A 72,089-nucleotide genomic window follows, 5' to 3' on the forward strand; every position below is an offset into this window, starting at 1 on the left:
TTCAATTTTGTAAGCTGACTTAGAAGAAAAAGTTCATTAACAACTCCTTTTTTCAGAAACAAAAATCAAACCAGGATTTCATTTTGTTTACTATTGTAAAAAAGACATCTTATTTGCAATTTTGTCATAGATGGTCATGGTTCACATGGAAATTGGAGGATACAGACAAACAATCTTTAATTTCTTTGCCTGAGCTATGAACAAAATTATTTTAATCCTTTCACAGGACAGAAAATCTTTTTAAAAATACTACTTGCTAGCAATAGTAAAGATGTGTGCTGCAAACAAAACCAAAGGGTAATATAAAAAGGAAGAATTCATAATGTTTGTAAAGACAATATAACAAACTGCAAAAAATCCAAACATATATAAAACATTGCTTCATTATAAATTTCACTGAAGAAATTCTATTTGTAGAAGTATAATTGCTACTTACAACTCAGCAGGAAATCCAAGTTAATTCCTTTTAATTTTAAAATGTATTTATTAAATAAAATTAACACGTGTTGACATTAACATTTCAAAAATACCAGGAGGAAATTTCATTTTGTTTTGTTTAGAAAACAAATTTTACTCTTATTCAAAATAGTTCTTAGAAACTTATCTTTTATTAGACCACTTATGAGCCAGGATATTTAAATATCCCTGTTAAAGAATGATATTGTGTGGGGCAGCTAGGTGGGGCAGTGTATAGAGTGCCAGCCTGAAGTCAGGAATTCAGATTTGATCCTGAGTTCAAATGTGATTCCAGACACTTAACACTTCCTAGCTGTATGATCCTGGGCAAGTCACTTAACCCCCAACTGCCTCAGGGGGGGTAAAAAAAAGAATGTTATTGTTGGTTATTTGTTTCAAAACACACAGCAAAATGTTAAATGTATTAGAGAACAATTTCCAATGAACTCTTTTGCATAGCTGGAGAATTTTTCAATTAAAAAATGGACTACTATAACTATTTTCTCTTCCATGAAATTATAATATAAGAATTACTAGATGGTCTCAGGCAATTCTCAGGTCCATTGTTTTGTGAATCTCTACACTAAACTGGATAATATATTGACTGTAAAATTCTCCAAACATTTACAAATGAAAATTATCTACTACTAATAATTCTGTATTTTATAGATCAGAGTGTGAATTAGACCAAACCTAAATCATAATAGCACTTTCAAGTTATAGTACACTGAGAATGCCACTGTTAGAGAAGGAAAACTGAGTTGATTTATGTGGGGCATCTACTGAACCAATTCCTCTGTTTGATTCAAAGCCATATATCAAATGAGATAATTTTACTGTCTTTCCTGCTGTCAACTTTTTGAGGCAGAGGTATTTATTTTCTCTTAGTTTGTTTTTGAAGCACTATATTTTAAAATAGATTGGTTTAAAAGCCACACTTTTAAAAGATTTGCCATCCTCAGTTTAGCATCTGTTCCCTAAATATATGCACCTGTATAGGAAAATGACAGGAAATAAAGTTCATTTATTAATAATGGTCATGGTATTGCCATTGTTTTAGTCAGTACCTAATTACAGTCAGTACCTTGTTAATCAAAAAGTCTAAGTTAATATTAACACCAAAAAGGGCTTTAACAACTCTACTCTCTGATTTTACATAGGAGCAAATTAATTTCACAACAGGTCTTGATTTCTCAAAGGTCAAAGAGGTAGTAATAAGTAGCAAAGCTGAGACTTGAGCCAGGTACTACAACTTCAAATCTGGTACTTTACCAAATATATAGAAATTACTGATTTAAAGAATTTGGGGAACCTATAATGTCTTCCATCAATGAATAAACAGGAAGACTAACATTCTAATAAATCTATGAAATTCTATTAAAATCTATCATTAATTGTTCATGGGATAGCTGATTTAATACAATAAAAATAATAATTCTACATAAATTAATCTATTTGTTCAATGCCATTCCAATTAAGTTACCAAACAATTATTTTACTGAATTGGAAAAAATCATAACAAAATTCATCTGGAATAACAAAAAATCAAGAATATCAAAGAAATATTGAGAAAATTTTCCACAGAAGGAGGTCTAGTAATGCTATATCTTAAATTATATTATAAGGTAGCAACTATCATAACCATGTGGTACTGGTCAAGAAATATGATAGTAGATCAGTGGAACAGATATACAATACAGCAATAAATGATTATAGTAACCATGGGGTTGATAAATGTAAAACTTTAAGCTTTTGGGATAAGAATTCACTGCGGTTGAAAAAAAAAAGTATTAGGAAAACTAGAAAGCAGTTAGACAGAAACTAGATATAGACCAATACCTTATATTACTAATCAAGAGATCAAAATAGCTACGTGATCTATACATAAAGGGAGAAATAAATAAATTAGAACATGGAACATATTACTTATTAGATAGAATGGAAAAATTTATAAACAAGAGAAAGAGAGAATTGTGAGATGTGATTTTTATTATATTAAATTTAAAAGATTTTATATAAATAAAATCACTGTAGTCAAGATTAGAAGGAAATCAGAATAGTGGGAGGGAGGAGGGAAGTGGAGAGTTTTGTGGACAATTTCTTGGACAAAGACCTCATATATAGAAGAGAACTTTACCAAATTTATGAGAATATGAATTATTTCTCAATTGACAAATTTTCAAAGGATATGAACAAGCAATTTCTTGAAGAAATCAAAGCTATCTATAGTCACATGAAAAAATGTTCTAAATCACTGATTAGAGAAATGCGAATTAAAACAACTTTGAGCTACTATTTCACACCTGTCAGACTGGCTAAAATGAAGGGAAAATGACGAGATGTGGAAAAAATGAGGGCATCAATATACTGTTGATGAAACTGTGAACTGGTTCAACTATTTAAGAGAGCAATCTGGAATGATGCTCAAAGAATTACAAAACTGTATGACCTTGGACCCAGCAATATCACTATTAAGTCTGTTTCCTAAGGTGATCAGGGATAAGATATAATATTATAGCACTCTCTTTGTGATGGCAAAGAATTAGAAATTGAGGGGATATCCATCAGTTGTAGAATGTCTGTATAAGTTGGGAAATATGATTGTAATAGAATATTGCTCTGCTAAAAGAAATGAGCGGATTGATTTTAGAAATACATGGATTTTCATGAAATAATAAAGAGTGAAACAAGCAAACCAAGAAAAATACTATATACAGTAATAGCAACATTGTTAAGAGTAAATATGAAAGATTAAACTATTCTGAATTATGTGAATACTCAAATCAACTACAAAGGACCTATGAAAGAAGATACTATTCATCTCCAGAGAAAGAACTGCTATATAGATTGTAGAGTTTCACAAATGTTGGCCTTCTCTAGGGTAGCATTAGGAGAGAGGAAGGGAAAGAGTTTGGAACTTAAATGTAACAAAAGTAAAATGTAAAAAAAGAGGTGGAAAGACTTGCATGAACTGAGCCAAAGTGTAGTAAATCAGGACCAAGATAAAGAACAACTTACTATATTATAAATATTATAAAAGTGAATAATTTTAAAGACATGTATAAACTGATGAATAGAATGGGAAGAACTAAAACAATTCATACAACCACTCTTTAAAAACATCCAATTTCAAAAGTTGCAAGAACTCAATTGTAAAGATCACCCATGATTTCAGAGATGAGTGATAAAAAATGCTACCTACTTCCTGATAGAGAAGTGATGAATTCTAAATCCAAAATGAGATTTTTTTTTTTATTTTGGCCAATGAGGAAACTTATTTAACTTGGCTTATGCATATTTGACACAAGGAATTTATTTCTTCCCCATCGCCACCCCCCTGTTTTGTTTTTCAAATGATTTCAGTTGTGCCCTATTCTGTGACCTCTGTGTGGGATTTTCTTGGCAAAGATACTTGAGTGCTTGAGTGCATATATTGATATGCAACAGAATGAAGGTGGGTGACCAAAAAAATACATAAAGATTTCTATTAAAAAATAAAATTAAAAATAAATCTAATGTTAGACATTTGTAACAGTAAAATGTTCCTCTAAAAATTATATTTAATTATACCCAAAAATGTCCTATTTTACTTCAACCTCCTATTATAATATCAGAATTGTTGACTGTTAAATGTTATAAATCATTATGGGGCAAAAGGTCCAGAATCTGGTAAGAATTAATCATGGTCAAGTTTTAAAGATAAGAATTATCTCTAAATATACTTTAAGGTAAAGATGTTCTTTACTCAAAGGAAGATTTAAGGGGCATATGACTTAAGTCTACCTTCACTGGATGCTTCCCAGTACCTTCTTGTCTTCTATGCTTTAAAAACATCTCACTTGATCCAGTGCCCCTCAGAAACTATTTTTCCATCTCACTCCTCTCTCTGCCAAACTTCTTGAGAAAGCCATTGACAATCGAAGCTTCTCTTCTCATACTCTTCTCAACCCCCTGTATCGTCTCCTTAGCCCACCATTCAATTACATCTAATGGACCTTTTTCTCAGCCTGCATTCTTACCTCTCTGAAGCATTTGACCCCGTTCATCCACCTTTTCCTTCTGGATACACTCATTTAGCTCTACATTTTGATGACACTTCTCTTAGTTCTCTGACTTTTACTTATCTTCAAGTCAGTCATAGGGGTATTATCCCCTCCCCCACAGCTCCCTCCTGGGCTCCAGGCTCTTTTTTCTTCTATTTATTCACACATACCATCATTATCATCATCATCAACTTGCCCTCATAATTTCCATGTTATCTTTTTACAAATTTCAGATCTTATTTGGCTCCAACCTCTCACCTGATGTCTTACTTCAATAACTCAATGATTCTAAAACATCTTTCCTTCCAAGCACTCCCCTGTCTAGTTTCCCTGGAATTACTTTAGACACCACTCTCTTCCCAGTCATTGAGGTTCATAATCTCTGTCAACTTCAACTATTCACTCACCCTCACTTCATACAATACTGTCTTCTCCATTTCTGCCTTCACACCTCATTTTTTCCTTTCTCTCCACTCACATAGCCACTATCTTTCTATGCTTTGTCTTAACTACTGTAGTAAACTTCTGGTTGGTTTTCCTGCCATAAGTCTCTCCCTACTTCAGACCATCCTCTATGCAGCTACCAAATAATCTTTCACAAAGCACAGAATGACCATGACATTCCTGTAATCAATAAACTCTTATGCTTTCCCTTTACTTGCAAAAACAAATATAAAATTCTCTTGGCTTTTAAAGTTCTTTATAGTCTGGTGCCTTTTTTCTGTTCCATGTACTCTACAATACAAGGACACTAATACAAGTGTTCCATACATGAGACACTCCATTCCCAACTACATAACTGTTGTCCTCCATACCTGGAATGTTCTCTCTTCTTGCCTCTGCAACCTGGATTCCCTCAAGTTAAGGCTCATGTCACATTTAAGAGTCCTTTCCTGATCCCTCCTACTGACTGTTTTCTCTGAGATGACTTCCCTTTGCACTGGATGTTATCTTGCATGTACAAAACTGTATGTTATCTTCATCAGAACAAGAGTTTGAGGGCAGGGACTTTGTTTCTGCCTTTGCTATCAGAATTTAGCACAATCCTTGGTTTAACAAGGGTACTTACCTGCACCATTGGCCCAGGGGCTACAGTGGCATAATAAAACTAGTAATATGATGTTTCCAGGTCATTCTCGAGGACAGACTCGAGATAGAAAGGTATACAACACTTTTCTAATCAAATGACACTCTGTAGATATGATCAATAATACTAATCCAAATGGTAAGCTATCTTGAAACAACTGGCTCCTTAGATTTGCAGATTACCCCATTCCCAAAAGAACATGCTTCATGTTACAGACTTTTGCCCATGTTCATCAAAGACCTCATAAATATGAATGCTGATAATTTTAAGAGAACTGAAAATTTTCTTAATGCTCAAGTTAAAACTGGGAAATATTTATAATCAAAACCTTTAAAAGGGAGGAGAAAAACCAATCCCCATGGCTTAAGAATTATATAAATTTATAGGAAACAAACTGGCTTTATGAATTCATTAGTATAGAGAACTGCTGAATGAGGAAACTCCCTCTTCCAGGTAGATTAGCATCTTCTCTACAACTCAAGTCTTAAAAGAGTTGCCAAGAACACAGAGTGGTTAAGTGACTTCCTAAGAGTCATATAGTCTTATGTCAGAAGTGAGACAAATCCACATATTTCTCGTCCTGAAAACATTCTCTATCCAGTACGTCACAATGTCTATCCCTATAAATAGAGTAACACTGACAATATCTCAGAAGAGGCCATCATTACATTTTCCTCAAAATCTGTTTTGACTAGCTAAACAGCTTTCAGCACTATTTAAAAATGGAAATAGAGAATCACTAGAAATAAAAATCTCACTTCCACAAATATTACACAAATTAAGTGAACCTACTGTGAAGAGAATCAAGACGAGATGTAGATAACTCTATTTTTTTTTCCTGGGGTTTTTCAATCCTGAAAATGTCTTCTGAAGAGTTTTTATCTTTATCCTACCTTCCTCTAGTAGTTCAAATTTTATCCATATTCCAAAGTATGCACCAATTTTGTCTCCCTCAGCTTGCAATGATTTTTAGGATGACAAATCCTAAAGGTGATCAAGTCCAATCCTTTGTTATCAGGAAACTGATACGAAAGGTGGTGTGGTAACTTGCACAATATCATACAAGTCTTTACTCATGTCACCTAATTTTGCGCTTGACATTCTTTGTATTACCATTTAAATATAACACCTTTTTAAAAAAGAGAATGTTAAGTTTCTCAAGGTAACCAATTTTTATATTTTGTAGCTCCTATCTACTCCTTTCATTGAATAATACAAAGTCTGTAAGGTGGAATGGACTAGGTTACAAAAGATTGGTTTTTCAGTCTTGATTCACCTATCTTATACAAGTCAATTCACTGATCCTCTTTCCTCAGTTATAGAAATAATTTCCCTACCTATCTCACAGGCTTATGACAGTATAAGTTCTTAGAATGAGTAAAACACTGGGCAAATCAAAGACATCTGTGATAATTGCTAATTTTCTCAGTTACATTCTGTATAGGGCATGATGGATTTATTTTGTAAAGATCTGGGTTGAATCTTGCCTCTGACAATTTTTATGTGATCACAGACAAGTTATCACTTCAATCTATTTTTCTCATCTACATAGAGGTAATACTTATAATACTCATCTTATAAGATTGTTATAAAGAAATTAACACAAAGTGGTTTTCAAATCACAAAACATCAGTTGTTAGGTGCATCAATATGAGAATTATTAATACCTTTAGGGCATTTAAAGTCATTTTTATAAGACAATAATACAGGAATCTTCTCCCTCAAAATATATTTGCCAAGCTAAGCACCATAGTTTATTATTTTCACACAGCTGTTGACTTCCAAATGTGTTTCTGCTCATTAAATTTTTTAAGTCCTACACTATTAATGAATTTGTGATGTTTTTCAAGAGTAAAGGCTATCAGGAAAATGAACCTTATGTAAGGAATGCCATCTTGTGATTGGAACCAGTCTATACAAGAAATGAATAACATTTTTATTTAGAAAAATCCATTCCATAATAATTCACAAGTTCTAATTGTTACAAAAGTTTCATCAATATAACTCACAAAATAAACTTTTTTATTTTACTTATAATGGAAAAATGAAGAAAAAGAACAACCAAAGAAATTTTAAACATGTTTATTGGGATGTACAAAGTTTCTGGTTTCAAACAATACAGAACTATTTTCTGAAATGGTAAAAATTGTACTGCTATTATCTATTCAAATATCAATTCTGAAAAACACTCTCCTATACTAGGGCAAGAAATTTCACTTTTCCTTTGTTAATATTATTTTGTAATGCTTCTCATTTAATAACACTCAATTATAATCTAAAAAATGCTTATAATATATTTGGCTTTCAAGATCTATCATCCCAAAGATCCAAATGGATCTACACTGTTACAGCAAGTTGGAGAGCTAAGCAATTGTATAATTAAATCTAGGCAGTTAAGACTGCCAATTCAGGTAATTCTAACCAAGTATGATTCCTTCAAGACAAAAATATTGGTTTAATCCTGTTGGATGAGTTCATCATTCCCTGGGGTCAAGTTAGGCATTTTTTGAGGTGCATTAACTTATTAGTCACTAGAATACCAATAAATGCTAACAGATGTGATACCCAACAGCAGCACTAGGATATTCTAGTTGCCAAATCATTAATGGAAACCAGAAATCTTAGCTCAGTTAACAGGGACAAAGAACAACTCCAGTCATCTTTCATAAGAAAAGCCTTGATTTATGATGACCACCACAACATAGCCTGAAAGTCTATATGCATTTATGTATTGCTTCCAGTGAGCTGTTTAGTTAAGATCCTGAAAAGTGTTTGCAGGCCATAAATATTTAATTCTAAAAAATATGCAAAAGTTACTGGAAAAAATGGCAATTTCATACATAATAAAATTTTTGAACCACACATTAGGTACAATGACAAATACTTGCTATTTTTGCTTAGAAAACTTTCATGAAATGATTTTGTATAAGTGTTTCTATATGACCCTTTAAGATATTCACATCGGGGGCACAGACATGATAGTTTGGATCTTGTTGTTTCGTTCGCTTTAGCAAGGCTTCATGTGGTGGAGGCAAAGCATTATATGAACTTAGTAAACAAAGTTGGCTAGATGAAGCCTCATTTATTTCTTTAATTCTTAAAGCCTGCATGATAGCAGGGGCAAACTTAGAGTAATGAGCTGTAGAAGCTAGGATCACTGGGCAAGTTTTGTCTTGCATTCTATCTGCAACTACTTTAGCAACTGCAGTGTGAGGGTCTAAAATGTACCCTGATGTGTGGTATGTAGAATTAATAGCAGCCAAGCAGTTCTCTTCAGAACACCAATCAGCTATGAAATCCCGCTGAAGCTTTTCAACTAGGATCTTTTCTAACTGAAAATGTTGCTGATTTTCTAACTGATGAAATAATTTTGTCATCAATTTTCCATCTCTATCAGTCATAAAGTGTAAATGTCTTTCCAGGTTGGAAGATTTCAAAATATCTATCGATGGAGAAAAACTCTGTACCAGTTTCCTTTTCCTTAGATCATAGTGTCCTGTTTTTATAAAATCAGTCAAAACATGGTTTTGATTAGAAGCACAAATAAATTTTCGAATAGGGATTCCCATCATTTTGGCATATACTGCAGCTAATATGTTTCCAAAGTTTCCTGTGGGAACACAGACATCTACTGGGCTTCCAAAAGAAATAAATCCTTGACTAACAAGATCAAGATATGCAGAAGCATGATAAATTACCTGAGGAAGCAGTCGGCCCCAGTTTATAGAATTAGCTGAACTCAAGATTGTTCCATATTCTACTGTAAGAAATCCAGTAAAATCTGAATCATTAAACATTTTTTTAATAGCTGTCTGGCAAAAATCAAAATCTGACTTGACACCTACTGCCCACCCATTTTCTTTTTGACTTCCAATTATTTGTTCTCTCTGAAAATCACTTACTCCATCTTCAGGAAAGAATGTGACTGCAGCTATTCTTTGCTTATCACTGTGAGTAAGACGACTGAAACCATTTAACACAGCACTTCCTGTGTCCCCAGAAGTAGCTACAAGGACCAAATAATTACAAGTTCGAGGAATACAGTGTGCAAAAAGATGTGGCATTAGTTGTAATGATAAATCTTTAAATGATCCTGTAGGTCCATGAAATAATTCCAAAATGAACTGATTACCTGAAAGGTGCCTTACAGGTGCAATTTTAGAGCAGGCAAAGTTTTCTCCATAAGCAGTTTCAATCATTTCTCCCAACTTGAAAGCAGGTATATGAACAGGATGTATACATTTCTCCAATATTATCTGTGCTCTTTCTATGTAAGTTGCTCCTACTAAGCTTTTCCATTCTACACTACTTAATTTTGGAAATTCCTTCTGGGGAACAAAGAGCCCACCATCAGAAGCTAATCCCTCAATAACAGCATTACTGAAGTATTTTGTGGAAACTTTTTCTCCAGGGTGTTTGGATTTATATCTGGTTGAAACAAATGTTTCTGAGTCTACATCTTGATACCTCTTTATTTCCTCAAAGGCTTTATCAGCTATTACCTCTACAGATGCTCCATCTTCACAAAATATACGAATATCATACCATTTTTTATAGAATTGTCTCCTATATTGAAGTATTTCTTTCAGAGGCATTCCAGCGTTCTGGCCCACAATTCGATCAATCTTCATTAAACTCAGACGATCTATTAAATCTGTTATAGGTACATCCAGATATACAATTATTCCACTTTTCTTCAGATGCTGCATGGTAGCATCATGCATTGGATTTGACCCAGAAAGGGAAATTACAATTCCAGATGCAGAAAAGTTTAACAGCACTTTTCCTTCCTCTTCTAAAAATTGCTCATTACCAACATCCTTCAATTTTTCAGCCACAGTCATATTCCACGTTATTTCAAGGATATTATCCACATCTATAGCACCACAACCTAGTTTTTGACTTATTATTTTGCCCACTGTTGTTTTCCCAGAACCAGGAAGTCCCATCAGTATAATATTTTTGTTTCCAAGAGAATGAGTCGAGAACCATGACTTCCTGAATTCTCTAAATGCAAAGGTCCTTGGAAGAACCAACTTTAGATGTCTATTTGCTTTAAAATGCATAAGAGAAACAAATGTCTTGGTTATTAGTTTCAAATGCTGATGCCGACTAATATGAAGCATTGTCTTTGAACTTTTCTGTCCAGGTCAACCTGCAAAAGGGCTTACACCCTTATCAAAAACAAATTTTTTTTTTTAAAAAAAAGGACCATTAATACCAATAGCAATAACTACAAAATCATGTCAGATTGAAGAAAATAATCATGAATGTATATCAAACCAAAATATATAAATCCTCCAAATTTGGGAGTTTAAGAATTCCTAATAATTTCAAACAATGAAATGCTAAATCTTTATATAAAGTTGTTTTTTTTTAACTTTTTAGGATGCATAATTGAAACTTAGGATTTTAAGTATTCCTAAGAATTTCATGCAATAAATTAGTAAATCTTTATATAATTTTTTTAACTTTCTATGATGCATAACTGAAAATATTTTGTAAACAACATTTTATAGTTTGTGAACTGTTTTTAAAAATTTTGCTAGCATAGGATCAATTTTTTTTTGCTTCCTTACCTGTACATTCCTGGATTATCTACAATGAGGAGACATATAATACAAAAATAGTGGTAGCATGCTAATTACTTACAATAAGATAAAAAATGAAGGCTAATTTCTAAACTTATATTTCTTTTGTTACATTAGCTGCAGGCTAATTTTGTTGTCAAAATGTAGCCAGCATTCAATTTGCTTTGATGAAGAATCAACTATACCAAAAGTATTTCTTTAAATTATTTCAACAGTAAATTGAGTTTTTAAAAGAAAAAAATTATTAAATTTTTACAATCAGGTCAAAATGATTTAATAATTTTTAAAATCAGTATTTAATATCTATTCCATTTTTCAACTTTTTTCTTTTTTTTTTTACTTTTTTTACCTTTCATGACCAAGTATTATTCTCTCCAACTAAATGGTAACAGATTTGACAAGAACTCTGTATTTCCAAATGTGAATGGAAATTTACTAGAGAAGAAAAAAGTTTCTCTAATTTGCAGACTGTACTGATATATAGGAAAATAATTCATAGCATTCTTATCTTAACCTAGCTCTTTCCAAATGTAGTCAGAAAGACCCAGATTCAAATACTGTTTCTTTTTCTTACTGTATTATTTTGGGCAAGTCAAAACCTCTTAGAACTTCCATTTTTTCATATGTAAAGAGGGAAGGAGGAAGTGGATTAGATGACCTCTAACCTCTCTCTTAACTTTAAGCCTGTGATCAATATAAAAGCAACAAATCAAAATTTTCATCCAAATTTTACTCAGAAATGCAGAGTATCTTATTTCTAGGGTAAAATAAAAAATAAGGCATTTATTTATTCTGAAATCTCTCTTAAAGTATACATGACAAAGTTAAAAATAAAACTTAGTTCCTACAGAGTTAAGAGCATTGATATACATTTTCTTATCATTTATCTTAAATCTGTTCAACAATTACAACCCTCAAAAGACAATAAATATGGGATGAATAACATGATAATTACAGCTAAAATAAACTATTATAAATTGGCAATGAGGTAAAAATGTCTGTAATAATCTTATTTCTGCAATGATCACCATCTGTTATTTAAGTTGCTCCAAATAATTATGGAAGGAAACATGGGACCAAGTCAAATCCCAAACCTTTTCCAAAGTAACTGCCCAAATGTCTAAATATAATTCTGGTGGCAGAGGGCAAAGTTTCCTATACAAAGGTTGTTCTAGATCCAGATGGATCCCACAATTTCTTATTCTTTTTAGGATATTGATTACCTTTGGAAATAGTTCCAATCAACTATATACAGTAATAATATTCTGTTCCTGTTTTAGAAACTAATTCAAAGTAGTTAAAAGTACTTATGCCATCAGGCAAAAATAGTCTTGCACAATTGAATTATTGCTTTTCTTCTTTATAATGCAAACTAGAATTCAATCAAAGTATATTAAGGTGCTACATTGTATTTTTAACATACCCTAAAAGCAACTTAGAAGTTTTCTCCTCTGGACCTGGCCATCCTCAGCAAGGAGATCAACCAAATCATTTCCAATGGAGCAGTAATGAACTAAACCAGCTACGCCCAGAGAAAGAACTCTGGGTGATGACTAAAAACCATTACATTGAACTCCCAATCCCTATATTTATGCCCACCTGCATTTTTGATTTCCTTCACAAGCTAATTGTACAATATTTCAGAGTCTGATTCTTTTTGTACAGCAAAATAACGGTTTGGTCATATATACTTATTGTGTATCTAATTTATATTTTAATATATTTAACATCTACTGGTCATCCTGCCATCTAGGGGAGGGGGTGGAGGGTAAGAGGTGAAAAATTGGAACAAGAGGTTTGGCAATTGTCAATACTGTAAAGTTACCAATACATATAATCTGTAAAAAAAAGGCTATTAAATAAATAAATTTAAAAAAAAAAAAAAGTTTTCTCCTCTATTTCTCATTTACTGGATGTAGACAATCTCACTCAGTAATGACTTAAAAAATACAATCCAAGATTTTACTGGTATAAGCACTTGTTTCACTAACTCATACTATGGGCCTTTATAACAATCTTTAAGAATGTGACCAAAAGATTCACCACGCTACAGACAATTTGGTGATAAGTCTCTTCAAACTTAGCAAGGCTAGTCCCTGAATAAGTTAGTCCACTACTGAGCTTTACTTGAAGCCCTTTCAACTTAGTGGGGACAAATACAAACTCTGCAAGTATGACCTTTAAGAACTCCTTCCATGATACAGTAATGTATCTAAAGATGAATTTAGTGCAGGAGTCACTAATTAACATAATTCTATTCAAATAACTGTAAGTTGACCTTTGATTTAACAAATAAGCTAAATAGTATAAGAAGGAATTCATTCTTCTGTGATTGTTCTTCAAGTGGTATATAATGTTTCACTTCCATCAACCAATATGTACAGTAACAAAGTCAGGAATAGATCTTAAATGAACTGTGTAGCTTTCAAAGTGAAGGCATTCTTTCTTTATAAGCCTGAATGTTTAAAACAGAAACATATATTAAAATTAATCTAAGTTAGCAGTATATAAGGTTATAAAATTTTCAAGATATTGTACAAAGTCTACTTTAAAATGTGAAAGTTGAGACATTACATGAAAACACTGAATTTACCTGTTTCTATCTCTACCTAACTCTATCCTGCTAAAAATCAAGATATTAATTTTTATATGTTCAAATGAAAAAAATATGTCATAATGTGATCAAGATTGACCACATAAAATGAAAATATCACAAAAACTATAGGAGAAGGAAGAGTAAGAGAGGGAGGCTTGATTATGTACAGAGTTTAGGGAGGATAATAAAGTCCAAGAAGATGGCAAAGAAAGGAACCAAAGTCTTAAATGACAAAAAAATTTATATGAGACCCTTTAGATAAGTCAGCAGAGTTTTAGTGTGATATGGTCAGGTTGTCCTTTATGAAGACTTTGGCAGCTATGTGGAGAATTGTTGGAATAGGCTGTCTTGAGGCAAGAAGACCAATAAGGGTGCTGAAATAAAGACCAACTTGGTGGGCTGCCTTCCCATTCCAATAAAATCTCATAATTTAAACCATGGACATGCCATTTGTTTCTTTTGTTAAATCATCCTTTTGGACAATTTTTTTTGATCTCCATTGAGAACTTGTATTATTATGGGAATGTATGCAATTTGCAACATGACATGTGGCAACAGGGGAACCTGGAAAATTTCACTATCCATGGGAAAACTCTCACCCCTTTGGACCCAGAATAATACAGAGCTGCTCACAAAATTGTAAAGTGCCATTGGTGAACACAGATTACTATGTTTCATATCTCACTTGGAAATCAATGAAGTATTTTTATACCTCTGGGGTTGAACCTAAGTAGTAATCTTACAAAAACAAAGACACAGATATTTATATGTACTATCCAGTCTGAGACAACAATCCTGTGAGGTTGACTCTATAAGTTAGAACTGATCCAATTTTAAAATAGGAGAAATAAATGACATACTTACAATTGCTGAGGTAGTAAGTGTTGGAGAAGTTCAAACCCAAGTTTCTCCTCCATCCAAATCCAGAACTACTTCTACTACTGCCTCTCACTGTGTATCAGGCTAACATATGCAAGAGAGATACTTTCTAGTCAAATTTTTAAAGCTAGATTCTAGTTTCTTGTCAAATGCTTTTGTTTTCTTAATAATCAAGAAACAAGGATTAAGAGTCATTTTGTTACTGAAAAATCATTTTAAAAGACTGTCCTTTCTCTTAGTATGATTTCATCAAGGACAGTCTTGATATTCACATAGACTTTCTAACAATGGTTTCATTGAGTAATTGAGCACACGAGACAAGCATTACTAATGTCCTCTCAATTGCATTTTTAAAAAAATATAAATAGTATTCTTATTTTCCTCAGTCGCTTCTTTCAGATCTTAAAAATCAGTCCCTCACTACTTTCAACAATGTCATCTCAAACATAAAATAGCAGATGATAATAGTAAAAGTCATGAAAACCTGATTTTTGAATCCTATTTCTGACAAACTCTGACCTCAAACAAGCTTCTTAATCTCAAATGCCTATAATATCCACCTCACCAGAGTCCTTGTAAAAGGCTCAAAAAAGTAGCATCCATAAAGCATTTTGCATATTCAAAAAAAAAACTACACAAATATCAGCTATCAGTTGATTTATCTAATCCTCCTAACTTTACCTCCCTTAGTACCATTTCTGCCTCCTCATTATAACACTGACAACTCAGGTGGGATGGGATGGGTTTTACTAAAACAAGTCTTCAGAGCAACCTTATGTGTTGGCCCATCTGAATTAAACATGTGTTGAGGTCTAGAGTCAGCAGGGTATAGTGAAAAGAATCATGAGATTTAGAACTGATAGGGACCAGAGACATTATACAATCTTTCCCTAAATAGGAAACTGCAGCTAGGAGTCAAGTGATGAGGACATGAAATATGGCTCATCTACATTTACTTTTTTACCACTTTTCCCTTAAGTCAAAATCACATTCAATCCCTTTCATTGCCATCCAAAGTTAATGCCCTTTCCCACTTTGTGTTCCCTAAGGCTAGGTCCTGGGCTCTCTTCTGTTTTCCCTCTATATAATCTCATTTGGTGATCTGATCTCCCAATGGTCTATCATTTCTTTGGAGATGACACCCAGATCTTTGCATCTAGCCCAGATCTCTTTCTTGAAACAGTTTCACAACTGAGATAGAAATATAATGTTTCTCCATACTCCATCTCCATACTCATCTAAGAAAATGATGAGGTCCATGCAGAGGATTCAAGGTCAATACAAAGTTCAGGAAACTGGCAAGGTAAGTCCATGTTTACAAAAAAGAAATGTAGATCTACACTGAATTGGAGCAGTATGAGATGTCCTCATGGGCATTTACTAAAGTAAGATGGTTATTAAAATTAGAAAAAAATCACAAAAAGGTCTTTGAACTCAAAGCCAAACCTCACCAAACAGGAAATAAAAAGGGCAAATATATGACAACTAGCAAACAATAATTATAATTACATGACTAATTAGATTGCTAGCATGAAGAGGGGGGAAAAAAACAAATGGGATTGATCTATCGTCATTAAGGATGAAAAGAGATTCTAACAGATCTTTTCCATTTTTATCTGCTGTCCTACTTTCATCTATGAATAATCTCAGGATCAAAATGATCACATATTTAGTGGTGGAAGGAATCCTTGGAGGTCATGTAGTCAAACTAACACATTTTACAGATAAGGATCATAGAATTAGGGCTTGAATCCAAGTATACTTTATTTCAATTTCAGCACTCTATCCATCACACCATACTACTAATATAGTATCTTCCTTAGGATATCCCAAAAACTGTAAATCAAGTTTCCATAAACATCTCAAATTCATTATGTCCAAAACAAAACTATTTTCTTTTTCTCCAAACTCCCATTATATGAGACCCTTTAGATAAGTCAGCAGAGTTTTAGTGTGATATGGTCAGGTTGTCCTTTATGAAGACTTTGGCAGCTATGTGGAGAATTGTTGGAATAGGCTGTCTTGAGGCAAGAAGACCAATAAGGGTGCTGAAATAAAGACCAACTTGGTGGGCTGCCTTCCCATTCCAATAAAATCTCATAATTTAAACCATGGACATGCCATTTGTTTCTTTTGTTAAATCATCCTTCAACACTTTCCTATTGAAGTTTCTACAACATCATCAATCATTTCATATACCCAAATGGATTAGGTGCTCTTTATTACATAATTTCTTGCCTTTTATCTTGCTATTACTCACGACTAGAATGCTCTTCTTCCTGAATCCTACTTTCAGGGGTTCTTTCAAAGTCTCCACAAGAGACCTTTCACTGTTTCTTGTCTCCCCACTTCAGCCTCTAACTTGCTTCCAAGATTATCTTCTATTTAAAAATAATAGTATTTATTTACACTGTATGTATCTTATATATAGGGTTATTTTATGCAGTCTCCATTAAGTTTCTTGAGGGCAGGGACAGTTTTTACATTATATCTTTCTGTACCTTTTTTTATTCTCCAAAAGGTAAAGGAAAAAGTGAATTCTCAACATCTGAGTCTTTTACTCCATAGTTAGTTTTCTTTTCAACTTCATTCCACTCAATGACCAGGTTTTAGCTGAGCTCTATAAATTTTTCACTCCACTGCGGCATTATTTTCTCAAGTGATTTTACTTATAAAGCTGTATTTTTTATCTTTAGCCACAGTCAAATAATTCATCATTCAATACTCAACCTATTGATGAACTTCTGATTCTTCTAAAAAAAAATGAAAATTTTTCCATGTGCTTTTTCATTATCTTTTCTTTATAGCATAACATTACAGAGCTTAAATTTACATACACACACACACACACACACACACACATATATATATACAAATACTACTTTAAGGACTGAGGAAAAACAAGACAAAGAAAATAAGAGAAGGGATATTAAAATCAATCTAATCCAATTCTCTCATTTTACAAAAATGTTGGCAGATACTAAAAAAGGCTGATACTTCCTTAAGGGCATATCATAATAGCAAAGTCAGGCTTGGAAAATATATCCCCACTCACTAACCAGGATCCTTTACAAATGTATCTCAATAATAAAGCAGTAGTTACACTGAATTACAGATACTAACTCTGTATTATTTCCATATATGTACACAAATTATTCTAGAACTTCAATGTTCTAGATAAACAATATTAATTGTATTTTATTTTACTACAAAGCAATCAAAGAACTCTAAACAAAAAAAGTCAAGTACAACATTAATAAAATATCAAGTTACATATTTATCTTCTTTCCTGGGTATATAAACTTAAGTTTACCAAAAAACATATTTTGATGATCATTATAAACTCCTCCTCAAAAGGCAAGGATCATTCAGAAAATTATTTTAAATGGACCAAGATGAATTTTATTCACCATAATTAAATGAATTACCTAATTTTAAATTCTCCAGTAGTTCTTCACAATCCCATTTAGACACAAATATTTTCACATCTATCAATATAAAATCTTTGCTTTTACCTATTCTTCTAAAACAGGGGTACTTAACTTTTAGGAGAGGAAAGACTTCCCTCATGGAAGTCTGGTGAAACTCTGGGGACCCCTTCTCAGGAAAAAAAAGTTTTCTTTTAAAGAAAGAGAAATAGAATGATTGAAACAAATGCTAAATTTCACTTAGAGAAAAATAAAGGTTTTTCCACATCCAAGTTCATAGATCCCATGACAGACCTCTTCAGGGGTTTACAGACCTCAGGTTAAAAATCTCTATTCTAATATATTAACAAAAACCATTAACTATATATAATAACACTGACCTTGGAGACTTGTCCCCACTAGAATCATTTTATAATGGAAAATGGTCTTCTCTTGTTTTGGAAGATCTTTTAAGTGAAAAAGATGTTAATAAGTCATCTAAATCTGTTTTTCATCTCAAATATTCTATGCTTTCCAAGGAGCAATTACATAACAAAATATAACGTTCCACTGCTATCGACTCAGCCAATCTCAAGATTCCTTCTATAATTCCCATGGTTTTTCCTCAAATCCAAAAGACACTGATGCTACCAGACATCAGAAGATGACTACAAGGCAGAAGTACAGACCACAGCTGCCATTGCAACTGCATTTGGGGATTTTATACACCAATAAGATCCACTAAGTTTGCCATGTCCCTACACCAGGAGGCAATAAGTGACTAAGGCTCCTCTGGTGCTTTTATCTGGTTGGTTGTTTTCTACTCAAATCAAATTGAAAAGATTTGGTGACAATTTATGGATAATGCTACTCAAATTAAAAATTCCAGGGGTTTTTTTTTGGTTTTTTGGGGGGGCAGTATTACACTAGACTGTTAACTATCATTACCCAAGGTGGGTTGGGAATAAGGAAGAGATGGTATATTGGCTGTGGTATGTGTATGTGATGTGTATGATGTGAAGATACACTATGAAGCATGGGGATATATGTGAGGTTTGGGGGAACCTGCTGAAGCTGAAAAAAAATTCCTAATCTTAAATTTTCCAAAATCTGAACTGGTTAAACTGACCTAAATTATGTCCCAAAAATAAATAAGAGGGTGGGAAGGAAGAAGAAAGGGAAGAAAAAAGGGAAGGAGGAAGAGAGAGGGGAAGGGAGGAAGAGAGAAGGGAAGGGAGGGAGAGAGAGAGGAAGGAGAAACGAAGGAGGGAAGGAGGGAAGAAGGGAAAGGAAGGGAGGGAGTGGCTTGCATAGAAGGAACCACAAATTACATAGCCTTTGCACAATCTAGAGCCAACCTACCTGCTAAATTTTGTTTCATAATGCCCCTCATCCCTTTTAGGCCCAACATGTTCCAACAAAGTTGAATGTACTATCTAGGCAACCACAGTTCATTTATGATTCCTCTCTGGACTTGTTTCCTCATTTATAAAATGAAGGAAGCAGCCTAGATGACCTATGACTTTATGGACTCTTATTTCTCAGTATTTCGAAGTCTTGTCCTCTTCCACTTTAAAACATTCATGCAAGTTGTCACCCATTCCTTTCCTTCACACCTGCAACTTCTGGAATCCTTCTCTTCCCTAAAGATCTGGCACTCCTTCCAAACTTCTCCCAGATCATTATAATCTTGCTGAAAGCAATGTCTCCCTTGTGGAATTCTCCTAAAGAAACTTTGTAGTAGTAGCCAAGAAATTCTTGCATTCCAATAAAAAGTAGATAATACAACCTAAGATAGCAAGATGAATGGGAAAATCAATTTCTATCCATGTGATTTTAAAGGCAATTCCAAATGTTTGGTGAGGTCAACACAAGTTCTTCCAATTACATGGGTGCTGTATTTCAAAGAAGGTAACACTAATCTACAATCATAAGGACATGCTTATTTGAATTTTCTTAATAAGAGTATTAAGTTTTATGAAGCAATCTTTAATTAAGCACAAATCTCTTATGAGAAAGTATATGAGAAAGTATGAGAAAGGATTGGATGACATGATGAAAAGGATAAAATTTTAACAATTCCACCTGCCTTATTACCACTTCAGCAAAGCATAAACTTTTGAGTATTTCATTTGCTTCTACATCTCCAACATCTAATACAGTATCTTGCCCAAAGTTGTTTGAAAATGTGCAATCAACTAAAAACTGAGTCTAGATGCCCATCAGTTGGGAAATGGCTAAGTAAGTTATGGTATATGAATGTGATAGAATATTCTTCTATAAAAAATGATCATCAGAATGATTTCAAAAAGGCCTAAAGAGATTTACATGAACTGATGCTAAATGAAGGGAGAAGAACTAAGAGAACATTGTACACAGCAACAAGATTATGTGATGATTGATTCTGATGGACTTGGCTCTTTTCCACAATGAGGTGATTCAGGCCAATTCCAATATACTTTTTGTGATGGAGAGAGTCCATGTGAATTATAACACAGTATGTTCACCTCTTTTGTTGTTTGCTTTTTTCCTTCTTTTTTTTTTCTTTTTGATTTGATTTTTCTTAGCAGCATAAATATGGAAATATTTGGAAGAATTATACTTTCAATCTATATTGGATTACTTGCTCTTACTGGCTGTCTGGGAGAGGGAGTGAAGGGAAGGGAGGGAGAAAAATTTGGAACACAAGGTTTTTCACAGGGTGAATGCTGAAAGCTATCTTTGCATATATAAAATAAAAAGCTATGAAAAAATTTTTAAAGAAAATTTTCAATCAATCAACAAGAACTTATTAAATACCTACGTTATAAATTGTACCATGTTAAGTGCTGGGGGTACAAAGACAAAGTATGATAGTCCCTGCCCCTAAGGAGTTTACATTCTAACAGGATGACACACACACATTTTTTTTTTTAATTTAACAGTAGTTTTAAGGAGTGATCAAAAAAGTCTACATATAGAAAAAGTGACCCTGAAGCAGAGTTGTAAAGAAAACATGATTCCATAAGACAGAGGTGAGAAAGAACATTTCAAACATGCATGTATATATGGAGATAAGAGAGAGGGAGAGGTGATGAGATCCTCAATTATTACAGATAAACTACCCATTGATCTCCATTGGGCTATTCCCAAAGTACTGCCACCTCACAGCTGAAAAACATTCAGTGGTTCTTGACTGTATCTCTAAGGGACCTAATCTAAGGATTCCTAATCTGGCTTCATATTCCTCCCTAACACAGATTACATTTCACTGTACCCTTTTACAATATTCCGGTGCTGCCTCTTCTGCTCAGCAAGTCACCCTCTCCCATACATTCTGCCTGCAGAATTCTTTTGAGAGTAATGCAAAGTGTCATCCTACATGAGGTCTTTTATTAATCAGTGCTTTCTACTCACTTATACCACTGAAATTTACCTTGTATTTTACTAGAGGAGTACAAGGTTGAATTTACAGAAGAGAAAGAATGTAAACTCTTTGAGGGCAAAAACTGTTCTTGATTTTATATCTTCGGTTTCCAGTAGAGGACATATAAAACTAGATATTCAGTAAATGTTTGTTGAATAGAATTTCTAGTTTTTGGTTAAAATGATTCTCATTTTAAAATCCATTGGAAGATGAATTTAAAAGTATTAAATCAAATATATCAGCAAATAACAGAGGTAAATGAATGCCACTGACATGATATGGTCACAATTTTTTTGGTAAATCAAGACCATTTATTACATATACTTGCTGATATTTTCAATACTTTAGCTGATCTTTGATATGAATATCCAGCAACAATTTTTCCAATAATGTTCACTGTAATAAATTTTAAGATGAAGAGTAGTTAAAATATACATCCACTGATTAGGTTTTGAATACTATCAACTAATAAACTGAAAGGAGCTGTTTAAGCTCTAGGAATATCAGAAATTAAATCAGAGAGGTACAGTGGCTTCATGAATGAAATCAGTCTCAAGTCCTGCCTTTGACACTTCCTGGCTGTGTGACCCAAGCAAGTCACTCCTCTCTCCATGCAACAGGCACTGAGACTAGACCTCCATTGAACTGATAACCTGCATTGAGGGACGCACCTCACAACAGCTTTCTATATCAAAGAAATGAAAACTGGGTATTCCTTTCCCTCCCTTTCCCCACAAATTAATTCAATTAGTGATCCAATTAATTCAACCTCATGCAAGTATCAACTATAGAGAAAATTTTTTCTTCATGAGGCCTAATTCATTCTAATTAAGAAATTAGTTGGCAATTTTTAAAAAATCTCTTGAAAGCTCATTTATTTATCCCATTCTACAATTAAGTAATAGCTTTTACCTGTATTTTAAAACTATTTGATATACATTACTTCATTTGAATCTCGCAACAATCCAAATACTAGAGGAATGAGTATTCCCATTTTGCAGATGGAGAAACTCAGAACCCAGGCTCAGAGGAGTTGTATGACTTGCCCATTTTCACACAGCTATTAAGTGTTAGGAGCAGCATTTGAACCCAGATCTCTTTTGACTCCAAGTCCAGAGGTCTTTCCACTACATCATTCTGTATCTCAGGAGAAAAAAGAAAATTAATTGCTTAACACAATGTAATGTTTATGACATTTCAAACATATGCTTATTGTGCTAAAATATCACGTTTTCAGTTAGAAAAATATTCAATAATAACAGCTAGCATTTATATAGGGCTTTAAGACTTGCAAGAGGCTTTACAAATATTATCCAATTTCATCCCATAACAACCCTGGAAGATAGGTGCTATTATCTCCATTTTACAGATAAGGAAACTGAGACAAGCAGAAGCAACTTGCTCAGGTTCACCCAGCTAGTAAATGTCTGAGATGAGACTGTTATTTCAAAGAGAAACCTCAGAACATTTGTTAGGGCTAGTGATGTTGCAAGAGCAAAAACCTATCTTCAAATACCCATGAATAGCCTGATAAAGTGAGACTATTTTCCAAAGATTTCACAAGCACTTTTTCGTAAACAAAGCCAAATATTCACTATGTCCCCTCTAAAATCAAAAGTACATTCATCTGTTATGAACATAGTGAGCATCACTACTTTGAAAAAATCATTAAAATTGATAGCAAGAAAACTAATTGAATGCAAGAAAACTAAATGAAGTCAGTCCATTCTTGTCAACACCCTTATTCTCCAAGTGAGACAGTGAATTTCTTAATCTTTTGATGTACCAAAGAAGTATCTCCAAGGGAAGGGTGTAATTGGGAAAATCCATTAAAATTTCACATTACATTCAACCACAAAAAGATAATATCTTGAGGGACTATTTCTTATTTTGTCTTTGTGTCCTGTGACTCCCACTTGAGTTCTTGTGGCATACTGGAGGTATAGTTAAATTTCATTCATTCAAAATTTATTATATTTATTCAGAAATCCTTAAATTCAGTTATTATTGTTCCTTCTTTTCCTTAGTAATGTTCCTCTCCAGGATTAAAAAAATAAATAACATGTGAAGACTAGGAATTTATCAGTCTAAAATATAAAAAGCCCTTATGATGAAGTAAAAACAAAGCCCACTACCACCATTTCAATTAAGTTGACTTACCTAAGATCAAATCCAAAGTCAGAGTTGAGCCTTAATTTCAGTCCGAAGATGGAAGGTAAGTTTTCTCAGTTTCTTCCCAATTGTGACCAAAATGATTAAGCTATCAGTGAAGAAATATGAAAGTCAAGTCTAATTTCATATACTATTTAGACATGACAAATAAAAAAATGACATTAAAGAGTCAAAATGCTAGTATATTGAGACTATAATGTGGTCCTGTCCATGATTGGAAAAAATTTTACTGGCTTTTATAGAAAATGATAAGGCTAAAGTAGTATTCCCTCCCTTACACACGTTCCCTCTTTGCCAAGTAAAGGTTATCTATCTATTGAGCTAGTGGCAATAGAATGCAAATCCCAAAAGCTTGGATTTCCACTTGGTCGGTCCCAATATCTCACAATCCTTTGCCACTCTCTATCAAGCTAAAAAGCTGGTCCTGTGGGATCACCTCTTAAATCCCTGGACAGCCTGTCCCCAGTACTAAACCAAACAAGGGAATGCCAGGGGCTAGCTACCTGATGCTGTACACAGAACAATTCCCTAATAACTCGCCCTCCCTGAATCTGTGACACCATCTCTGTCTCTTATCCGAAAATGAGACCTGCTCAAGGTCTAGGATCGAATCGGAAGACCGATCAATAACCAGGGGTTAACTACGACTAATTCTATTCAGTTCAATAGACTGGATGATTCTACCTGACAAGGCCCCATATTCTGCCAATTGATGCACAGCAACAAATGTCCCTGCGCACCAAGCCATTTAAAAACGCGCCCACCCGGAGCAATCGCACAGACGCTATCCTGTGGAGCCAGGTTTCGCTCCTGTTCCTCCAGTAGCCTTACTTACCTTGGGGGAGTGACAGTTAAGGTAACATAGGCCGCGTCCCTTACCCGGCGCTTTAAGGGTTATTTCAGCGGGCTGTTCCAGCGCCTGGTTCGCCTCACACGACGGGGGGGTGAGAGACGCTCTCTGGAGGGGCTTTCTGTCACTTTACAAAGGAGGGGGCACGGTGATGAGGGGGCACGGTGATGGGAACGCGCACCTAACTGCGGAGGAGCTCGGCCCCGCGGAGGGCAATTACACTAAGGCGAGGAGACCCCCCCGCCGCGCGGGCGGAACGACCCCCCTAAAACCCCGAGGCATCGGTCGGGGCGATGACAAACCGGGCAGGATGGGAAGGGGCTCCCGGCAGGGGAAGGGGCGGGGCAGCTGGGAGGATTTTCTGTCTGGCTTCCTTCTCAAATGACTCACCCAGAAAAGTCACCCTGAGCAGACGGGGGAAGAAAAGGGGAAAGGAAAAGGGGGCGTCCGGGGCTCGCTTCCGACGCTGCTGAACCTGCCTCCGCTCGCCAGTACAGGGATCTCTCCGCCTCGGCCACGAGCTCCGACCCAGCCCCCCCCCACGGCGGCAGCGCGCGCCCGGGCAACGGCTCCGCCCCCTCTGCGCGGCGCTCCCACCCCTCTCCGCCCTCAACGGTCCTGCGCTCTCGGAGGCGACTACGTTTACGCATGCGCAGAGTCCAAACTCCATGCACCTGCGTTTCTCTCCCAGCTTCATCCACATCCATCACCCTTAGAATCTGCGCCACCAGCTCTCCGTGGCCAACGCCTCGCCCCTCCTCCCTTCGGCTTCGCTTTTATCGCACTCGTTCACCCTCCCCCCCCCACCTCACTCCCCCGCACTTTCCACTGCGCCTGCGTCAGGGGCCCGGCCTTGATTTCAGTTTGCTAATTAATAATCATTTCTTTACGCCTGCGTACGGGCTCCGCTTTCCATGAGTAGATTTGACGTCTCTCTCTTCAGTCTTCTGAGAGACCGAAAGAACAAAATGCATAAAGATTTTGGAAAAAGGGTATGCCGTTACATCCGGAGCCCCCAAGGGCTTTGGCGCTCCGGCGGAAACAGGTCCTGCGGGACAGGAGAGAACCCTTTTCTTTGCTCCCCCCCCTTCCACTTTGTGTTGCCGGGTAACAGTTCCCATGGCAACGGCCAGGTCAACAACGCAGGGCCCCTTTTCCAGAGTGTGGCTACAGCTAGAACCATAGGAACTGGGCGAGGGAGCCAGCCGAGGCCGGGCGATGTCTGCGTGGGGAGCTGTGAGCTAGACAGGGCACGAGGGAAGGCGAAGGCGCTAGGAGAGGGCGGCGGGCAGAGCAGGGAGGACGGGAGAGAGAAACTGACGGAGGTCACAAGAAGGGGAAAAGCAGCGGGTCCGAGGCCGGGACGCTAGGAGCAGGGCGGGGTGAGGAGGCCCTCGGTGGCCATGGATTCCCTGTGCCCTCCCGAGAGCATTTATAATCTCATCCCCTGCGACACGAAGATCCCTCCCAAGCCCGCTAGGTACGTGGCGGAGCCAGGATTCCGCGGGGGCGGGGGCGGGGCGGGGGCGGGGGGGGGGCCGCTTACCTCCGGGAGGGAAGCCCCGGACCCGCTGTAGGGCTGGCTGTGCTGAGGAATAAAGCGGAAAGAACGCGCACACGTGGACATGCGCACGCGTGCGTGTGCAAGCAGCCTGAATACGCTCGGGGGTGTGTGTGCCTAGCGCAGGGGCTGCCAGTCCCGGTGATGCTGTCTGCTTTTGAGGTCTGGAAGCGTCGGGAGCAATACCTATATCGGAGAGAAGGCATATATATATATACACGCGCATATACACCTGTCTTTGTGTGTTTGTATTGTGTTACCGGTATGTATGCGTGCTTGTGCGCGTCTGTGAGTCTCAGCGATGTGTCCTTTTGGGGTCTGAGAAGTCGGGTAGCACGCGTACTACACCAGAGAGAAAACATGCAAACACATGTGTGCCTGTGCATTGTGCGTGCCTCGATATGTGCACGTCTGTGTGAGCGTGTATCTCGGTGATGGTCTGTTCTTCTGAGGTCCGAGAGCAGGAGAGCACCTATTCTACGTCGGGAGAATATGTGCATATGCGTATTGTGTGTACCTGTGTGTGTGTGTGTGTGTGTGTGTGCATGTATCACAATGATATGTCCTTTTGAGGTCTGGGAGCACAGGTAACAGCACCTATACTACATCAGAGGTAATATATGTCCGTGTGTATATACATATATGTATGCATACTGTATTATGTGTATGTGTGTACATGTATGTATGCATACTGTATTATGTGTATATGTGTGTACATGTATGTATGCATACTGTATTATGTGTATATGTGTGTACATGTATGTATGCATACTGTATTATGTGTATACATATATGTATGCATACTGTATTATGTGTATATGTGTGTACATGTATGTATGCATACTGTATTATGTGTATATGTGTGTACATGTATGTATGCATACTGTATTATGTGTATACATATATGTATGCATACTGTATTGTGTATACATATATGTATGCATACTGTGCTATGTGTATACATATATGTATGCATACTGCATTATGTGTATATGTGTGTACATGTATGTATGCATACTGTATTATGTGTGTGCATATATGTATGCATACTGTATTGTGTGTATACATATATGTATGCATACTGTATTGTGGATACATATATGTATGCATACTGTATTGTGTGTATACATGTATGTATGCATACTGTATTGTGTGTATACATATATGTATGCATACTGTATTGTGTGTATACATATATGTATGCATACTGTATTGTGTATACATATATGTATGCATACTGTATTGTGTGTATACATATATGTATGCATACTGTATTGTGTGTATACATATATGTATGCGTACTGTATTGTGTGTATACATACTGTATTGTGTGTATACATATATGTATGCATACTGGATTGTGTGTATACATATATGTATGCATACTGTATTGTGTGTATACATATATGTATGCATACTGGATTGTGTGTATGCATACTGGATTGTGTGTATACATATATGTATGCATACTGTATTGTGTGTATACATATATGTATGCATACTGTATTGTGTATACATATATGTATGCATACTGTGTTATGTGTATACATATGTATGCATACTGTATTGTGTGTATACATATATGTATGCATACTGTATTGTGTGTATACATATATGTATGCATACTGTATTTGTGTATATGTGTGTATACATATATGTATGCATAGGTATGTTGTGTGTATATATATGTGTGTGTATATGTCTCAATGATATGTCCTTTTGAGGTCTGGGAGCACAGGTAACAGCACCTATACTACATCAGAGGTAATATATGTCCGTGTGTATATACATATATGTATGCATACTGTATTATGTGTATATGTATGTATACATATATGTATGCATATGTGTATTATGTGTATATGTGTGTATACATATATGTATGCATAAGTATGTTGTGTGTATATATATGTATGTGTATATGTCTCAATGATATGTTCTTTTGAGGTCTGGGAGCACAGGTAGAAGCACCTATACAGCATAAGAAAGATCATATATATTCACACACACACACACACACACTTATATATAGTGAGTTGGTATTATGCATGCATGTATATATATATATATATATATATATATATATATGTATGTATTGTATACATGTATGTGTGTATATATACTTTTATAGATAGATAGATATCCCAATGATGTTATATTCTTTGGAGGCCTGAGAGCACAGGTAGCAGCACTTAAGCTATATCAGAAAGATCTTATATAATCACATATACATGTGTACATATGTATTCTGTGTACATTGCATATGTATATGGCCATGTGTATTGTATATACAAATATATTGTATACGCACACATACATATGTGTGTATATATACATGTATGTGTATGAATATGCATGTGTAACCATGATATTATATTCTTCTGAAGTTTGAGAGCACAGGTATCAGTACCCATACTATTTAGCATTCTTCATTTTTACCAAAAGAACCATTCCCAACGCTGAAATGCCCATCTTCAGGCACAAAAGCTCAGCCTTCAAGTTAATATCCAGGTTAGCTGCTTTCCAATTTGATATTCACTATTCCATAAAATAGCATAATTTACATCCTTTAGTAGTAATCTATTTAGATAGAGGTTGAAAAATCAAATTTTGACTTTACAGCATTAAAAAAGAAACTTGAAAGTTGAATTTCAAGACTCATTTGTGCATAACTGGTTTACAAGATGAGATAATAATACTTAACTTTTTTCAAGAAAATTGCAAAAGTGAAAGTTTTTCATCTGTAATTGATTTGAAATTCTTGGAATAGATGATATGTAGTCAGTAGCTGAGGTTTTTGCTAAACTTGAGTGCTCTGTCTTTTGTAAATGGTGAAATAAATGTCGTTAGTTTCTCTAATGTAAGGACTCCTCAATTTTTACTCACTTCATTAGGAAGAGAACAAAGAAGGCAACCCGAGGAGTCTTCTTTCTTAATCTAGTTTTTTTCTAAGGTTTTGTTTTTTTTTACCCTAAATAAGGGCCTTAGTCACATAACTGAATAATTAATATTTAGCAAAGTATAATTCTAGAAAGATTTAAATTAAATATGTATAGTTTTCCAAACTTCTTAGTAGAGTATCTTATGCCTTTAAAAAAGAAAAAAACATACATTTAAATCATACCTTTTGTATTTATATGTCATTTCACACTCCCCTTCCAGATTGAACCTCCTCTGTAACTAAGAAAAACAAGCAAAAGTCCACAACACAGGAATGACATCTAACTGTGAACAAGTGTATTTAGTGTTATTATTTTTCCTAAAAGGAAAGTGTAGCAAATGAATCTTAGTTAACTTTTCAATATGTTTGGAGTCCGGATAAATTGAGTTTTACAATAATTTAAAAGATAATTTTCATTTTATTTAGTGCTCTTCAAATCATAGAACAAGATTAGCCTCTTTAATTCAATTTAAATACTTACTGGGCACCCTTCACTGATTTAACAGATATACTTATAGAGTATTTATGGTATGAAAGATAATCCCCTGTGTGCTATTCAGCAAATAAAGAAGTATACATTTTATCATTTCCACTTATGACTTTAAAATTGATTTGTTGGAGGACATATGCATGAAAACTATATTATACAATGGAATAGGGTAAATATAGAAACCATAACTCCAGTTACTGGAAAGAAAAGAGTAGAAATTTTCCTGAAGGGGATGTGCTAATACATGAACAATGAAAAATAGAACAGTGCAATCCTGCTCCTTTCCTAGTTGGAAATGTGGGCTAAATAACAATATGGTAACATGGATTCAACAAAGAATGTTGAGGAACACTATGTGGAAGAAGATCCTTAGAGGGTCAAATGTTAATGTTCTTAACCCTTCCCTGATGAATCGTCTTATCAGTTATAAAAGTCATAAAAGACATTTATCATAACTCCATAATGACATTAGAAATGCGTTTCAGAACTGAGAATAAGGGCCAGTGCAGGCAGCCATATTCTAAAAATCGGCATTCCATTTTCCACGTATAATTTAGCTGCTTATCTATGAACATAAACTTAGATCTGGAAGAGATCACATCTAATCCAACCCCAATTTTCACAGGAAACTGATGTCCAGGGAGGTCAAATAAATTACCTGATGCCACAGAGATTTTAAGTGGCAGAGTCAGAATTTAATATGTTTGCTTTTCACCTGGAACTGGGCTGCTTCTGGTTAATTTTATAAGCTCCCACACTAATGTGTCTCTCCCCAGGATCTAGCATCATAGTGATTTCCCCCATCTCAGATATCTGCTTCACTACCTTGAATTCAAGAGATGTTTTCCCTCTGCAACCCAGTTCCATATTGTGTTTGGGAGACTTTGTCCTTTTGGATCTCTAGTTTAATAGACTTGCCCCATATTCTTAGATTTTTTCCTACTTCTTGACTTTTAATGAAAAATAGATTTCTGCTAAGGATACTCAAAACTCAGGGTGTTTAGACTAAGTAATATATAAGGTACCTACGAACTAATTCCTTTGGCACCTTTTGTATATCATACTACTTCTCCCAGTCCTCTCCATTGGTGGCTATTCCTTTCACTCAACTTGATCCTCAGACAGAAGGAGGGATATTTGTTTTCCTTCTTCACTCCCAGTTCATGCTTCTACCGACATCCTTCAATAACATTTACTCATTTAAAATTCATTTTCCCCATTTTTATTGACAACATCTCTAGTCTTGTACGAGAATTTAGCATTGACTTGGTAACTGATTTGTGCTCTCTGGGTTTCCCTTATAAAGAGAGAGTCTGCTGGGTCAAGAAAGAAAGTGGCCCTTGGGCAGGGTTCCGATCAGATAAAGTGTAGTGAGATGCTTCCACATTCTCTTTGCAGACAGCACCCATGTCTTACAACAACTGCTTTGACTGCTATTTAAAAGAAAAAAGTGACCAGTTCTCTACTGCAATTTAGATTCAGACTTGCCCCCTTATTCCCCTTGTGATTGTTGTGTAGTTGCTGCCTAGATAGACCCACTCCACTCATTGGTCTAAGATGAGAAAAGAATGAACCTCAGATACAGAGATGTGCTCACAGCTGACATCAGTGGGCAAGAGAAGGAGCTAGAGCCCTTCTCCTAGTTCAAAATAGTCCTGTCTCACCTTCATCCTCCAAGAAGGAGAAAGATGCAGAAATGGTAGACTGAAAACTTTGGGATGTGCATTCATTCAGCTCAGCAACTCCTGAGAAATGGGTTCTTCCAGTTCTCGAACCAATCACAAAGACTTGTCATCATCACACAGTATGAGATCCTGAGTCTTCACGACTGGAAACTGGGTCTCCAAAGTTTCCACAAGGCCACCTGCCCATCAGCATCATCCTGACTAAGCCCAAATAGTCTATTTCAAAGCTCTTTCTCTCCCTAATATAGCTTTTTAAATTGCCCTGCTTTTGTAGTTTTTAGAATTTTTTACAAGTTTCATCTCATTTTGAGATTTGTCGCGAATAGAGCTATCCAGGGCCATGCTGTTCTTGGTCATTTATTCTCAGTTAACTTACCCTTGCTTGCTGGTTAACTGAGAGAAGGATTTATCTTTTTAAAGCTAAGGTGTAAACTCACATTATTCCCTTTAGACAACTAGACTTTTTTCCTTTAAGAGAATTCTTTGTATCTTCAAAATGTCATTTCTGAGTTGACCTTCTCTCCTTAGATGAACTTTCCCTGTAGAATTTTAGGCTGTGAAATCCTACACCTCTTTTCCATGGTCCTTTTGAAGTTTGTCTTCCAAAATTTTAGGGCATAAGTCAGACTTGTGCCTGGCTCTCCTCTCTTCTCTGCTAATAATTCTCAATAGAATAGTAGTTATTTACCCCCAAGATTTCCATCATCTTTAACAACCAGTACTGGTAAGAATCACAAAATGGTCTTGTGATCCCATATTTTTAAAAAAAGTATATTTGCAAAATAATTATCAACAGAGGTCTTTGGAACTGAGCAAAACATAGAGAAATAGAAAAGTAGAATTGAATATATAAGACATCTAATCAAATGTAAACAAAAGATTAATGTTTGGCCAACCTATATAAAACAAAACTTAGGGAAGGAATTCATTATTTGACAAGTGTATTTGGGACAAATTGGTTGATAATTTTGCAATAGATTTATATTCACTTTTTATATAGTATGCTTCAGTGATTTCCAATTGGATAATAGATTTAAACTTTTTTTGAAAACTATTTAAAAAGTGGAATTATATTTGGCTCAGTTATACAAAAGAACTGCCTTTTCCCTAGAAGAAATTCCTTTTTAGAAGAAATTAAGACCTGACTATATGAAAATCTGTTCAAAATTGATGTAATTAAAAATAAGAAATTGGAGAAAATTATAGTAAAATTAAAACTTTCTATTCAAAATATATAAGGAACTATTTAAAATTTTAAAAAGAAATTCCCAATTCATGATATTCAAATAATCAAATGACATGAGCAATTTTCACAACATATTGTTGTCAACATATTAATAACTGCTTGAAAAATATTTAACCTTATGAATAATCACAAAGATATAAATTTAAACTATGTGTTCAACCTTGTTCTTATCAAACTGGCACACGGAAAATTTTAAAGCAAAGAAACTCCATGTTGGTTTGTTGTAGAAAGTAATCTAGCAGTAGTTAACAAAAATAATCACCCTCTAGCCAATGCTAAGAAAATATTATACCATAAAATGTTATTATGTTTTTTAAAGACAGTCTTTTCAAAGGTTTTTCATAATAGCAATATTGGTAATTGCAGATAATTGGAATCAATCTAAGTATACAAAAATAAGGAGGTGCTTAAATTGTGGTCCATTATCATAACAAAATTAATACAATTAAGAATAGGCATCATGAATATTTAAAAACCTGTAAAGCCCTTTAGAAAATACTTCCAAGAGAAAAGAAATCAGGGAGCAGAGCCCAATGCTTATTTCATCTGTAGTTAAGAAAAGTGATAATGAATGAACCACCACCACAACAAAAAACGCTTGATTTAAGAATGACTAAAAATTTATGACATTTTATCCATTAGAATTAATTACATTTAAATAATTACAGTACAAATTAAATTAATTTTCAGCATTAAATTCATGATTTAAAAAAAATTGTCAGCTCTTTTTTGGTCAGGAATGGCATTCCAACAGATGTTTTGGTAATTGGAGGTCTTCCATTATTATTTTATCATGTTTCTCTTCCAGGCTTGTAATATGTTTCCAAAACATGTCATTTGTTTTCTCTGTCTGGGTGTTCTATAATGAACTCTATTGGCTTATAGTGCTTCAATTTGTGCATTTTAAAATCTTCGCCTAAATGCCTGTTACCATTCTTCTCTTCCTTGACTCCTGGATTTCATCCCAAGAGTTCTTAGTGTTTTGCTACACTATTTATCTCCTCCACTCATCCCTCAACACACACACACACACACACACACTATCCTTTTTTGCTTGTTTTTTGTGCATTAATTGTGTTCCAGTCAAAGGTTGCATTTTGCCAAATCTCAGTAATATCTATAAGAAAGAAATTTTCTTTCTTGAGATAAGTAATTCTAGCTAACACAATTTGTTACCAATTGTGGGTAAGCATCTGAAGCTGGCTCCTTTCTTAGATAATGTCTCCTGAAAATTCTAGGTACTTCTACTACTATTTTTCCTACATTTTAGTTACAGTCTGTGGCACCTAGTTTGATGATTTAAGTTGGCAGTTTTCTTTTTCAGATCTTTCAGTTTAAAACTTGTTTCATTAGATTTTTAAAACCTGGGGAAAATACATTCTTATTGACTTTTGCTGGGTTCAAGAACCCATCATTCCTATTTATAATCCATGATCCAGGTTATTGCTGATTGGAGAAATCAGGGGAACTACCGTAAAGAAAATATCATATGAGCATTACCATACATGCATTTTTTGTTTGTTTTTTAATGATATGCTTTGAATCATATATTTTAGGTCTAGATAACCCATTTCTTGCAGTTGCACTATTTCTAACATTTTATTCCATGCTAAAGTCACAAATGTTTAGAATTTGAGATATTTTGGTTTTTTCCATGTCAAAAATAAGATCATTTTATCAGAATCAGAATTTTTTTAAAAATTGACCATTACAGTAATACTTTATTATTAAATACAGTTATATTTACAACAGCAATGATATCAAAATTCAATGAACATGAATGCACAGAATTTAAATCAAATATGAATAGCCATATTTAAAGAAAAAAGACTAGTTGGGGAAGGACAAATAATGTTAAGAAAGGATTTATCATTGAATTCACTTAAATGGAAGAATTCCTTGATGGGTTTAAAATGATGGGGTTTGTTTTATAAATTTGACCTTAGTTAACTTTCAGGAATGAGACATAATGTAAGTACTGACATAAAGCTTTCAGGAAAATGGATAGTCCAGTCCTAAGGGTGTGGGAGGAAAAAGATGGTTTGATTAGAGTCTCTTCCCAAATGACACTTCTGGAGAATAGTGGCTGGATATCATTGTGTCCAAGTCATTGTTGTTTTTAAGGAACTTTTAATGCCTAACTTAATTAAGTCATTAGTGAACATACCTGTTTCCACACAGACTCTGATCAGAGCCATTAGCATATTTCTTTACTCTTGAACACATGGCTGCCCTGGACTTTAAAACCCACCTATGTATTGGCAATTTGGTTGTGTTTGATGACAGTTCCCTTACATAAGTTAAGGAGATTCAATTTGCTGAAAATCATTACATTTTAACTATTAGAAATTATTTGAATAAAAAAATGATGAATACTTGGGTTTCTTTTTAATTCAAGATATGTATCAATGTTTAAGTCAACTGTGAAAAATGAATTACAAAAAGGGAAAGCTGCATGGAAAACCATGGGGCCAGCAAAAGTTGAGGTACCTTCCCCAAAAGACTTTCTGCAGAAACCTGTAAAAGCACCAAAGCCACCACCCAGTAAGTAACGCCCGTTTTATATGTTAAGTGTTTAAAGTATAAAGCAAATATTATTTAATATATTAAAATACTGGTGGCATAGATGTATTAGATGTGTAATAACTTCACTTGCATATTAAGCATATAATTTACATTAATAGGTAAAGGAAGATAGTGAACAAAGGAGAAAATATAAGTGATTTAACAGAAGAAATCACAATAAATGGTGGAGGGTTTCAATATTGCCCATTTAATAGGCATTAATAAATACTTCGCATATCTCACTGATTTTCCTAAGATGCTTATGTTTGAAACCTTCCCGTGACTAATTCTTTGGCCATTCCTTGAAAGTTTTCTTTCCCATTACCCATGTTGTATATCTTTTATATTTACTTGGTACTTCCTTGAGCAGCTAGCCCTGATAAACTTAAGCCTTTGGACAATTTAATTCCATAAACTTGTATTAATGTGCAATATTAGTTACACTAGGGTGAGTACTAGTATACTAGTAGTGAAAATGCTAGGTTCAAATCTTATCCCTCTATGATCCTTATGATCTGTGTGTTACTTAACCTGCCTGCCCATAAGGTTTTTTCAGCTACAAAATGGTTTAAAATAATCAAGTACTTATTAATGCCCATTAAATGGGCAATATTGAAAAAAAAATTCTACAAATCTGCTTGAAGACCGCCTTTAAAATACTTAACAATTATATGCAAAATGTATATATTCATATGAGGATACTTCTTAAGACTACCTATTGTATTGTTTAAAATTACTACAGTGATTTGGGCTTATTAAAGGTTTAAACACTGTTCAATTTATTTGTGGATTTTTATAGCTTTTTTCCTTGGACATAGTTATTAGATTTTTTAAAAAGCCCATTTCATGCATAATTTTGAAAAAAAAATTATTTCACACTTAAGTGTGGTTTTATTTTATATATTCCAACTGAAAAATAATAACTAACAATTATGTAGCACTTTAATGTTTGCCAACCACTTTTCATGTATCTCATTTGATCCTCACAACATCCCTGAGATAGGTGCTATTATTATCCACATTTTACAGACCAGAAAACTGGTCTATGTGCTATATTCAAGATCATGAGTATTCAAGGCAGCCATTACACTTGAATCTTACTGAGTCCAGTGCTCTACCAGGACACTTAGCTACTAGAAAAACATATTAGCTATATGACAAAAACTTCATTGCTTTAATTTCATACCTCATATGCTTTACATTTTATATTCAATTCTTATTATGATTTTCAAGATTTATTATGTTATACTTTATTTTATATATTATAATATTATCTTTCATTTCTAGTTTGTTTCCCTTAAAATATTTGTATTTAAAGCTTTCTGTTTGTAGTACTGAAGAAGAATTTTATGTTTAGGTGAAAAAAAGCTCGATAAGATTCCACCAAAAAAACCTCCTGTGCCACTGAGGACTGATCATCCAATTATGGGAATTCAAAGTGGAAAAAACTTCATAAACACAAATGCAGCTGATGTCATTATGGGGGTGGCCAAGAAGCCTAAACCCATTTATGTTGACAGAAGAACTGGAGACAGACATGGCCTGGAACTTTCAGGACTTGTTCCAAAATACATCAACAAAAAGGTAGTCTTGTGACAGATGTTGTTAAAGATTTAAGATCCGTGAATGTTTTAAATTAGCATTAATAATTATTTCATGTATTTTTATATTTTGTACTTTGAAGGTTATAGTAGAAAAAGAGATCAGCTTGGAGGTTAGAAAAAGATGGGTTCAACTTTGATTCATACTGGTCACTTTACTCTTCACAATATCCCCAAGCAGCATCCCCAAGACAAATGAGCAGCAGAATAGTTGCTGATCTGTATGGATAGAGGGAATTTATTCACTAAAATTTCTTTGCAATCATGAAATCCCAACTCAAAAGAAATAAAAAGTTCTATCAAGGGACCTACTTCCTAGACTGCCAACTTTCCATTGTATTTGAATTTAGCCCAAATATATAATGGAGTATATTTATCATTAGGAACCATAATTGAATTCCATACTTAGTTGAATAAATGAAAACCAAATTGTTTGGCAACTTTCCAAGTATATGAAATTTCAAATAGTTCTAATTAGCATTCAGTGATTATGACTAATATAAATATTAAAAGAGAAAGCTATGAGAAAAAATTTAAACTAATTTAATAATTTTACAAGAATTTAGGAGCAAATGATAGAAATATAGGGAATGTAACTCTAGAACTACTTGGTCCATCAGTGTGAAAGTTATGCATTGGAGAATAAAGAATTTCATTACTTAATAGGATAGTTTGTTTGTTTTTGCAGAGAAGGGGGGACAAGACCCTGAAAATATATGACAAAATTTCCATTGTCTCAGAACAATGAAAAATATTGTATCTTTACCCCATTATTTAGAAAGATAATTTTAATAACTGAGTTTTGTGGAAGAAGAATAAAAATGCATAGGTATACATAATTAAGCTTATGTGGCCTACTTTCCTCAGGGAAAAAAAAATTAAAACATCTGTGCATTTGGCACTGGTCGCAATTATCTAAACTTTCTAAATTCACAAATAATTTATCAAGTTTATACAGACATACAGTTTATTACTTTGTAACAGTAACATACAGTAATACAGATAAATGGGCAAAATATTAAGAGGAAGGCCAGAAATTATTTTCAGAATTCATTTCTAACTCTCAAAGGTTTTCCAACCTAACAATTTTATCAAAAGATTTTAGATAGCAACAAAGTATGCATGTTGAAGACTTTATTATTACAGCATATATATGAATCCATAAGGACATACAAGTACCTGTGGATCTCCGTGTCATAATTTCCAGGAATAATAGTCCTAGGGATCAAACTTATATTCTAAAGGCACTAATACTATGTTAATCTGAAATTTGTGCTTAAAAAGCAAAAGTACACATTCTATATCTGGCCAAAGTATAAAAAAATTATTAGCACAAATGTTGAAAATTATCGCTTAAATCTGATATCTTGACAAGTTGGAGCCAATCAATACACTGACAAAGTCAAAAACTAAACTAGACAACATAACTTTGGGAGACTGAAAAACAGAATGTAACATTAAGATATGAATTTGCCACAGATATCACAGGCAGCATGTTGGTATGGGGGGGGGGGCAGGGGAGGTATCATCTATTATAATTAACATGAATTAACAAGGCCAGTTTTTTGATAATTATTAAAAAAAGGATTTTTCTTCCAACCTGGTATTTTTATTATGCTCATAGAAGATTTCTTAAGAAATGTAACTGTATAAATAATCAACTTTGAAATAAAGTTAATAATCTTTATTAATGTCAAATTGAAGCATAAAATAGAGAGAGGTGGTTATTAAAAGTGTTTGTCTTTTTAATTGTGGATATAATAAGAATTCAAAATAGTAGAGGAATACTATATACATAAAAGTAAGTAGGTGGTACAATATACATCTGTGTGTACTCTGTGTGTGTGTGTGTGTGTGTGCGCATGCGCAAGGAAAGAAGGAAGGAAGGAAGGAAGGAAGGAAGGAAGGAAGGAAGGAAGGAAGGAAGGAAGGAAAGAAGAGAAAAAGAAGAAAGGAAAAGGAAGCAAAGAAGGAAGGAAAAAAACATGATGTTCCTCTTCTATTTGAAATTTTTATATTATATGCCAAATAACATTTTATGTATTACTAACTTCATTTCAAAGTGGGGCAATAGCAGCTAGATCACTCAGCCTGCATTTGGGAAGGCCATAAACATTTACGATCTGTGAGACTAAAAAAGTCACTTAATCTCTGTCTGCCTCGGTGTTCTCAAGTGTCAAATGGAATAATAATAGGGGCATACATTGTTTGTAATCTGTTCTATTGGATGGAGTGCCCGTGTGAGTAATGTCAAGGGTATTTGACACATCGGTGCTTTGACCAAGTGCTAGGATTCATTCAGAACATTAGCACTGAAACTTTGTGAAATGCAAAAGAATATTTGCCTATTAACTTGTGTAAAGAAGCAATCAGCTAATAAACATTTATTAAGTGCCTCTTGTGTACTAGGTATGTACTAAGCTCTGGGGAGGCAAAGAAAGGGAAAAGATGGCTTTGTGCTATTAACAGGAAGTTTTTGCTTACACGAAGTCTAAATTGCCTTTGTAATTTCCACCTGTTCCTCTTAAGTTTTCCTCATGGGACCAACCAGAATAAATTTAATCTTTCTGACAGATGACATTCTGTCAGATATTTGAAGGGAGCTGTCAGCCATCTCCAATCAAGTCTTTTTTACTTCAAGCTAAATATCCCCAATTCTTTCTTCTGGGAGTTTCCTATGCCATTCAAATCAAAGACTCTCTGTGGTCTCTATCTTAATCAGTAAGTCTGTTAATCAGTAAGCAAATTCCTACTATGTGCCAGCACTGAATTATGGGCTGGAGATCCAAAAAAAGACATGACAGTATCTTCCTTCCCATAATTTGCTAGATAGAAAATGTGCGAACAAATGCATGTAAAGCAAGTTATATACAGGATAGATAAGAATGTTAGAAGAGGGAAAGCACTAGAACTAAGAGGGGTTGCGGAAGATTTCCTATAGAAGGTGAAATTTTAATTGGGGCTTAAAGGAAGCCAGGAAAGGTCATAGGCAGAGGTAAGGAGGGAGAACATTCCAAGTAGGGAAAACAACCAAAGAGAAAATGCCTGGACTACAGAAGGTGAAATTTTAATTGGGGCTTAAAGGAAGCAGGAAAGGTCATAGGCAGAGGTAAGGAGGGAGAACATTCCAAGTAGGGAAAACAACCAAAGAGAAAATGCCTGGAGCTGAGAAATGGAGTAACTTGTTCAAGGGAAAAATGTCACTAGAACGAAGAGTTCAGGGAGTAAGGTGTAGGAAGACTAAAAAATAGTAGTGGGATTGGGTTGTGAAGAGTTTTGAATGCCAAATAGCATTGTGCATTTGATCCTAGAGGCAATAGGGAGCCACTGGAGTTTGTTAGGTAGAAGTCAGACTTGCTCTTTAGGAAAATCACTGTAGTCACTGAAGGCTATTGCAGTAATCTAGTCATGAAATGATGAGGGCTGCACTAGAGTAGGGGCAACATCAGAGATAAGGAGGTAGGTGTGTCGAGAGATCATGAGGAATCCAGAGTGACTCCTAGGTTGGGAACCCAAAGGACAGGGAGGATGCTGTTGCTGTCTCTGTAATAGGGAAAAGAGAAAGGGGTAGAATTTGGAAAGAAAAATAATGAGTTCACTTTTGAACATATTAAGTATTCGATTTCTTCAGAATTTCCAGTTCAAGATGTCTAAAAGGCATTTGGAGATGTGTGATTGGAGATCAGCAGAGAGATGGGGGAGGAGAGAGATATTTCCGAATCCTCAGCATAGAGATGGCAGTTAAATCCATGGGAGAGCTAATGAGATTACCAAGTGAAGCAAAATAAAGGGAGCAGAAAAGAGGGCCCAGAGAAGAACCCTCATAAAAATACATGGTTAGGTTAGGAGGCGTGATCTAGAAGAAGATCTAGCTAAGGAAATAAAAAGAGATAGCGATGTCCTACTTAAAAGAGAGTTTTTAGGAACAGTGACCAGGGTGTCAGAGCTGCAGGAGGTCAGGGAGGATGAGGATTGAGAAAAGGCCATTAAATTGGGGAAAGATTAGTAACTTCAGAGAGAGCAACCTTGGTGAAATGATAAGGTCAGAAGTCGGACTCTAAGGTCTTAAGAAGAGAGCAGGGAGAACGAAAGTAGAAGTATCCATCACAAATGGCTTTTTCAAGGAGTTTCATTTCAAAGGACATGAGAGAGATATAGAACTGATGGTGGATATGAAAGGACCAAGTTAGGGTTTTTTCAGACATGAGCATATTTATAGATAGGAAGGTATAAGCCAAGAAACAGGGAGAGACTAAAAATAAATTACTGAGGTGGTGGAAGGAGCAATCTGTTGCACAGGACAGAATGGAATGGGATCCCTTGGTCAGGAGTAAGGCTACCTCATCATGGGAGAGGCGAAGGAGCAACAGACATCGGAGTGATAAGGATGAGGGAAGAAGGGAGAAGAGAGCTCACAACAAATGGCTTCAGCATTTTCTGTAATATATGAGGCAAGGTTCTCAGCTGAAAGAGTGGGGTTGGGGGAGCCAGGCAGGTTTGAGGAGAAATGAAAGGTTCAGAAGAGCCACGATAGGGAATGGGAAAGTTAATTGATAAGGGATTTATAGTAGGATTGCCTAGCAACCCAGTTGAGGTTGTATAGCATAAGTTTGTAATCAGAGTCAGAATGCTTGTATGATTTTCTCCATCTTTGTGTTTAGTAGCACATGTGTAGTAGAATTGAAGACAGAGACAAGGCTGAGACTTGGCTGGATATAGTAAACAAGAGAGCTAGGGATTCAAGAAACAAAGGCACTGGAGAGTTGAATTAGTTCACCAAGGATCAAGATGGGGAATAGAGGAGAAAATTGAGAGGTCAAGGTATCAGAGGTCATCGTATTGATAAAGATTAGGATTTTATAAGGAAATGAAGGGGGAAAGGAGAAAAAGCCTGATTAGATAAAAGGATTTCAGAATTCTTGAACATATTAGCGGTGCATTTGTGGATGATGACATGATTAAAAGAAAGCTCAATCTCTTAGGTAAGCTAAATGTCCATGCATAATCCAAGGGTGGGCCAATCAGTTAACTTTAAAGAAGAGCTGATATTAGAGAAAAATCAGCTTAGTCATCTCTGCTTTCTTAACATACTGGAATTAATTGGTTCCAATGAGGGGGGAAATAATTTAGTCAAATGGTACTATTTTCAATAAAGGCAAGAATCAAATGGGAATAATTAAGTCTTTAAAATACTTCAAGGCAAACAAATTCAACAATGTTTTTATTTTCTTCTCAGTTATTTATGGAATCATAGGGCTTAGAAATAGAGGGACCTTGGAGCTACCTAATCTAATACCTTCATTTTATAAATGACAAGACTGAGATTTTGATAGCAGACAGACAAAGAGAAAACAGGCTGAGATAGGCATAGAATGATCATGCTTCAATATCTTTCTCAAAATCCTTTCAGGATTATGGCACTATTCCTGAATATATATGTAAGCGAAATGAAGAAGTGAAAAAAATGCAAGAAGAATATGATAACTATGTGCAGGCAAATCTGAAGAAGGCAGCCATGAAACGTCTCTCTGATGAGGAGAGGGATTCAGTGCTTCAAGTGAGTATGAGGAGCATAGATTCACTGCAGCATCTCCAAAACATCCCCGAAATATTCTGGTCCTTCCAGTTTCATTTTTGAAAGCAGGAAAATATGCAGTAGAAACAGTGTCAACTGCAAAAATCCTGCTACTTTTTGGAGAGGAAAGCTATAATCATTTATTTGTTTACTAAGTCAAACTGTCATCTTCAATGTATCCTTTTTTCTAGAGGTGTCTTGAAGAAATATCATAAATAGATCTAGCCTCATGGCTTTCATTCTTACACTTTTATTTTTCTAAATAATACCATCCTAGAATTAGTTATTTCTCACTAGATGGAGCTCTATAATAGATCTACAGTATTATGATAGCTGCATCTAAACAAAACTGTAACATGAAACAATTTTCCCTTTTTTTTCTCCTACTATGGAATCCAACAGATTTAAAGGCTTATCTATGGTAGAACTTTTTGAAAGAAAGACTTATGAGGCATATTTAAGTTACAGTGGAACCTTTAGATAAGCTAAGGGAATATTTTTTGTGTTTTGTTTTTTTAGACTTGTGGGTACAGCCTTTATTTCTTCCTCATTTATTTTAGAAGTACCTTAAACTATATCAGTGTAAGCCTATACATATCTAATGTGATCATACATCAACAACAACTTTTTATTTGTAATCTGTTGTGCTTGATCCTTTACTCTGAGCATTTTAAGAGATATAATCCATTCCTGGTGAGGTTATTGAATGGTAACAAGCCTTATAAATAACAATATAAATAATATCACAAAATAATGCATGCTCACTGAAATAACCAATAGATAGTACAAAAGTTTGTTGGAGGGGGTAAGTATAGAGGGCTAATATGAGGCAAGGCTTCATTCATGGAGCATATGAACTTTAGCTGATACTTGAAACAGGGTAAGAACTTAGATTAAAAGAGAGGAAGAAGAGGTAGAATAGAAAAGGAAAAAAACAGAGGCCAGAATATCCCTGGCATATTCAGGGAATGCTAAGTGGACCAATTTGGATGGAGAAGAATATCAGGGAGGTTCTGATGGCATGAGCCAGTGGAAAGGAATACTGGACAAGAGCCTAAATATGGATTCAAACCTGGTTTCAAGTCACAATTTTATCAGCTGCATGATCTTGGGCATATTATTTCATGCCTGACAAATCTAGTTTCTTCATTGATTGATAAAATGGTGTTAATAATATACTGTTGACAGAGTATAGATCAAATGAGGTCATGCATTTTGCAAATCTCAAACACAACATTAGCATTGACTGTAGCCAGATTGGAGACTGTGGGTGAAAAGGTTGACCAGGCTTTATTGGGAAGGAGCTTGAATCCAAGTTGGAGTTTGTATTTGATGTAGGCAATGGGAGCCACTGGAGGTTTTCCGACAGGCTTAGCCAACACACATAAAGCATTACTTTAAGCAAATGCATTACTTTAAGCAAATGAATTGATTAATAATGGGAATGAAATGAAAGGAGGTTTTAAAGTCCAGACAGTCTTCCCATTCTAATGGAGGAAATAATGCATGTGGAAGGTTTCAGGGGCAAGTCAAGTGAAGAAGTTTCATGATCCTTAGAATGAGGCTGCAAAGCAGCTGTTGCTTCACAGGGCTCCTCCACAGGATGATGTTTTGGGGCCCTGGGCTGGAAGCAGTGTTTTCCCAAAGCCCTTGGACTCAGGTCCTGGACTGTCTCCATCAGGGTCTGAGGAGGGGAATTGGTGTTCTAGGCTATGCTGTCTCCTACCATTCCCTCAGGGTGCCTTGATACTCCTCCTAAGTTAGCTTGGGGAAGGAGGATAGCAGCTGACTGGCCCCTACTCCACAGGAGCTGCCTTCCTGTTAGATGAGTGGGAGGGCTGGACTGGAAGGAGAACCCTTGGGGGGGAGGAGAGGGAAGGTTGCCCTTCTCATGGCTCTTGTACCTGTCTGACCATGGGGATACTCGTTGCTGATGATCATGAGAAAAGTGGACCTGCTCTCTGTAGGGATTTCTCCCATCAATTACAGCTGTGAGTTCTGGACTGAAAACAGATCCAGGGTGTGGGAGGACCACTCTTTCCAGAGCTTTTAGAAAAGGCTCAAGATTTGGGGCTCTCTTCATCAGGATCCAAGAAGAGATAGTGATCAAATGGTGGTGTGTTTGTCTCACTGAGCCCATCTTTCCTCCTGTCTCTCTTTCAGAGTTCTTGGCTGCTTTGCTCTGTGTCTGACAATTACTTGCATAACATAAATCATACGTACTTATAGACTAATTGTTTCACTAAGTATTTCATTTGGGATTAATTGTACTACTTTTTCCTGTGGTATTTTATGTCATTACCAGTTATTGCTTATTAGATTTTTGCTCTAATGTTAAGGTGAGAGAATTTTAAATTAGTAGATCAAAAACATTTTTAAGTGTTTGTTCTATGCCACCTAATGTAATGAGCAATGATATAATATATAAAGATGATGTAATAAAGCAAAAAAAAAAAGTCAAAAACAGCCCTTAGGAGTAAGGATTCTACTGGGGGAGACAATATGTAAAAAATCTTGATATATGTAAGATATATATGCAAATATGTGAAGGGTTCTGGGAAGACCAGAAAAAGCCTCCTTTCAGCTGAGCCTTGAATAAAGACAGAGAAATAAGAGGTTGAGGCAATGAGGAAAATTGCTCCAACCACGAGATGGAAGGAGGGGTATGTCATGTTCTAGGAACCACAGATAGGCCAGACTAGCTGAATGGTAGTGTGTCTGGAGGGGAATGAGGCATAAAAGGGGATTAAAAAAAACTTTGGGGAGGAAACAAGTAGTAAAGAGCTTTAAAGACTAAACACAAGAGTTTATATTTTATTTTGAAAGTCATAATCAACCATCAGAGCTCATTAAGTAGGGGTAACATGGACAGACCCATGCTTTAGAAAAGTTACCATGGTAGTTGATGAAAGTGGGATTGAAGTGGGAGGAGATTCAAGTAAGGAGATCAATCAGAAAGCTACTGTGGTAATTCGGGCCTGAGATGATGAGGGCCTGAGGTAGAAACAACACTATTTGGCACTAGATTGGACATGTGGGATTAATGAGAATGAGGAGTCAGGGATGACAATGAGGTTGCAGCCCTGGGTATTCTGACAATGGTGGTTCCTTTAACAATGATAGAGAATTCCTGAAGATGTAAAGGTTTGAAACGAGACACTGATTTCTGGTTTAGACATATTGAGTTTAAGATGCTTTTGGCACATCCAGTTTGGGATACCCATGAAGTATTTGGAGATGCATTACTATTACTATTACTCCCAGCAGAGAGAGGAGTGCTACATATGCAGATCTGGGAATCATTTCTATAGAAATGACCATGGTATGCATGGGAGCTAATGAGATCAGCAAGAGAGACAGTAGAGAGCAAGAGAAGTGGATCTGGGACACAGCCTTACAGGGCACCCTCAGTTAGAATCAGGAAAGGAGATTAAGAAGCATTGGACACAGATGAGGGGAATCAGGAGATGAGGGGAATCAGGAGAGAGCAATGCCCCCAGAAAGCTGGGAAGGAAGGAGCATCCCAAAGTAGGTAATTTACAGTGGCAATGCTACGAGAGGTCCAAAGGGGTCAGGATTAAGAAAAAAGCATTCAGTTTGGCCCTTAAAAAGTCAGAAAATTCAGCTAAATGATGAGGTGGGAAGCCATGTTATAGAAGTTGTAGAAATTGAGAACACCAAATGCACATAGGTTTTTCCAGGGGTTTCACTAAAATAGAGATATAAGGAGATAGCCAGAGGACATGGTAAGACAAAGTGAAGTTGGGGGTCAGAAGTTAGGTTTATTTTTTTAATTTCAAGGATGAAGACATGGAACATGAGAATCTGCTAGTAGACAAGGAAAGATATGAAGAAGTGACATTAGAATTACTAGATTTTAATATGAAGAGAGAATTTGGGATAGGTTGGGATCAAGGTTATGTGCAATGGGATTGGCTTGGATAAGCATCATCTGACACCAGACTGAAGGAGGAGATAGTCAAGGAAGATGTCAGACAGAGTGAAGGGAGACAAGGAGCAAGAGCAAAGAGGAAATACTTGGCTAACAGTCACAATTTTAGAGGGTGAAGTGTTAGGCAGGGTCTTCAGCTGATAAGGGCAAGGGAAGGTGTTCATTTGGAGGAGAGATGGTTTGGAAAATGAAATATCGCTTCTAGAAGGAATTGAAGTTTTTCTTTGGTTCAGTGAGGGCCTAGTTAAGATTGGATAATAGAAATTTTAATGGGTCCAGTCAGTAACAGTTTCATGATTTCCTCCAGCTTCTCTAGGAGCAAAAGAGGTAGATTAAATTGTAATTATGATCAAAAAATATAATTTCTTTTCAGTGTGTTTTTCATATGCAGAAATTTGGTCTCTACATTGTTCAAGTCCCATCTTCACTAAATGGTAATAAAGGGAAGCTGAAATTTTTATTGTAGTCTCCTAAAATGTAGACTAACTCAGCTCAGTTTTTCTGCATTTTTCAGGTGAGAGAATATTTCAGAGAGAATGTTCTCCCTTGCAGTAGAACGAAACCACACACATGCACACACACACACACACACACACACCACTCTGAATCCTCCACAATATGCCATTATGTCTTTCCTGCAAGTGAATTAAAGCCCTACAGGTACTACAACCTAATGTGACCACTGACAAAGGAGTTTTATTATTTCTGCCTTAAAATAGTTATAATAAAACTCCAATTATATTGATGCCTAGAGTATAAATGTGAGAGTCATCACAGAAAACATAGCCACTAGTCTTGTAGACCCCTAACAAAACCTTGAATTAGTCTCCCTTTTAGGGGTAAAGCCCCTCAAACACTGGGTTCCATGTCTTACGGAGGTCTTTCCATATGGGGCATCTCTCTCTACAACAACTTATGTCACTTACTTTGAAATGTTTTGGAAAAAAACAATAATGCTTTTATATATATATACATGTATATAATAAATATAATACATTTAAAGCTTTTATACACACACACACACACACACACACACACACACACACATTCCCCAACACATACCTAACCCTACACTCCTCAAGGGCACCAGTGCAGCTCTCTGGCCATATGACCCAGTCCATCTTCTCTTTTTGTCACACAATCATCTGATTACATCCTTTATTCCTTCCTGTTCTTTGTAGCTTCTTATTGGTTATATATAGTAACTTTCCAGCATTCATTTTTCTATTACCATCTATGTGGAGTCTGTTTTTACTTCTTCAATGGCAGTGATGTTCCAGATCTTGCTACTATAGAAGTTTGGGATCAGTAAAAATGTTGCATTCTCCAGAATAATTTTGCACACTATCTTCTTCCCTTTCAGCTCTAGACTCAATTCCTTATTCACAAGTGTTGTCTGTCCCATATATAGAAAAGATTCTTAACTTGCTTTGTTTCATGTATCCCTTTGAAAACCTGGTGAAATACAACAGACTCTTCACAAACATGTTTTAAATGCATAAAATAGGATAACAAAACCAATCATATTGAAATGCAGTTATCAAAATAGTAAAAATTTAAAATTCATAAAGCCCAGTTAAAAACCACTTGCATTCAGATGCCAGTTCTGAGCCACAGGCATTTTTCATCTGTTTAGTCTTTGTTTTGTCACACAGGTCAGATTCCTTAGAGTAATTACAGATTTTTTTCAGGAGGACCTAAAATGTTAGGATTTGATAATGGCATCAGCAAAAAGCATCTTAAAAACCTCACCATCCATAAGGAAAGCCTTCCTTAACCTGTGTTCTAGAGCTTCTCCTTCATAGAGGCAAATACTTTTGCTGAACATGCATCTTTCTGTTTTTCACCTTGCCCCCTTTTTTATTATCAGATTCAATCTGTCTATTTTTGTTATCTCTATTCTTTTTAAAATAACATACAGGTAAAAAAAAAAAAGAAAGAAAGATGCTTCCATCTGGATAGCGGGGAAAATATTTATAAAGAAGAAAGATTGAGAAAGTTTATTTGTTTTCAAATGGCAATATTTAAACTTAGGATCAAGACTCTGTCTTAATGATGTAGAAGGTCAAAGAAGCATTCTTTATTATAATTTAGTTTTCTTCTTAGCTTCTGCTTTTAATATAGAGTTAAATTCAATAAATCTTTATTAAGGCCCTAGTATGTGAATTATCTTAGGTGGTAGGGATGTGATGATGAAATGATATAATCCCTGCCCTTTAGTAGTTTACAATCTTTGTGGTGAAGACATGTACACAAAAAGCTTTTAATATATGCTAGAATATAAGTACTTATATAAGAAAAGTCCAAAAAGATTGGTATGAGAGATTCGAAGAGGGAAAGATCATGTATATTATGAATTGGCTTTGTGGAAAAGTAAATCTGAAAGAAAGGGAACTATTTCAATAGTAGAGATTTTTCCAGGGAAAGAGAATGGATTGATTGCTCTTGCCAGGTATGAGTGAAAGAATTCACAATGGCAAATTTGAAAGAGAGTAAAGATTGGGAAGTGAAATTAGCCAAGTTTTGTTAGAACATGAGTTTATGAAGGGAGAGAATATCAGATGGCTAGAAAGGTAGAAAGTCAATTTATGGAAGACCTTGACTGCTAGGATAATGAATGTATATTTGATTTTTGAAATAGGGAAAAGAGAAATTTTTGTTGAGGATATTTTAAAATTTGAAATAGTCACTGAATATCCAAACGGAGGTATCCAGTAAACAGTTGGAAAGGAAAGGTTGTAGTTTAGGGAAATGACAGAAGCTTGAAAGAAGATGGAAATGATCAATGAAGATATGGTAGTTTATGGAATATCCAAGTGGGTATGATAGAGAGGGCAAGAGAAGCACACGGACAGAACTCTGGCTGATGCTCAGGTTTGGGAATGGAAAGAGGAAGACTATCTAGTAAAGGCTACCGAGGAGGAGCAGTTGGATGCCATTTCTGGGAAATGGACTCAGAAAAAAGTGGGGTCAATATTCGTGTCTCCATGGGGAATCAGTATACTGTAGGCAACCATAGGAAATACTGTGGTGGGTCCTCAAATTTTCCAAATATGGAAAGTCCACACGAAGAATTCTTAAAGGGAATTTATTTAATATAACCTCCTCATTATTCAGATGAGGAAAGAGCAAGTGAACTTCCCATGATCACTCAGGTAAGTGGAAGAGCTCCATATTCAGAACCTTTGCCCTTTTTTTTACAGCCCCACACACTTCCCAGAATCCTGCACAGACAGTTTGCTTTAGTGTATTTCATATGTTGTTAATTAAGCATGGGCATTTATATTAAGTTTTCCAATATTACTGAAATCCTCTTCTTCTCACTTTGGACTTCTTTCTATTTTAGTTTTACTTTACCCTCATATTCTCACTGATTTAAATGAATAAATTCTATCATCTAAGGGACTACCAGTTCTACTCCTCTTCCTTCAGTCTTTTCTATCTTACTATCAAATTAATTTAAACCTGGAACTAAATTGTTGAGATCTTATGGTATTCCACAAACATGTAGTATTTCAGAAATTTATAATTTAAGAAGCCATTTGGAAAGCTACTAAATCTGTTGAACTTTTGATAATATCTTAAAACCTTAATAAATCATTACCCCATTTTCTAAGCAATATTTAAAATTCTATGCTTCTTTATTTATACTTCTATGAAAATAAATATATGTATTGATATATCATAAGCTATAAAATATATTTATGTATTATGTAAAATAAGTTCAGATGGTAGTTGAAAATCAGTTTTATATGGGCCCCATTAAAGATCTGTAACACAAATTTATATATCTAGGTGTATATATCACATTTATATATACATATATCCTATGTTATATATTCACATACATACATGTAAAGAAAAACAAATTGTAGCTCTTAAGAGATCCATAGCTTTGAATTTACTGAGTTTTGTGAATGAAAAATACTAGAATATTAAATTAGCATGTGTATTACCACTAATAATATTTAAATCACTATAAAGTGATTTTAAGAAATTAAACTTAAATCTCTTAGTATAGTAAAAGCCCTATTCTTTGAGCAAAATATATTATGTCCCAGAATATTGAATTTTGGTTTTAGTTAAAAAATTAATCTCGCCAGACAGGTGGGAAAAAAAATAAATGTTTTTTATGAGCTAGAAAATTTTTAAAGAAATGCCAACTTTGGAAATATAGCACTTCATTTCAGAGATCTATTTGCAGATATCAATTCTAAGCATTTTGAAATATTTTTGTTTTAAAATAAGTTACATACTAAACTATTATTTTATGTTATTTCTAGTTTTAGATATATGTATTTGATTGACAGTTTTTTAAGTAGTTATATTAAAAATATAGCAAATAAATATTCCCAATGAGAGTTGAACATATATCCAAGGACAAAAATTGGCCCTCATGCAGTATATTTGTTACTATTGTCAAGGACTTGATAAAAGCATACGAAGTGGTTTTCTTTTTTAGTGTTCTTATCAGTTTCTTTTGCATTTCATAAATTTACAGGGCCTGAAAAAAAACTGGGAAGAGGTACATAAGGAATTCCAATCCCTTTCTGTATTTATCGACTCCCTACCAAAAAAGATCCGCAAGCAAAAACTGGAAGCAGAGATGAAACAATTGGAACATGACATTGGTGTAATTGAAAAGCATAAAATCATCTATATTGCCAATAAGTAATGAAGAATTGGTAGAATATAATTGTCTTAAGTCAGAAGAGCACAAGATGGAAAAAAATAAAATGAAATGGTAACTTGCTACTCAAAGGAAGAACAACAGTATTAAAAGAATAAAGCCGTATACTTAAAATAATTATTCTTAAGTAATATATAAAGAATAATGTGAGTTGTTCACTTTTATGAAATTTTTTTACCAGTGTGAAAATTTCCAAATATGAGCAAATTAAATTTCGATGTTCTTTGTACCTGTTCTGGAGTTTTGCATCATTGATATTACTCTATTTTAAGCAAGTTGTCTGTGTAAAAATGATTAATAATTTCTTTATATTGAGAAGTCTTAATACTCTTCCCTTCATGTAGATTTCATGCCAAAGTTATTTTAAAAGACATAATGTAACTTTGTTAATAGTGTCATCTTTCTCTCTCTCTCTCTCTCTCTCTCTCTCTCTCTCTCTCTCTCTTTCTCTCTCTCTCTCTCTTCATACATTCTTTACCCTACAAAGACTGTGCAAGGAACACATCTATTTTGAAAATGTAAGAGATTTAAGGCAAAAACATATACTTTCTCACCCCTCTAAACAGACTTCCAATTTTAAAATCAATTGTCTGTGTCTCATTATCAAAGTGAACAGAGCACATAATATAATAGAAAGGCACCGGACTAAATAGTAAAAGCCTGATCCTGGGACTGACTAGCCAGGTAGCTGTCAGCAAATCAAGTCTTGCCACTCTAGAGTCATTTTTTTCATAAAATAAAAATAATTACCCTATCCATGCCACAGAGTAGTTGTGGTTGTGAGGGCAAAATGAAAAAATGTATTTTAAATGTCTGCTGTATCATTCCCAAGTTGTCTTTGTCATCTGTGACTTTTCTGATTCCTTCCTTAGGTAAATAGCCTTACTATACCATATTGAAAGTTTTTTTTTTTTTTTTTTAAATTTGGGAGTGAGGGAAGGGGAAGGAATGAGAGAAGAGAATGGATTTCCATTTAGTAGTATGTCATTAAAGATTAAGGAAGATGCTTAAACAAAGAGAACATCAGACTTCTTGCTATACTTTGTAAAATAGTGTGCTTTTTATGGATTACATTCTATTACTCATATTACATATTCACATGAAACTTGAATATTAGTTTATTACTACTTTTTCTTTCCCTCCATTTTCAAGCTCTTTACAAATGGAAATTCACTTTCTATCAGCTATCTAGTGGAGGTTCTTCAAGCACAATATGTTCAGAATTAGAAAGGAATTCAGGGCCATCTTGTTCTATCTGTATCTAAATTTAGATTCTCTTGAAGATCTCTAGTGGGAGCTGGAGGAGGGAAAGGTAAGACGAAGTTCTCTATCTCTTGAAGCAGGCCATTCCATTTTTGAATAACTAATTATTAGGCTTCTTATTTCAAAGATTTTTTTTAATGGTTTACATCTTTGGGAAGTAGGATAGGAAAAGAAAAAAGAAAGCAGGAAAATGCCTATTCTATTAGGTACAGTAGGGTTTTATGGGCTTGTTTCAATTTCATTTTTAGTTATGAGAATCCGTCCTCTCAGACATACATTCAGTCTCATTGCTTTTAGGATTTTCTTGGCTACAAATGGAAGAACCCTAACTTGAAATTAAGGTAACATGTCTAGCTGTTGGAGATCTACACTTTTTTATGTCTCCAGATAAAGGTCCTGTGTCTGATGAAGAAGAGAGAGACAGAGAATTTCAAATAACCAATGGCTTTATATCAGTTATGGTTGCAAACTGAAAGATATTTATGTGGAAAGGAGGTCAAATATATGATATATGTTTTTCTTTTTAACTACAACTACAGTCAATATTTAGGGTACTGAGAATACTATTTACATGAAGTAACTACAATGAAATTACTTATTTTAAACATACACACACACTCACATACATATCCCCAGAACTTAACCTAATGAATTAACTTTCTTTAAAGTAGTCACTACTCATCCCAGTGATGCTGTCATTGTTCAATCATTTTTTAATTCATTTCCTCTTTGGAAACTACAGTCTTTGGAAAGTCCAATGCAAAGCACAATATCTGGCGAGTAACAGGCACTCAATAAATTTTTATTGATTAACTGACTGCCCTCCATGACGACCAATCATTGCCCTCTGAGAGTGGATTTGATCTTTTAGGCAGCCAAAAGTCATGCACCATTAAATCTCAATTCAATAAATACTAACCTAATTTGTACACGGCACCATCCTAAATGTTGGTGATAAAAATGAGGCCATCTGATGGTCAAGCCAAGCAAAATCTGTTAGGTAAAGTAATAAAGGCAGAGGTAACTTTATGCAATGTGTGATTTAATGCTTCTAAACTGGCAACACGGCTTCCCATTCTGTGTGATTCTCGTCCATGTCATCCCATAAATCCTCCAAAAGCAGACCTCTTTCCCCTATATGTTGTTTTTCATGAAATGAAGCATGCAGATTGAAACATCACTTATCCCTCTACTGGAATACATAACTGACCCACTTTCCATTTTGTTCTCAATATCTCTGCTGTTCATTTGGAACAATGCCCAAAAAGGCAATCAAACTCTCATACCCTTTGATCCAGCAATGTCACTAATAGGTCTGTATCCCAAAGAGACCATTACAAAGGGGGAAAGAGCCATATGTACAAAAATATAGCAGCTCTTTTTGTGGTGACAAAATTAGAAACTGAGGCGATGCCCATCAAATGGAGGATGGCTGAACAAGCTGTGCTATATAAATGTAATGGGAGTCTATTGTGCTATAAGAAATGACGGTGGATTTCAGAAAATCCTGGAAAGACGTACATGAATTGATGCTGAATGAAGTGAGCAAAACTAGGAAAACAATTATAGATAGTAATAGCAATATTGTGTGATGATCAACTATGATTAACTTAGCTCTTCTCAGTCATATAATGATCCAAGACAATTCCAAAGGACTCATGGAAAATGCCATCTGCATCCAGAGAGAGAACAATGGAGTCTGAAGGCAGGTCAAAGCATAATATTTTCACTTTTGAGGAAGAGTTTTGTGACTTTTCACTTTTTTCTGTTTCTTCTGTCACAATATGACTAATGTGGAAATGTTTCCATGACTGCATATGTATAACCTATGTTACATTGCTTGCTGTCTTGGAAAGGAGGATGGGAGAAAAATTGGAACTCAAAATCTTATAAAATTATGATTATCTTTACATGTAACTAGAAAAAATAAAATACTATTTACAAAAAAATCATCTCTGATACTTCTCTTGCACAATTTTCTCCTGGAAACAATATCTACCAAAGCCTGTGATGTGCCTTTTCATTGTTCTTTGAGTGAACTTTAATTCTTTGGATTCTCTGCTGTTCCATGACCTACAAGTCATACAACATCACCAAAAGAATATTTTTGATGGACTTGTGTCAAGAGTTTGGAATTACTAAAACACTATACAATTTTCTAAAGTCCAAGGTAGCCTGCTCTCCAATACCAATTCCTTTTCCAGTTAATTGTTCATTGTTGGCATCTGTCTATACCTATATTAATCAGACTCTATAGATCCAATTACCTATCTAAATCTTTTTAATAATCTATTTGATATTTCTGTGTGAATAAGTTAGGATTCTTTTAACTAATTAGGGAATTTATTCAAGATATTCCCAATATTGATAAAAAACATTTGAGACCTGGTAAAAATAAAATGTCATCTGCATTCAAGAACATCTGGAGATCCTCATCAATTATAAGAAATCCCTTTTCCATTTAGATTCTGAGGGGGATATTGACAGGGTCAAATGCTTTTGATAAACACACTTCTTGTTTTATTTCTCATTTGATATTAATAATTAGGCTCATAAAGGTCAATTATACATTAAGGAAACTTATATGATCCTAATATCTGTTTGTTGCTATATTACCATAATGATTAATCTTAGGAGGGATCACACACTCCTTCAGCAGTACAGCTGGTGAAGCCCATGGACCTCTTTCCAGAATAATGCTTTTAGATGCATAAAATAACATTACATAGGATTACAAAGAAAATCATATGATAAAAAATATATAAAACATATTTCTTGTAAAGAAATAAAGATGATTTTTTTTCCTCATCTAAGTTCGTGAACTTACTAAAATCTTTGCATGAACTACATGAGGGAAAAGTTTTTACATCTTTTCCATTCACTTGTGGACTATACAGATGTAGTCTTCATCATTTGATAGTCAAAAGACCACTTGGTCTGCTTTCATACCTTGATAAAGGATGTCCTTACTACATTTGTAGAATTATTCTCCTGAAGATTTTAGAGAGATTGGAAAGTAGATATATAGGTTGGAATGACTGGTATCTTCTAAGTTGCCTCTTTTTTCAGTAATAATGGAGTTTTTAGTCTTTTCTCCAAGCATTTTATATCTTCCTCTGTTTCACAAAGATCTATCCTTTAATGTCCTCAAAACTTGTTTCTAGCATGTATCTCCCCTGTGACTGGGCCAGCTTTTTATTTTCTTTTGATCTATCTCCACTTCTTCATATCTATACATTTATTGCTGAAGATCATTTTAGAACCTTCAATTGGTCTTTTCTATTCTTCATCCCTTTTATTGTCCTTCCAATTTCATCCTTCAATGCTCTCAGGATGATCTGGTTTAATTGGGTCTTTTGATTAACTTTCTATAAGCTTGATTTTCCCTCCTATACTTCTCACTATTTGAAACAATGATACTCCTTAAGATTTTAAACATGCTCATACTCTAGAGCAGTGTTGCCCTTGGCTGCCACGTCTCTCTCTTTGGCAAAGAGATCGCATGTGTTTGGGCTGATGCAGTTTCTAGTCTCTTTTGGTCTCCTCTTTGTGCTAATTGATTTACATAAATTAAGCTTCCTTCTTAAATTATGTTAGTCTCTGCCAATGTCTGCTCTTTTACCCATTTCTCCATCTTTCATCATCAGTAACTTTTAAATATACATTGGGTGGGAATTACCTCAATTGTGCAATGTAATTTATATTGCATCTTATATGTGTGTGTACATAAATAACATTATATCATATTCTAATTTTCTGTTGGTTAATATCTGCCATAAAAAGCTAATGGTCTAATTGTACACAGCCAGCTGATTTGGAAATGAGTTCCATATCATTAAACAGTTGTTTCTTCTGTATTAGGATATACTCAGTTTCATTATTGTAATATTATTTGAGTGTTCAGCATATGTAATGACTCCCCATTCTCTTTTTGAAAAAAAGTTTTTAATCATATAGGAATAAGGGTTCTTTCTATAATCTACAAGATTGGGCCCTTCTTATTTCTTAAACCCAAATCATATTGTCCAACATATTCTTCACCATTTTCTCCTTTGTTCATTAAAGTTAGTATTAATAAATAAAGTATAAGCATATATTGGTTTAATTTTAAAGGTCTTATTGAGTTCTTCACAGAATATCTCTTTTTAACCTTCTCAATAGATAATGTTGTATAGACTGAAATTTTATTTCCAGTCTTATTTTTGCAAAGCTATATTGTGAGTCAAATGACCAAATGGCCCACAAAATAACATTTCTTATTGTATTTGGATATATCATAAACCAATTCCATGGAGACTCTTAGGAGAACCGATGAGCCAACTTTCTTTTGTCTGCTGATAGCCTTAGTAGCAAGGTCAAAGATGATTTGCTTCAGTTTCTCCAATAGTAATTCAACTTTTTGGTCATTGAAAATAAAGTTCACATTTAGATTACCAGTTTGTGTGTGTATGTGTATGTATTTTAAACCAGACTTGTGATTTCGTTGTTACTTTGAACCTCTAGTGAGAAAGCTTTTTTTTTACCAATGCAGATTAGCACAAATTCTAATATATTTAAAGTCTTCAAGCATTGTCTGGGGGACTGAGAAGTTAAATAATTTGTCTAGGATTACACAGAAAATGTGTCAGAGAAAGAAGTAGAAATGGTATCTTGGGTTTTAAAGTTGTCTTTCTATCTTCCATACAATGCTGTCTCTCAAGATTTTAGTTGCCTTAAAAAATCTGTAGCTCTGAATATCCTCTGCTCTCTTTCCCAAGACCTTGCCACTGTCTCTGCAAAAATTAAAGGACAAGACAAGGCTGAAGATTGGTTTGCGTTTTCACTTTATGGATTTTCATAATCAAAGGACTTACTACCAGTGGCCAGCCCACTAGAGACGAGTATTTCAGTACTCACCTAGTCTAGCCCTCAGAAAGCAGACGCAGTGTGTTGGCCAGAGAGAACTTGAAGCCTTTCCACCACAAGGGAACCTGCCAAAGCTCTAATTCTGCGGGCATTCATCCATTCCACAATGAGACATCAGAGCAAGACTTTGCGGAGGGTCTGATTGGTGCTACTCTGTAATTGCCAGTCTGCTCCTTCACCCAACTGAGTCTCTTAAAAAACACCTAAAGGAAAAAAAGGGAATTGTCTTAGTTCCATCGATTTCCTTTCCCTACTAAGGCAAAAAGTGATTATTTCAGTCTTGTGTAAGTTCCCCACCCTTAAGCAGCTCCATTATGGAGCAACTCAGAGTTTCTTTTTTCTTTTTCCGTTTTTGGCTTTAGAAGGTAGCTGACTATTCTTCTGGACAAGTCTCTTGTTTTATAAAGCCAACAGGCACAAACTTTGGACCTCAAATAACCTAGAAGGTCACATATGGTTTCAGCTGCACAGTCCCTAAAAAAAAAAACACACTCTCTCTTCTTTCTCCTTCCCTCTTTCTTCCCCCTCTTTTCCTCTTTTTTCTCTCCTTTCTTTTCTTCCTCCTTTCCTCCCTCCTTTTTTCTTTCTCTCCCTCCCCTAGATTTTCTTTAGCATTGATATGGCAGAAGCACTGCAACCTAGTGACACACTTCCTGGCACTAATATTATTGTAATATAGACATGATTAGGTAAAGACTGCAAAAGAATAAATCTTGGCTCCATAATGTAACATGATTGTAGAACTTGGATCACTAACTAACTACATCATCCAACTGCTTCAGCAATTGTGTAGTTCTGTAACACACCCAAAGTTAATGCATTACCCTAACACACCCATTGGGGGATCAAAAAACAGTAGTGAATCTTGAGAGATTGCTGTTCATTCAAAGTACATTTTTATGATAATTATAATTTTAAAAATTTCCAGCATTGAAGTTAGATTCTAACTTTTAAAAAGATCTTTGATTAATCTAATACCAAAAACAAGTAGTTGATGACTTACTTTATAGTCTTTTTAAAGGGTGTGATTGAACTGTAAAGTGATCTAAAAATAAAAATGCAAGCAAATTGACTTATTATAACTTTGATATCTCTCTCATTAACAAGTATAGGCATATGTAATTTTATTGTGTATCAATTTATTGCTCTTCACAGCTCTTGCATTTTTTACAAATTAAAGGTTTGGCAATCCTGTGTCAATCAAGTTTCTTGGGGTCATTTTTCCAACAGCATGTGCTCACATAGTTTCTCTATGTCATATTTTGGTAATTTTGTCAATATTTCAAACTTTTTTCTTATTACTATATTTGTTATGGTGATCTGTGATCAATAATTGTTTCTATTACTATTATAACTGTTTAGAGGTACAGCAAACTGTACCCATACAAATAAGACAAGTGAACTTATGTGATAAACATGGGATATGTTCTAATTGCTCCACTGACTTGCCATTCCCCATCTTTTTCTCTCTCTTTGAACATCCAGGAAAAGTTGATCCATAAGGCTAACTTCACTGTTGTTTTGTTTTAAGAAACATTGCAATCTTAAGTAACCTTGATCAGTCAGCAAACATCAACATTGAGGCAAAACTCTCTACCAGCAAAAAGATTGTGAATCATTGAAAACTCAAATGATCAGCATGTTTTAGTAATAAAGTATTTTAATTAAGGTATGTGCTTTTTGGACATAAAACTATTGCACATTTAATAGACTATAGTTTAGTGTAAACATAATTTTTATATGTACTGAGAGACCAAAAAAATTCATGTGACTCACTTTATTGCAATATTTACTTTATTGCATTTGTCTGGAACCAAACCCACAATATCTCCATGGTATGCCTATATTATTTTTTCTTGGAGTTTTGGTATTATCACTCAAATATGTGAAACGGGAGCAAGAGAAAAATATTGCTAGTATAGTTTCATTATATAATATTTCAAAGTATTTTTAAAGCTTCAGGTACACTATTTCATAAAGATGAAATTAATTCACTGTTCATGAATAGGCTGATAGATAAAAGATCTTTTGATTATGACCATCTTATTTAATGCAGTTATGGGAGATCAGGGAATGGATATTATATTGATTTCGGAGAACTATAACTCTTCTTTCACCTTTGTATAATTCAGCAGGTTTCAGTTTGAAGAATTTTAAGAATTAACAATGAAAATTCCACTATGAAAGATGAAAGTCAAGAGCACAATCCCCTAGAAAAATACCAGACAAGGAGGAAGTGGGCACATGTCAGAAGCAGAACAGGTGGAGACTAGGCAGGAGCAAAATCAATCCAAAAAGAGATAGGAGGAAAGAGCCAGATAACGAGCTGGAGACCAGGTAGACAATCAGGTAGGGCCAGGAACACCACGTCGGTAGCTGATGAATCCTCCTTCTCTTGGATGGTAGAGATTAAGAAAGTGAAAGAAAAGCTAGTGCTCCCTATAAGACAAGTTCAAGAAATGGGCAGCTACTAATGGAGAATTAATGCCTGAGGAAGTTAATGCCTAATTCATTCTATATTTTTGTAGTTATTTTATTTCAATGAATGCTTTTGCTTTGATTATGTAGCTGCTGAATTTGACTTGGTAAAAGGAATAGTTTTAAACTGTCAACTATCATGAGAGTACTGGGGAGAGGGTTGGGTTATGCATAAAAGGGAATACAATGAAAAGGGACCCCGGGGGTCTAAACTGAAATTTAAGATTCTTTTAAAAATTAATTTCTTCTAAAATAAAAACATCACGAACTTATGATGGTACTGGAGTGTTGGAAACTCCCTTACTGAATAAGTCGGTATCTTACCATCTTAAAGAGATGCCCGACTTATATCCCAAAGAGATCATAAAGAAGGGAAAGGGACCTGTATGTGCACGAATGTTTGTGGCAGCCCTTTTTGTAGTGGCTAGAAACTGGAAACTAAGTGGGTGCCCATCAGTTGGAGAATGGCTGAATAAATTGTGGTATATGAATATTATGGAATATTACTGTTCTGTAAGAAATGACCAACAGGATGATTTCAGAAAGGCCTGGAGAGACTTACACAAACTGATGCTGAGTGAAACGAGCAGGACCAGGAGATCATTATATACTTCAACAACAATACTATATGATGAACAGTTCTGATGGACCTGGCCATCCTCAGCAAGGAGATCAACCAAATCATTTCCAAAGGAGCAGTAATGAACTGAACCAGCTACGCCCAGAGAAAGAACTCTGGGAGATGACTAAGAACCATTACATTGAATTCCCAATCCCTATATTTTTGCCCACCTGCATTTTTGATTTCCTTCACAAGCTAATTGTACAATATTTCAGTCTGATTCTTTTTGTACAGCAAAATAACGTTTTGGTCATGTATACTTATTGTGTATCTAATTTATATTTAAATGTATTTAACATCTACTGGTCATCTGCCATCTGGGGGAGGGGGTAGGGGGTAAGAGGGGAAAAATTGGAACAAGAGGTTTGGCAATTGTTAATGCTGTAAAGTTACCCACACATATAACCTGTAAATAAAAGGCTATTAAATTAAAAAAAAAAAGAGAGAGATGCCCGAGATTCAGAAAGGTGAAATGTCTTACCATATGGTCTACATGACAATAAGTGTCAGGTGTATAATGGAACTAAAGTCTTTGTGAATCCAACTTCTGCGCTCCGTCCATTTGCTCTGCTGCTGCCTCTCCTAAAATCCAGATCACAATTTGAGTTGATCAGTGCTCTGGATAATAACATCATCATTATTCAAACCCATTATAAGGCAATAATGGATGATCTTTATTTGCAAATTAACATTTTCCAGGGCAGCCTCTGTGTATTTTAACATAATAAAATTCAAATTTATAGTTGCATGTCCCCTACACATAATTTACTTATCTCCTCTTTGGATAACATTCTCTTTCCTCTGTCCTCTGTCCTCCCCCACCCTGACATACACACACTTTTGCTCCTCTTTGGCAATTCATCTTTGTGGCTTTTAAAAGCTGGCCCCAAATCCAGTTTACGGTAAAAGAGTTCCATTAGCTGATCAGCCCCTGTTAACACTTCAGTTCCATAATCTCCTCAGTACAGATGCTCTGCTCTCCGGCCATCTAAGTGCCAGATTAAGACTCCACCACCACAGGACATACCTTACTTACCCCAGAGCCTTCTCTAGTCTTTTAGGGCCAAGGAAGCTTATCACCCACTTTTTTACTTACATGATCTCATAAGACTTCTCCATTGTTAGCCTGCCCATTGCTAACCACTGCATCTTCTACCCCCTCCCCTCAAAAAACCTTTCCTAGCAATCAAGGAATCACCACATCCTAACCAGATTACCATATATCCCTTTTCTCCTGTCTGTTGTCCACTGTGAAGTAATCTCCCGGAGTTTCTCCAGATACAATATACTACTCATTGTTGGACCTCATGGGAATGAATATATTAAATAATCTAATCACACACCCAACAGACTTTTCTCTAAGCATTGACACTGTCTAAGCTCATTCCCCAATTGTTAGCATACTTTTAGCTCCTTGTTCTCTCTTTACCCTCATGATTCAGAATTTTCTTCCCTATTATTAATGTATAAACCCCACTCTGGTCCCTTAGTTGATCATTCCCTTACTCCCTTCCATCTCTTCCCCATCTTACATTGGTAAGATGCTCTCCTCCAGATGTCCCATCCCATCCATCAAATTCTCTGGAATGCCTTTTTGTTATTCTTGAACCCCTTTTCCCCATCTTTCCCATCTTTTATCAATCACTGAAGCCTTTGTCCCTCCTGTTAACAGTACTTTACTCTTCTTCTTTCCAATCTTAGCTTCAAAACCTTGATCAAAAATTTTAAAAAAAGATCAAAATCTTGATCCTTCTTACTTTTCTAGGAATTCATCTATTTATATCATCAGTGTACCTAGTTATTTACATATTGTTTCCATCATTTGCATATGAGCTCCTTGAGAGGAAAGATTTTTACCTTCCTTTGAATTTCCATCTTTTAGTTCAATATCTAGTACATATTAAGCATTTAACAAATGCTTGTAAAATGTTGATCTCCAGATTGTTTCAGACTATTGGATTTATTTTCTTCCTAACTATAAATTCATAACCCAGAATCCTCCCTGAGTGTCTATTAAATTCTCAGAATAAAGGCAAGGATGATGCCATCGTGCAAAATCAGACCCATGTGGTAAAGTGAAGTTCATCATTCTGAAAAATTCCCTCCAGTTGTTTCAGTTCAGGGAGATTTTTGCCTCCCCAATTGAACTTCAAATTTTTTATGTATAAACAATATATAATAATATATCCCCAAATTGCTTATGATTTGAAGGAATTCTGAACATGGAGGGCTTGCTTAGGACCTTCATGGGAGACAAGATGATGATTCTGCAGAAGCTATTAGGAATTTTAATATATAAATCTTTGAACTGAATAAAGTAGACTTTTAATTTACATCTTAAGGGCAAGGAATTTGAATGACTACTTCCTTGGTTTATAGAAACCAGGTATACTTATATACATGTATGTGTATATGTGTGACTGGTCAAAAAAACAAATCTGAAGTCTTTACACTCCCTCCTTTCCTCTGCTATTCTAGCTTACCTAAATAGTAGGGTAAGTTCACTGGGAGTTTTAATGGAAAATTACCAAGTTACAGATTATTGAAGCAAAAATTAATTTTACAAATCAACTAGAGAATTTAGAAAGGCATATACAATAATGGTTTTCACACTGCACATGTACTGGCAAAGATATTTGACCATTCAGTTAACACATGTTTGCTGGCACTTAATTTATTAGAATTTTTATTTTTATTTAGGTCAAAACCGAGTAAGTAAATTTGGAAGATGGAGCTTGTAGTATTTTAACATAGTCTATATGCAGTTATCTTCATGTCAGAATCAAGGGTAGTGATGATGATCCAGGCTTTAACCTTGAAAGGGGAAATGAGTCTGGGAAAAGGCAATATGGCAACAGGATATGAGACATGGAAGCATGGCAGGGATCAAGAACAGGGCTTTCACAAAGAGTTTGTGCTCTGCTATTTCAGAGTCCTCTCCACTGGCCTCATGACAGTAATTACTGTATATCCTCAATTTTGTGTCACAAGCAATGTATCTGTGTTGGTGAGTGAAAGAACATGTAAAAAGTAAAATGCAAATTATAATAAATTCCTCTGAGAAATTTAAAATGTTGTTAAAGTAGTATTTAAATTAAAAACTTCTATTCCACCAGAGATTATAAATATGCAAATTCAGAAATTCATGGAAAGATATATGAACTAATGGAGAATGAAGTAAGCAAAACCAGGAAAAAATACAATGACTACAAGAATATAAACAGAATCAAATACCATATAATTAAAATGATCAGATTTAGACCTAAAGAAGAATTTTAAAAATATGTATATTTTATTTTCTGCACAGTTGAGGTGATAAGCTATGGATAGGGAATATTAGATATATTCCCACTGTTGATTTTGCTGAATTATTTTTTTCTCTCATATTTATTTCAAGGGATGGTTCATTAAGTTGGGGAGGCTAAGGGATATATTCAGAAATTAATGTGATATAAAAGCATAAAGTATCAAAAATAATACAAATTTTTAAATTCTTATAAATAAATATTAGTTACACTAGATTGTCCCTAAGATGCTTTCAATTCTGAGTTATCTACAAAAGAAATGAAAGGAAGAAAACATACCAGAAAGAGAAAATAAGAGAAGCAAAGGTGAAAATAAGAGAAGCAAAGGTAAAAATAAGACTGAATGGGATTTAATATTACTGATGTCAACATAGTAGAATTATAGCATTTGACATTTGCCAGGGACACTACAATTTGAAGACAACCACTGCTCTAGATCACATGGTCTACTTTCATTGTCCAAAGTAGAAATACAGTTTGAGAAATGAGGCTTCCAACATTTAGGAAGCTATCCAAAAGGCCTAAGTGATGGATCTGTGATTAATGAATCAATTTCAAACATGGCTGTTTGTGAGTTTTCCCAATTTAAATAAAAGAGCCAATAACACTGAGAATGGTGCTGAAATGGACAAAATAACTGATCTTGTCAAAAAGATGGGGATTCAAGTGCCTCCTCTGACACACACTGGTTCTCTTGGCCCAGGCAGATCAGTCAGCCCTTCATTGCTCCTTGGGTTACCCAACAATTCTAAGTCTGTAAATTGTAGAGAAAAGGCTGCTCTTCACTGGAAGAATGTTCTCAACAGCACCTACTCACACTGATCATATCGAAAGGCTATTTTTTTATTATAGCTTTTTATTGACAGAACACATGCATGGGTAATTTTTCAATATTGTCCCTTGCAATCACTTCTGTTCCAACTTTTCCCTTCCCTCCCTCCCCTAGATGGCAGGCAGTCTCATACATGTTAAACATGTTAAAGTATATCTTAAATACAATATATGTGTACGTATTTGTACAGTTCTTTTGTTGCACAAGAAAAATTGGATTCAGAAAGATAAAAATAACCTGGGAAGAAAAAAAAATGCAAGCAGTTCACATTCATTTCCCAGTGTTCTTTCTCTGGATGTAGCTGCTTCTGTCCATCACTGATCAATTGGAACTGAATTGCCGAAGAAATCCACGTCCTTCAGAATTGATCATCATATAGTATTGATGTTGAAGTATATAATGATCTCCTGGTCCTGCTCATTTCACTCAGTATCAGTTCATGTAAGTCTCTCCAAGCCTCTCTGTATTCATCCTGCTGGTCATTTCTTACAGAACAATAATATTCCATAACATTCATATACCACAATTTACCCAACCATTCTCCAACTGATGGGCATCCATTCAGTTTCCAGTTTCTGGCCACTACAAAGAGGGCTGCCACAAACATTTTGGCACATACAGGTCCCTTTCCCTCCTTTAAGATCTCTTTGAGATATAAGCCCAGGAGAGACACTGCTGGATCAAAGGGTGTGCACAGTTTGATAACTTTTTGAGCATAGTTCCAAATTGCTCTCCAGAATGGTTGGATGTATTCACAATTCCACCAACAATGTATTAGTGTCCCAGTTTTCCCACATCCCCTCCTACATTCATCATTATCTTTTCCTGTCATCTTAGCTAATCTGACAGGTAGATAGTGGTATCTCAGAGTTGTTTTAATTTGCATTTCTCTGATCAATAGTGATTTGGAACACTTTCATAAGAGTAGAAATAGTTTTAATTTCATCATCTGAAAATTGTTCATATCCTTTGACCATTTATCAATTAAAGAATGGCTTGATTTCTTATAAATTAGAGTTAATTCTCTATATATTTTGGAAATGAGGCCTTTATCAGAACCTTTAATTATAAAAATGTTTTCCCAGTTTATTGCTTCCCTTCTACTCTTGTTTGCATTAGTTTTGTTTGTACAAAGGCTTTTTAACTTGATATAATCAAAATTTTCTATTGTGTGATCAATAATGATCTCTAGTTCTTCTTTGGTCACAAATTCCTTCTTCCTCCACAAGTCTGAGAGGTAAACTATCCTATGTTCTTCTAATTTATTTATAATCTCATTCTTTATGCCTAAATCGTGAACCCATTTTGATCTTATCTTGGTGTACAGTTTTAAATGTGGATCCATGCCTAATTTCTGCCTACTAATTTCCAGTTTTCCCAACAGTTTTTGTCAAATAGTGAATTCTTATCCCAAAAGTTAGGAGCTTTGGGTTTGTCAAACGTTAGACTACTATAGTTATTGAAAAGTCTATTTTTTTTAAATCAACCTATTTTAAAAATATTTATAGCCATCTTCAAATAATGGAAAATAACAATTTATGAGAGTATTTTATATAAGTTGCTCTTATAGTCCAAGGTCAATTCAATTCAACTTATCTGACTAAAGTTCATTTGATCAACATGGTGGTGTTTAATCTGTAGTTTCAATGTTGGTGTGGGAATTTATTTCCCTTTAATAAAAAGGGATTGTTACTATGGAAACTACTGTACAACACTACATAATCGCTTTACTTGTGAAAGATGCCTTCCTTTCTTAAGGGAACTTACATGACTTTTTATTTTTTGTCATTTAACAAACGCCTACTTTTCCTCTTTCACCTGATTTGCAAATATTCTAAAACTTTGTTTATAGACAATTGCTAAGGAAAAGCTTCAGGAAATGAGGAATGTTAGTGGGGCTTGCCCTTCACAGCTGCCATGGGTTAGAAGCAAAGGAACACTGAAATGACCTCTGGAAACATGTGATCAATCCCCCTCTAGCAGCATTTCCCCAGATTCTACTTTTCTCCACTCCCACCCCCATGCATCATGTTTATCCTGTTTGCATGTTGCTATGCAAAGACACAGAAAAGGCTTGGCTTTTTAAAAAAATAACTATCATATCCATCAAATGCATTTTTATAATGGTACAAAAGTTCCACATAAGAATTCTAAAATCCTTTGGGAAAACTAGCTAATAGAAATGATGCAGATTTAAAAACTAACTATACGTTCACTCATACACTACCATATACAATGACTCAAGGAATAAGTATATAGAAGAATCAATTTGTATTTTGGGAAAATATTGTTAATTTTGCTAATGTGAATAAAAGTGTGTCATATTGATTCTAATATCTCTCATTATTACTGTCCCATTGATTGTCTCCCTCTCCTCCTTTATTTACTGAAATAAAGAAACATTAACAGGTAACATAATCTATTGGTTGTATTGATCTGAGAAAGTCATACAATCTTTTTGAGGCTCAACTAGGTATAATAACACTTATCTCACAGGTTTATTGGGAAGACTTAATGAGATAATATATATGTCTTTTACAAATGGTAAATATATATGTAAATTTCCACTACCGGTTTTTCATTCTTTTGATCTTTGTCATTGGACTTCTGCTAGAAATGATCCTAAAGAAATCATTATCCAGTTGTTATTTTATATATGTTACTATTTTATTATATATTATGTAATTATGTCTGCTGTATAATAAATCATATTACATATACTGATTATGTATTATTCATTTTCTATTTGATGATCTATATATTTAATGCATAAGATGAAATATGTATGCCTTTAATAAATAAGATTAAATGCACATGCATTTTATGATCTATTGCATAGGTTAATTAAAATTAAATCTTTTTATATTTGAATTTTAAAATTCTAATTGATTTACTGTAGGATCACTGAAAGCAACTTTGATATAGACCAAAAAGCCAGTAATAATATATCCTTCATTCTATTCCCACAAGATTTTGTTTTCCTTTGGTAGGTCTCTATAATTTTAAAAGATTTTCCTTCCATGTAACTTGGTGGTTAAAACAGATTAGTTTTATGTCTATGTAATTGTGAGTCTCTGATAATGGTGTAGTATAGTACATGGTTTAAATTCAAGAGAATAATTTAAGGTTTGTATTTCTGGTATGATAGTTTATCTTCTGCTATTCCAAGTCTGGGAGGATAGTATAATAAGTTTCTGCTATATAATTCTAGCCATTAGGTTACATTTCCCTAGTTATTCTGTAGGTGCTAAATTCTTACAGCCTGAAGTTTTGTGTTTACTATTTCTTTGAATCATCTGCAATGATCATTGTAATCTGGATTCCTTAAGGATAATCCTGCATTTTGAAGATAATGATCTGGTCCCGAATTACCCTCACAAACCCTCCATTTTGACAAACAAAACCCACAGGACTCAGTCATTTATTCCACACTTTTTTTTCCTTTTTTGGTAAACAGATTATTGGCTACATCTATGTCACTCATAGAGGACCTTTTAATACTACTCTTACATTTGAGCTATGTCATAAACTCCATCCAGAGGTACACCTTTGTGGGTTACATTTAGGAAATACAGTGGTATATAACTGTTATTAGAATTAGCTATACGCAGTAAGATGATTGCTTTTCCAAACTTATTTCTATAGGTTTTTACTTGTTTGTCATATGCTTTAAGAATGTCTATCAGGATCTATTCTGATTGATGTGACTCTTTTCAACAGTGAGATGATTCAGGCCAGTTCCAATGATTTTGTAATGAAGAGAGCCATCTATATCCATAAAGAGGACTGTGGGAACTGAAGGTGGATCACAACATAATATTTTCACTCTTTTTGTTGTTGTTTGCTTGCATTTTTTTCTTTCTTGTTTTTTCCCTTTTTGATCTGATTTTTCTTGTGCAGCAAAATAACTGTATAAATGTGTTACATATATTAGATTTAACATATATTTTTACCATGTTTAACATATATTGGATTATTTGCCATCTAGGGGAAGGAGAGGGGGAAAGGGAGGAAAATTTGGAACACTAGGTTTTGCAAGAGTCGATGTTGAAAAATTATCCATGCACATGTTTTGAAAATAAAAAGATTTAATAAAATTTTTTTTTAAAAAGTCAGGAAGATCTAAAAAAATGTCTTATCAGTCTTTTCCCTCCTTTTTAACAAAGAAGTGTTTATCCACCTATATCTGCTTTAGGATAATGGGCCTGCATTTCATTAATATTGCATGGTTTTTGTTTAGATACTTTACAAAGTTATTATAGTGCATTTTACAGTCCCAAAAGTATATGTTAAGATCGGTATTGAATGGGTGTTAATTGCTTTAAACTTGCTCCTCCTATTCAGCTTTGATCTCAGCATGCTAGTAAATCTCTTAATGTATTCAGCTGCTGCCTTTGATATTTTTATGTTGGATGTGTCTTGCCTGGAGGAAACCATGATGTTTGTAGTTATCACCCTCATTCTATTAAGTCATATGATGTCAAGAATCAAACTGAAAGGTTTTGACTTCTATATTTATTTGGCATGTATTGAATTTTGAACTGAAAGAGTCCAATTAACATTTTTATATCATTAGAAAAAAAAAAGACATGAGTCAAAAGAGTTGTTTAACATGTTTGTCATTTTCCCCCTTACCTCCCCTCCTTCCTGTGGAACCATATAGCTTGATGCCATCCATATATATCAAGTGATTAATAAGATATTTTGGTTCAACACCCTTTTTAACCTAGAGCCATTTGTACTTTGTATGATCATGGATTTACAGTTAGGTGGAACCATGATGGGCTTAGACTAACTTCTTGAAAAATGTCATACTTTATATCTATTTTTCTTGACATTATTATGTTGGTGGTCTGTTTTAAATAAAAAAAACAGTTCTTCATAAAAAAAACATTTAAGTATTCTAGTATTCTCATTTATTTGGGTCTAATTCATAATCACAGCATATGAATCAACCATGATTAGAGAACTGAGTCAAAAGCTTCACAGTAATCAAGAAAGACAATATAAATATTAGACTGCTTTCAGGCAATTTGTCCATAATTACCAAACCACTAGTAAGTTAGTTGGAACGTTTTGGTAGATCCCTTTTGCTTCTCAACCAACATACTGTTTTTTATAAGTATTTTTATTTCTAGTAATACAAGCTGTGCATTCTTGATACAAAATACCCAAATATGTCAGTAGATTAGATTTGAAGGATTTACTGGTATGCTTATATTATTTTCATTATTATTATAACTATCATTTTTAATAATTCAGAAAATTTGTGGTTTCATAAGGGTCAGAATCATAATTTCCTTTACATCCTTTTTTAAAGTAGAAAATTAAATTCTAATTAATTGCTTATTTTAATTTTTTTTCTAGTCTGATGATTTTAACAGTGTAGGGAACTATCCCAGATGGAAATTCCTACCATCCAAGTAGACTGGGAAATTATCTACAACCTAAAATCTTAATTGCACTAAGAATGACTTGTCAATGGGGTTGCAGAACTAATATTACCAACGTTATGAACCAAGTTCATAAAAGAACCAAGTTCTTTCTTCAAACTTTATATTCCAATTTTTCTCCCTTTCTCCCTGCCCTTGTCCCCAAGTCAGCAAGCAATCCAGTATGAGTCAAACATAACTATTCCATACTCATTATACTGCACAAGAAAAATCCAATCAAAAGGGAAAAAACAAGAGGGTAAAAAGGGAGCAAACAAACAACAACAATAAAAAGGTGAAAATACTATGCTTTGATCTACTTTCAGTCTCCATAGCTCTTTCTGTGGATACAGATGGTACTTTCCATTACAAATCTATTGGAATTGCTTTGAATCATCCCAAGGAATTTTCTTATCTGAGTGTTATAGCAATAAAATCACAGATCCATACCCTAGTCCTCCATAATCTTGGTGCTTTCTTTGAAGACTATCTACCATCAATTTATCCTGTCTTATCTTGTTTGTTTATTGTTCTATGCTGTCTCCCCGACTAAAAGACAAGTTCCTAACAGGCAGGGACTATTTTTTTTTAATCTCTCTTTGTATCCCCAGCCCTTAGTACAGTGCCTGAAACATATAGACATAATAAATAAATAATAAATATTGACTTGTCTTACTTGTTGATTATCCTTATTGTATTGGATTTGTTAACAAATAGGTCAAATTGGTTATGGGGTGGAATGAGCAAGGCCTGGGCAGAGGCTGGTTGAAGGCCCTCTATGATATTTATAGTAACTTCATTAACTTTAAGAATGGAATACCCCAAGAATGTTGTATCAAGGATTCAGAAAAAGAAATGACAGAACCATGGAGAATTATCTTCCTCCCAAGCCTGGGATTGGATGGGACCAGTATAATGAAAATTTTAATATACAACAACCCAGAAAGGACATTTATCCCTCAAACATCAGAGATGTATGTCCTTTCTTGGTTGTTAGAACATTTTGGGTTGTTTGAGTGACATATGGGGAAGAGTCACGCTTTTTAGTTATTCCTCATGGAAGATAAGGTGCAGCATCCAGAGAGGAAGCCAAGAAAACACAGTGACTCTGGTCCCCATAGCTCCAGCTATAGTCATCAGAAGGTTGGCCACCAAAGGGTGATTATTTTGGCTCCAGTTATGCAGAATTAAAATAGTAACTGGATAGTTTTTTAAATCACTACTTGACTCCATCCACAATAGAAAGTAGAGATGAGAGAAATCCTGGCTGTCAGCAGGATTTTAGATGAGTACCTGTGCTCAATGAAGGCTACAGTTTCTAGGGAGATCTGAGAACAGTAGAATGGCCATAGGATGAACCTTAGCACACAGGATGTTTTAACTGGAAAACTTTGAATCAGAGTCTATCTAGACCAGAGATTCTTAACCCAGACTCTGTGAACTTGTTTTTATTGTTTTTTTTAAAAATATTTTGTTATTAGTATTTCAATATAATTGGTTTTCTTTGTAATCCTATGTATTTTATTTTGTGTATTTTATTTTATTTTGTAATCCTTTGTATTTTAAAAACATTTTTCTGAGAAGGGGTCCATAGGTTTCTCCAGACTGTCCAGGGGGTCCGGGCTACAAACTTAAGAATCCCTGATTTAGGCCAACATTCTGATTTGAAAACATAAGAAACTGAAGCTTTCAGAGGCTAAATGACTACTCTGAGGTCACATAGGAAATTAGAGGCAGAGCTGGGAATACAACACGGGTCTCTCGACTCCCAGACGGCTGTACTTTCCATTATTATCAGGCAGTAGATTCGATGTACTTCAAATATAAATAGTAAAGAGATCTCTAGACTAAACAAGAGATGCAGTCAGTGCTTCAGATCTAGGTAGCACTGGGATTGAGTCCTGTCATATCACAATGGGGATGGATAATTCTAAGAGGGAATCCTCACAGATGCTTGAAAAGACTTTCAGTTGGACAACTCCATTGTCCGGGTTTACTTGGATTTCTCCAGGTCATCTGGTCCAAATGATCCAGACAGTAGTTCATGGATGGTGCTGACATCATACGTACCATCTGCTTTTGTTTTCCAAACTCTCATTACTTGTCTACAGGCTCCAATGGCATGATAAAGTCTTTCTTCAGGTTACTAGCAGTGGGTCCTTCTGCAACGGCCTTCTGCACAGATGCTCAATGGGTAGGCAGCATTTTCCATGTTGCATCCTGAAAAAATCTTCCCATCCAAGGTCAGGAGAGCTGCCCCCACTGGGAAGTTACTGTAGGGACCAAAGGCAAACTTGTTGGCTTCTTGGCCCCTGCAGATGAGCTTCCAAATCTGAGCTGGCTCCAGAGGCCCCCAGGTGCTTGGGCAGGGAGCCAGGCTAATGGGCACTTGGGGCCTCGACCCTGAGGAAATCTTCTCTCCGGTCAGCAGTAGGCAAGGGGCCGGCAGGAAGGCAGCT

The 72,089-nt window shown here is 35.0% G+C and overlaps 2 protein-coding genes across 15 annotated transcripts; one reads left to right on the forward strand and one right to left on the reverse strand.

Annotated features, from left to right (window-relative positions):
* Positions 1-7,652: 7,652 nt before the first annotated feature.
* THNSL1 (threonine synthase like 1) lies at positions 7,653-26,118 on the reverse strand. Of its 12 annotated transcripts, none has more exons than XM_031939843.1 (4): positions 26,034-26,118; positions 23,626-23,725; positions 22,378-22,602; positions 7,653-10,760 (listed from the first exon to the last, which is right to left on the reverse strand). In XM_031939843.1, exon 4 carries the CDS (start codon positions 10,710-10,712, stop codon positions 8,484-8,486), a length of 2,229 nt encoding a protein of 742 aa, XP_031795703.1. In that variant the 5' UTR covers positions 10,713-10,760; positions 22,378-22,602; positions 23,626-23,725; positions 26,034-26,118; the 3' UTR covers positions 7,653-8,483. The 12 variants fall into 12 exon arrangements, 11 of the variants coding, with proteins under 11 accessions (XP_031795703.1, XP_031795704.1, XP_023360833.1 ...); XM_031939844.1 differs by having other exon boundaries at positions 22,378-22,608; XM_023505065.2 differs by lacking the exon at positions 26,034-26,118 and adding an exon at positions 24,878-25,080.
* ENKUR (enkurin, TRPC channel interacting protein) lies at positions 25,346-51,022 on the forward strand. 3 transcript variants are annotated; one of them, XM_031939851.1, is made up of 5 exons: positions 25,346-25,479; positions 34,809-34,954; positions 36,333-36,559; positions 41,987-42,133; positions 50,605-51,022. In XM_031939851.1, the coding sequence occupies exons 2-5, from the start codon at positions 34,819-34,821 to the stop codon at positions 50,776-50,778; spliced, it is 684 nt and encodes a 227-aa protein (XP_031795711.1). In that variant the 5' UTR covers positions 25,346-25,479; positions 34,809-34,818; the 3' UTR covers positions 50,779-51,022. The 3 variants fall into 3 exon arrangements, with proteins under 3 accessions (XP_031795711.1, XP_003771906.1, XP_031795713.1); XM_003771858.4 differs by lacking the exon at positions 25,346-25,479 and adding an exon at positions 25,654-25,967; XM_031939853.1 differs by lacking the exons at positions 25,346-25,479; positions 41,987-42,133 and adding an exon at positions 25,654-25,967.
* The last annotated feature ends 21,067 nt before the right edge of the window (positions 51,023-72,089 follow it).

This window comes from Sarcophilus harrisii, chromosome 5 (genome assembly GCF_902635505.1).
Source record: "Sarcophilus harrisii chromosome 5, mSarHar1.11, whole genome shotgun sequence".
Classification (NCBI taxonomy): Eukaryota; Metazoa; Chordata; class Mammalia; order Dasyuromorphia; family Dasyuridae; genus Sarcophilus; species Sarcophilus harrisii.

Excerpts from the sequence above, each read along its gene's own strand:
- THNSL1 (XM_031939842.1), bottom strand. The coding sequence starts at position 10,712 with ATGCTTCATATTAGTCGGCATCAGCATTTGAAACTAATAACCAAGACA.
- ENKUR (XM_003771858.4), top strand. The coding sequence starts at position 25,891 with ATGGATTCCCTGTGCCCTCCCGAGAGCATTTATAATCTCATCCCCTGC. Across the intron at positions 34,955-36,332 it reads AGCACCAAAGCCACCACCCA|GTGAAAAAAAGCTCGATAAG; the intron begins GTAAGTAACGCC and ends TTTTATGTTTAG. Across the intron at positions 42,134-50,604 it reads AGAGGGATTCAGTGCTTCAA|GGCCTGAAAAAAAACTGGGA; the intron begins GTGAGTATGAGG and ends ATAAATTTACAG.